The following is a 72,089-nucleotide window of genomic DNA, read 5'->3' as shown; positions in this document are numbered from 1 at the left end:
GTTCATGCTTTATTTTGCAAAATTTTATTTATTCCTCCTTTTTCCTTATCTGCCTTCAATTAGATAGAATGATTGTTGAACTAAAAACTATTCATTTCATCTTTATTTTTCTGATGTTTTCCCTAACAATCATATTAACTTTCCTCTAACCATTTTAAAGTATCCATAATACTTCCCTAAACTATTAATAGTTCTTAGCATACTCAACTGTATTTCCCAGCTCTTATTGGTAACATATGGAATCTTACTTCTGCTTATGGATATGAGAGGAGGTTAAGAAATTGTTGCATAGTTTCTTAATGGATTTCCCTTCTTGCTTTTTTTTCTTCTAATTGTTCTCCCACCTTCTTTCTATATCTAAAATACTGTATTCAAATATTTTGTTTCAAAGATAGTAGACGAGGTATACAATTTCAGGATATAATTTATTTTTTTCTGAGTTTTAAAACTATAATTTTATTTCCTTCATGAGACTGGAGCTTTTAAAAGAAGTCTGATGTGATTTTAATTTCTGTTTTCCCTACTGTGGCCTGCTCTTATTTATTTATTTATTTATTTTTTGAGACAGAGTTTCACTCTTGTTGCCCAGGCTGTAGTGCAATGGCACGATCTCAGCTCACTACAAACTCTGCCTCCCAGTTCAAGTGATTCTCCTGCCTCAGCCTCCCGAGTAGCTGGGATTACAGGTGTCCGCCACCATGGCTGGCTAATTTTTGTATTTTTAGTAGAGACGGGGTTTCACCGTGTTGGCTAGGCTGGTCTTGAACTCCTGACCTCAAATGATCTGCCCACCACGGCCCCCCAAAGTGCTGAGATTACAGGCATGACCCACTGCAGCCGGCCGCCTGCTCTTATTTTTAGAAAATTTTTGACATTACTTTTTTGTCTTGAATGTCTTCACATATCATCACTGTAATATGTAAACATGTGAATTTTTTCAGCTCTTAGATATTTGGATATCTATAAATACTTTTAACCTAATTTCCTTAAGAAAAATTTATGTTTATTATTTCTTTAAATACACCTTCCCTTTTATGAATTTTTTCTATTATTTATTTATACTTATAATCTTCAACATATCTTAATTTTTAAAAATTATAACTTTTTAATGTATTTGTAGTACAGTCCCTTGTTTTGACAGTATAGCAAATCAATTTACTCTTTGACTATATCCTTTCTGCTATGTATGCCTATTTAAGCTCTTATTGTTAACTATAATATTTTTCATGTATTTTCATTTGGCTTTTATTTATAACTACTTAATCTTTATGCTTTTTAAAAATTATATACTGATGCACCATCAGTCATAGAAACTTGGCAGATATAGAAACTAGCATTTTGAAAAAGTAATAAACAGTACAGTATTTTGTTTTCTTATAATAGATAAATGTAAATCCTTTAAAATAGTTTATTAATTCTACTTTTATCTAATATGAATTATGCTACTCAATTTCCACAACTTTTTTCTATGCAAAACCCACATTTTCACAGTTTCATCTTGACCAGTCATGTGTACTCAGGAAAATGGGCTAAAATCCCAAACTTAATTCAAGGAATAGTAAGTTTATAATTAATTTTATAAGATAGTGCCACAGTGTTTTTCAAAGTGGCTATAACATATAACATTGCTTCCAAAAATCAATGGTAATTCAGTTCTTCTGAATATATACGAGCACTTGGTTGGTCAGGTTTTTGTTTCGTTTTGCTTGTTTTTTTTGTTGTTGTTACTGTCGTTATGTTTGCTTACTAATTTGTTAGACTTTGTTTTCAATTTACTTGTTTTAAATGGTGTGTAGCCATATCTCATTTTGGTATTAATTTGCATTTCCCTAATAACTAACGATATTTCATGTGCTTATTTACCACCTGAATATCTTCCTTGCTGAAGTGTTTCCTCAAATATTTTGCTCGTTTTACTGGTTTGAATATTTCTATTGAGTTTTGAGAGTTTTTAATATTTTCTTGCTACAAATCCTTTACCACTTATAAACACTGTAAATATCTTTTCACACTTCATATCTTGTCTCTTCATTCTCTTATCTTTTAAGTAACAGCAATTTATAATTTTTATGAAGCCCAATTTCCTATGTTTTTCTGTTATGCATTGTGTTTTTGATGTTATATATATGAAATGTTTAACTAACTCAAGATTTTGCCCTGTTTCTCATAGAAGTTTTATATTTTATGATTTTTTTAGGTCTATGATCCATTTTGAATGATTTTTATATAAGGCAAGGTATTTATTTATTTATTTTTAAATTTTAGATTCAGGAGGTCCACGTGCAGGTTTGTTACAAGGATATATTGCATAATGCAGGGGTTTAGGCTTCTACTGAACCCAAGAAAGCATTACGGAGATTTCTCAAAACTAAAGAAAAAAATGGGTATCCAATTATTTCATAACCATTTGTTACGAAGACTGCTTTTCCCCTCATTGAATTTCCTTTGTACTCATGTTGCAAATCAATTAACCACCTATGTGTGGGTACATTTCTAGAGTATTGTGTTTCATTGATCTATGTATCTTTTCTTTAGTTAATACCAGTTTCTTCATAATTGTAGTTTAGAGTTAGTCTTAAATTTAGATAGTGATTCTTCCATCTTTGTAATTGTTTTTCAAAATCATTTTGATTGTTTCTATTCATTTGCTTTTCTACACAAATTTTATTTTCACCTTGGTTATTTCTAGGAAAACAGTTCTAGGATATTCACTGAAATTGTGATAAATCTATAGATCATCTAGAGAATGGATGTCTTAGTAATATTAATTTTCCAACCCATGAACATGGTGTATCTCTCCATGTATTGAGGTAATCTTTGATTTCTTTCATAAATATGTTGTAGGTTTCAGCATACAGATAGATCCAGCATTATTTTAGATTTAATACCTAAATATATTGTAGATACTATTTCAAGCAGTACTAAATTTCATTTTTCAATTTCTAATTTTATATTACTAATCATATAGAAAGACATTTAATTTTTGCCTATAAATCTGAGGTCCACAACTTTGCTAAACACAAATACTAGTTCTAATAGCTTACCTATAGAGTCTTTTAGATTTTTCTGTATAGGGAATCATGTTGATTGTTTGATTTCTTCTTGTCTAAGCTATCCGAATTTTATATTTTTACTTGCCTTATTAAACTATGAACTCAGTACGTTACTGAATAAGACGTCATGAAAGCGATGTTCCTGATTTTAGAGGAAAACATTTAGTCTTTAACTATTAAGTATATTAATTGTAGGATATTGTTCCTTTTCCTAGTTTCTTGAGAGCATTTCTAGTCCCCCTTGAAAAACCTGGCTTTATTTGGAAGTCTCAGTTTTCTGTTGAAGAATAATATCTCAGCTCATGCTCACTAAAGCCTATGTTCAGTTTCCAGTTGCCAACAGAGTCATCAAAAAAATATTCCCACCATGTCTTTGAGACCTTTCATTTCCAACTCTGAAAATTAGCACCACCCCTAACATTCACACATACATGCTTTTCTTGTTGATGTTGTTGGGCTCTGCTACATATGTTTGAAAGTGATATATTTTTTCCAGGTTTCATAAGTATAGTACACTAGTTTACTCTTCCATATTGCTGAAATCATAAGTTATTATCCCCATTTTAGAGATTAGGAACCAACAGTAACTTCTTTTGGAAAGAGAGGAAACTGGGTTCCCAATAAGTTAAGAAATGTATCAAATTTAAATCTACCTCATCTTAAAGTCAGTCTTTTTGTGGTAGTCTGTGAAACAGTATCTGAATGTATACAGGTGAACAGCAGGTCAGCTGGAACAGTATGACTTAGGCAACATGCATAACTTAATCAGAGGTTTATAAAATATTTTAGATTTATAAAAGTGAAAATAAAGATTTTGTTAATGAAAAAGTTTGGCTAATTTGCTAACAATTAATTTTTACCAGTTTAAATCACAACTCAATGACATTTCAAATGTATACAGAAGGTAAAAATAATGGAACAGATAGTATTACATTACTTTTAATGGCAAAAACCGCAATTACTTTTGAACCACCCTAAAAGAATGTTATGAATCAATAGAGACTTCTAATTAAATAATGGAAATTTCAAATATACAGACTAACATATAAAGAGATCTTTCTAATTACCATCTTTTCTGACATTAAATATCTTATCATATACTATATGTTTCCAATTATTTTAGCTTTATATAGTACTCTGAATAAATTTGTTTATAAGAGCCAGACTTTAAATTAAATAAAAAAAGGAACAAATGAACTAACTTTCCGTTTTGCTTTGTTTTCATGAAAGCCATTTTTACCTGTTCAGATAACATAAATATTTACTTCTAAATACAAATCACTTACATTTTTTAAATTCATGTTATTTGTTGCCTTTTAATCATATTCAGTGACATTCTGCTTTGCATTGTGACATCTAAAGCAATATAAATTTCCAACTGCCCATCTGAGGACTATACTTTCAAACATTTTAACACCTTAATGACTTCCTACTGAAGCATAAAAATATTTATACATTCATATTTCAAAGCATTTAGACTATGGGAAGCTCATAATAAGATACAAAAAAAACAAATTATTATTACTAGAACATAATTTGCATGTGTGTCTACGTATGCATAAAGAAGGAAAGGAAAAAATGCTTTGCCAAAGTGACTTTTTACAGATAATCATAAAATGGAAGGAAGGAAAATAATTAATGACTTCTTCCCAGTGTGATATTTACACAAACCTCTTGACAGCATGAAGCAACAACTATCAAGTCTCAATTTGTGCTAAGTGTTTTCATATGGTAATGGATGAAATAACTCTGGATTTAACAGATTTTCAGATCTGCTGCTTTTTTATGTCCCCAATATTTTCCAATTGCTCTAGTGGTCATCAATTTATCTTTTATCACCTGAGTTATTAAAGATGGGCATTACAGTTAATCATGTTTACCTCATAGCCTATTCAAATTGTCATAATATACATCAAAAATGTCCTCATGGATTGTCATAAATAGAGCTAAATGAAGATTCAGAGAATTTACTCTGAAATATAAATGCTAAAGCAAGGCAGTCTTAAATGGTTTAGGTTGGTGCCTAAGTAGGTTTATTTGAGAGGCACTCAGGAAAGATCTCTGCTGGGAAAGTAATTTGTCCCCTTTTTGACACAATGCCTGAAATTGCACATTCAGGATTCATTCCTTCGTCTTATGCAAATAACTCTAGAATGCAAATAACCCTGGAAATTAGGTCAATAGTTCCCAGTCTTGCCACATGTTCATTTGTTGTTTACAGATCAATTGATTTTGTTACCAATGTCCAATTTCTATCACTTATTAAACATTTTCAACGAGAGCTGTGGCCCTTTGTTATTTGACCCTCATAGCTCTATTAGGTCATTGATCTCATCCCCAAAATGACAGAAATGCTCATCCATGTGATAACTGGTGCTATCAGACGGGAAGTAAGATTTACATGGGCTCTGTGAAATACTGAAAAAAAGCCTGTTGCTTGCTCATCCCCAACCATGTTAATTATATATAGGGCAATTATTTTTTCACATTCATTTCCTTATTCTAATTACAAAAATATAAATGCTAATGGGATGCGTGAGAGCACATAGTGAAAATCATGGTGTTTCATTCATAAAAATATGAAAATAAAACCCAGTTTAGTTTCTGAGTTGTTGTGTGATCTCCAGATTACTGTTCACTTCATGGTGTGATGTGTGTGTTTGGAGGAGGTGGACCTCAGTTGCTACCAGAAGTTGTCACATCGTAAAACTTCCCCGAGAAGGCCTCATCATTTGTATTCTGGAGCAACTAGTAAAAAATAGGAATTTTCTATAAAGTTTGAAATAAATTTCCTTTAAAATCATCTGGGACTAGTAACATTTTAGATGTAACTTTGTGATTATTTTATTCAGTGCATTCTGTAATTTGTATTCAGATCACCAAGTCTTCTAGTTATTTTTCTTTTGCTTAGAAATTAGGAGGTAGAATGTTATTCAGATTTGTGTACATTACGCTTTCACAAATTTTAATATCTTCTATAACTAAGAAGTTTAAATTATTATATTACCTCCATTATTATATACCTGGCCTTTGTGTGTGTGTGTGTGTGTGTGTGTGTGTGTGTGTGTGTACCCTTCTTTAATTCTGGGTCTTATCAGCAAATATACTCTTTTATTTTCCCTTTGAAATTGAATTGCTAAGTCATTTCTTTCCTTCCACATTAGCAGCTGGATTAGCTGAAAGGATGGAACATGACAAGGTGTTAGGAAACAAGACCAGAGGGAAAAACGCTAATAGTTAAAGGTTAAGCCATGGATCCTTTCCAGTTTAATTTTCCATTGTGCTGGCATCAAACAGAAAATTCTGAACACTAGCTGATTCACCTTACTGGGCCAAAATTTGTCCGTGATGAATAATAACATATTTAAATGGCAGATACTGTAAAGAAAAAACTTGCATATGTGATAAGGACAAATGTTTTCGAGAAAGCCAAATATTCCAAGGACAGTTCATTCAAAAATTATTTTTAAAAATATACAGCCTTTAAGTCAGTGATCATTTTGTGAAGGGTAAAAGGAGCAATTCCACTGCTGCATTTGCTTTTACCTCTATTACCTTTTCTTCTAAGCAGTGTGATTGTTAAAATAAAGGTAATAGCAGAAAATTTGGCCTTTATTCTAGCTTTACAAGTTCATCTTCTCAGGGAAAAAACAAGATGCTCTTGAAGAATTTATGTTAACAGAATTGAGGAAACCATAAAAGAATAGAGACATAAATGCTAAACAATCATTTTAGTGAATTATTATATCCTTTTCCTACCCCAAAAATCATTATTCAAAAATTTACAGAATAAATTTAAAACTGTTGTTTTCTATGTAAGTTGCACCATGTGCTTGGAACTCTTCCTGTGTCATTCATCTTACACTTAACAACATTTTTATGATCCGGATATACTATCAGCATTTAAAAATACAAATTTTGTCAAGGGCTAATATCCAGAATCTACAAAGAACTCAAACAAATTTACAGGAAAAAAACAACCCCATCAAAAAGTGGGCCAAGGATATGAACAGACACTTCTCAAAAGAAGACATTTATGCAGCCAACAGACACATGAAAAAATGCTCCTCATCACTGGCCATCAGAGAAATGCAAATCAAAACCACAATGAGATATCATCTCACACCAGTTAGAATGGCGATCATTAAAAAGTCAGGAAAAAACAGGTACTGGAGAGGATGTGTAGAAATAGGAACACTTTTACACTGTTGGTGGGACTGTAAACTAGTTCAACCATTGTGGAAGTCAGTGTGGCGATTCCTCAGGGATCGAGAACTAGAAATACCATTTGACCCAGCCATCCCATTACTGGGTATATACCCAAAGGACTATAAATCATGCTGCTATAAAGACACATGCATACTTATGTTTACTGCGGCACTACTCACAATAGCAAGGACTTGGAACCAACCCAAATGTCCAACAATGATAGACTGGATTAAGAAAATGTGTCACATAGACACCATGGAATACTATGCAGCCATGAAAAAGAATGAGTTCATGTCCTTTGTAGGGACATGGATGAAGCTGGAAACCATTATTCTGAGCAAACTATCGCAAGGACAAAAAACCAAACACTGCATGTTCTCACTCACAGGTGGGAAATGAACAATGAGAACACTTGGACACAGGAAGGGGAACATCACACACCGGGGCCTGTTGTGGGGTGGGGGGAGGGGGAAGGGATAGCATTCGGAGATATACCTAATGTAAATGAGGAGTTAATGGGTGCAGCACACCAACATGGCACATGTATACATACGTGACAAATCTGCACGTTGTGCACATGTACCCTAGAACTTAAACTATAATAAAAATATATATATAAAAATAAAAAATAAAAATAATAAAAATACAAATTTTGGCCAGACATGGTGGCTCATGCTTGTAATCCCAGCACTTTGGGAGGCCGAGGTGGGCAGATCTCTTGAGGTCGGGAGTTGAAGACCAGCTTGGCCAACATGGTGAAACCTCTTCTCTACTGAAAGTACAAAAATTAGCTGGACTTGGTGGTGCTCAACTGTAATCTCAGATACTCAGAAGGCTGAGGCAGGAGAATGGCTTGAACCCGGGAGGCAGAGGTTGCAGGGAGCTGAGATCATGCCACTGCACTCCAGCCTGGGTGACAGAGTGAGACCCTATCTCAAAAAAAAAAAAAAAAATGAATATACGAATTTTTGTTCTCACCTATAAGTGGGAGCTGAATAAGGAGAACACATGGACATATGGGGGGAACAGCACACACTGGGACCTTTTGGAGGGTTAGGGGTGGGAGGAGGAAGAGCATCAAGAACAATAGCTAGTGGATGCTGGGTTTAAATCTAGGTGATGGGATGATCTGTGCAGCTATTCACCCTGGCACAGGTTTAACTATGTGACAAACCTGCACATCCTGCACATATACCCTTGAACTTAAAATAAAAGTTGAAATTCAATAAATAAATACAAATACAAATTTCTCATTCATTGAAAAAACATTGATGACCCTCAGGAAGGTATGTCACCAGACTAACAACACTCTGCAAACCAAAAGTTTGAGGTAAAATTTAAAATCATTTTTATTTTAAGTACACACCTTTCACATCACTTCTATCCTGCAAATACAGAAAAATACATACATTTCACATATTCTTGTGACAGTCAAATTGATTTTCTTTCTCAATTTTTATATTAACATTATCATCATTTTTGTCTTCTGTATATTAATTATAGAACATTTAGAAAATGACATAAAATAAAAAGTGAAAAAAAATTAAATACAAACTTAACTAAAGCAACACCATTTATATTCTTCTAGTTCTTGTTCTATGAAATCATTGAGGGAGCTTTAATCTTAGGCAAGACTCTTGTATTTGACACATCAGAAGTATTTTACTCAATGAAATCATTGCTATTATTCCCATTTTAAAGATGAGGGAACTGATACACTTAGTGCAATGGTGCGATCTTGGCTCACTGCAACCTCCGCCTCCTGGGTTCAAGCCATTCTCCTGCCTCAGCCTCCGGAGTAGCTGGGATTACAGGAACCCGCCACCATGCCCAGCTAATTTTTGTATTTTTAGTAGAGATGGAGTTTCACCATGTTGGCCAGGCTGGTCTCAAACTCCTGACCTCAGCTGATCCACCTGCCTCAGCCTCCCAAAGCGCTGAAATTACAAGCATGAGCCACCAGGCCCAGCCAGAGAACTGATACACTTTCTAATTTTAGCTTGTAAATTACTGCCCCCAGACTTGAATTACACAGTTTCTTGCAGCCAGCTGTTTGCTTTTAGTTGGAAATGATATTTGGAGACTTCAATCTGGGCATTAAGGGTGCTCATTACAAATGGGCATACCATTGATTCTAGGGCAAGGTTGATAAATAATTTTTTAAAGATAAAATTCATCCTGAGCTCATATTGATGGTTCCCATTAACATGGACTCCAAGTAACACTTTCAAAAAAACAAAATCAAAAAAATAGGTCGGTGTTTTGTTCTGTTTTCCCAGTTCTTTTTGTCCTTGGAATATCCTACAAGAACATATAATCGAAATGCTTGTTTTTAAAGTTACTGGGAGTATTGTTTATCTCTGTTTTCATTCCACCAACTAGATACATAATTAGGTTTATTTTTCTTTCTTTTTACTTTGACTTTTGATATTTAGACATTTTTCTCAATATAATTGTGTTTCATAATTACATAAAAGGTTTAACTTGCTTTTGTCATTTAAAAATATCTTAAAGGTCATTCCATCAAAATATACAGCCAGATACTGACACAGTATGTCATTTATTTTCTATATCAGACTTTATTCAATCAGCCTTTCATTGATAGACTTGCTTCCAATCTTTTACTATTACAAAGAGTACATCTGTATTTTTTAAAATCATTTTTCTGAAGCAGTGGGGGGCACAGACTCACTCTGCCACCCAGACTGGAGTGCAGTGGCGCAATCTTGGCTCACCGCAACCTTTGGCTCCCAGGTTCAAGCGAGTCTCCTGCTTCAGCCTCTGAGTAGCTTGGATTACAGGCGCATGCCACCATGCCCAGCTAATTTTTGCATTTTTAGTAGAGACAGGGTTTCACTATATTAACCAGGCTGGTCTCGAACTCCTGACGTCAGTGGATCCACCCGCCTTGGAGTCCCTAAGAGTTTTAAAAACATTTTTAAGCAGTGTATATAGTTGGGATGGATTCCTGGAAGTGAATTCATTAATCAAAGTATAACTGCATATGTAATTTTCCTAGGTAATGCCAAACTCTCCTCCTAGATACAGCCTTGCTGGTGGAATATGTTGTTAAATTTTTCAATTTTTGTCCATGTAATAGGTAAACAATGTTATTGCCCTATAATTTTATTTTGCATTTCTCTTTTTATGTGTGAGGGGATCATCTTATTATGTGGTTAGTAGCTATTTGCATTTTGTCTTCTATAATCTTGCTGTCCCTATTTCTAATTTTTCTAGGTTATTGTATTTTTTTATTTGAAGCTCTTCATATAATAGAAATAGCAAATTTTAATTTAACACAACTGAAATGTTTTCCAAGTATATAATTTCCAATTTTACATATGTAATACAGATAAATTAAAGAAAATCCGAAAAAAATATTTAGCATGGCAAGGTGTAATATGTATTCTAAATATTCAAAAAATTTTGATTTTGCAAAAAATCTGTCTCAGAAGATGAGACAACTATAATAAACTTTTTCTAATTTTTGTTGTACAATTTATCTATGTCATTCCCTTTCTTTCTCAACTTAGAATAATGCTTATGAAAGTTTCCCCACCCTCACTCCATAGAGGAATTAACCCATTTTTTTCTTATAATACATGTATGGTATCATTTGTTATATTTAAATATCTAATCCACTTGGAATTGGTGGTGATATCCTATATATAGAATAAATTCATTTTTATCTTTTTTTATATGCCCATCTAGAGAAGAGACTATCTTTCCCTCACTGATATGTCATCTTTATCACTTAGTAAATTTGCACATGTAATTTGCTATCTTCCTTAAGCTACTTAATATTTTTAAAGAAAAAATTCGTAACTTTACAGTAGAAAGATGTGGTAACATCATGTTAACCATGTGATCAAAGTAAGTATCACCAACAATGACAAAGTCAACATCATGTGCCTCCTGATGAGCTGAACCGAGGGGTCACAGCACCATTTCTTTGACATTCTTAACAAAATAGATAGCACTACTTTAATTACAAGGATGTATCACACAAATTCAAAATGAGAAACATTCTCAATGTAACTTGTTATTACTTTTTAAAAGTGTCAACCTCCTGAAAGAGGTTCTTTCCTGAAAGAAAGAACAAAGAACAACTCCACATTAACAAAAACTAAAAAGACTTGACAACTAAACATAATATATAGTCCCAGATTATATTTTGCACCCCAAACAGAAAGGACTAGAGCGACAGAACTATTGAAATTTCATTGAGATCTATAGACTATAGTACATTTGTAGGACTGTAGTAATGTTAACTTTTACATTTTGGTGATTAAAGTGTGTTTAGGTGAGATGTTAGCACTTGGGGAATTCGGGTGAAGACAATGTAAGAATTCTTTGTACTTTCATTTTTTAAATGTTACTGCTATTGATATTACTTGCTTTAGATAAACTATAGCAATATATTTTAACCAAAAATATAGTTTAGAAATAATGCATAGGATATGCTAAAGAAAAATTCACACTACAAAAGATAAGCAAATAGAAATTGGTTTTATTCTGAAGGAACAGTATTGCTTCAATAGGCAAGAGAGAGCACTAACCAAGTCTGGATACTCAACTCCTCCCAGACAAAAGGTAAAAAGGGATTTTTAAAAAAATTGAAACGAGAGCATCAGGAAGATTAGGTAATGGATGCTGGGCTTAATACTTGGGTGATGGGATGATCTGTGCAGTAAGCCACCATGGCACACGTTTACCTATGTAACAAACCTGCACATCCTGCACATGTTCCCCTGAACTTAAAATAAAAGTTGAAAAACGAAAAAGTACATAAGTTAAACAAACAAACAAAAAACAATTGAGATAAGAAGCCTTAGGCCATCTGAGTTCTCTAATTGGTTTACACAAGAGAAAAGTAAACCTTCTGTTTTCATTATAGGACATCATTTTACAACTTGGAGTAATTTCCCTCTGCTCCCTCAAAAGTTAGGCTCCTGTCCTTGGCAACTGGAAGACAGAGGCTCTATCTTTCTCGATGATTACATTTCAAAGGGATGGCTCCCAGGTCCTTGAGTAAGACATTCCTGGGTTGTAAACCTGGGAAGAGACTTCTAAAATGTTTACGTCTCAAAGGGGCAGAGGGAACTGACAATTACAAGTTTTCCAAAGTAAAATGCTTTAAGAAAGGGAGGCTATGCACCTCCAGTCTGGAAGAAGAGGCCTGTCTAAAGTCTAGTCAAGCTGAAGGGAACATTAAGGCATTCTTGGTCAAGAATTCTATAATACACACACACACACACACACTCATACACACACACACAATCCTTGTATAAATTCACTCAAGATCCCCTACATGATTTTCCAGGCTCAGTGCAGATGAATATGCAAGTTTCCGTGTGCAAAATTTATTCATAATTTCAAGGCAGCAACAGCAGAGCATTAAACTAAGCCAAGCGCCCTTCTGAGTATGGATCCTTGTACAATTGCACAGGGCAGACACCCATGCAGCTGGAAGCCAGACTGGCTGAATATTGAAGATAGAATCCTGGCTTCTCCAATTACTGCCTGGGTGACTTCAGCATTTTACTTGATCCTTCCAAGCTCCAATTTCCTCTTGTGAATATTGGGGAAGGGAATTGAAGAAGCCACTAGTTGAATGAGGAATAATAAATAGTTGCTCAAGGTCATGTAACATTCACAGAACAGTGACTGGCATTTAGCAAGCATTAGATAAGTGTTAGCTTTTATTTTGAAAAAAACCAACTATATTGACCTTTATGCAAATGCATTTTATAAGTTTTTCATGGCTTTAAATATATTTAAGATTTATTCAGTACAGAGAAAAAAAATAATTCTATAGAATGAAATATATAGTTGTCAGGCCTCTGAGCCCAAGCCCGCACATATACATCCAGATGGCCTGAAGCAAGTAAAGAATCACAAAAGAAATGAAAATGGCCGGTTCCTGCCTTAACTGTTGATATTACCTTGTGAAATTCCTTCTCCTGGCTCAGAAGCTCCCCCACTGAGCACCTTGTGACCCCCCGCCCCTGCCCGCAAGAGAACAACCCCCTTTGACTGTAACTTTCCACTACCACCCAAATCCTATAAAACTGCCCCACCCCTATCTCCCTTCGCTGACTCTCTTTTTGGACTCAGCCCGCCTGCACACAGGTGAAATAAACAGCCTTGTTGCTCACACAAAGCCTGTTAGGCCTGTTTGGTGGTCTCTTCACACGGATGCGCATGACATTTGGTGCCAAAACCCAGGACAGGAGGACTCCTTCGGGAGACTGGTCCCTTGTACTCGCCCTCACTCCGTGAGGAGATCCACCTGCGACCTCAGGTCCTCAGACCAACCAGCCCGAGGAACATCTCACCAATTTCAAATCGGGTAAGTTGTCTTTTCACTCTCTTCTCCAGCCTCTCTCACTACCCTTCAATCTCCCTGTCCTTCCAAATCCAGTTCTTTTTCCTCTCTAGTACAGACAAAGGAGACACATTTTATCCGTGGACCCAAAACTCCGGCGCCGGTCATGGGCTCGGGAAGACAGTCTTCCGTTGGTGTTTAATCACTGCAGGGACACCTGCCTGATTATTCACCCACACTCCATTGGTGTCTGATCACCGCCGGGATGCCTGTCTTGGTCATTCACCCACATTCCCTTGGTGGCAAGTCAACTGCGGGGAAGCCTGCTTTGGCTTCTCACCCACATTGCAGCCCAGTGCTGCTCACCAACCCCCTTCTCCGTATCTCCACTCTCTCTTTTCTCTGGGCTTGCCTCCTTCACCATGGGCAACTTTTCACCCTCCATTCCCCCTTCTTCTCCCTTAGCCTGTGTTCTCAAGAATTTAAAACCTCTTCAACTCTCGCGTGACCTAAAACCTAAGCATCTTATTTTCTTCTGCAACACCGCTTAGCCCCAGTACAAACTCGATAATGGTTCTAAATAGCCAGAAAACGGCACTTTTGACTTCTCCATTTTACATCAACCTGGATGATTTTTGTCAAAAAATGAGCAAATGGATCTCAGGTACCTGATGTCCAGGCATTCTTTTACACACTCATCCCTCCTTAGTCTCTGCTCCCAATGCGACTCATCCCAAATCTTTCTTCTTTCTCTCCTGTCTGTTCCTTCAGTCTCTACCCCAAGCTCTGAGTCTTTTGAATCTTCTTTTTCTACTGACCCATTTGACCTCTCCCCTCCTCCCCAGACTGCTCCTCACCAGGCTGAGCCAGGTCCCAATTCTTCCTCAGCCTCCACTCCCCCACCCTATAATCCTTTTATCACCTTCCCTCCTCACACCCTCTCTGGCTTACAGTTTCGTTCTGTGACTAGCCCTCCCCAACCTGCCCAACAATTTCCTCTTAAAGATGTGGCTGGAACTGAAGGCATAGCCAAGATTAATGCTTCTTTTCCTTTATCAGACCTCTCCCAAATCAGTTAGCGTTTAGGCTCTTTTTCATCAAATATAAAAACTCAACCCAGTTCATGGCCCATTTGGCAACAACCCTTAGACGCTTTACCGCCCTAGACCCAGAGAGGCCAGAAGGCCATCTCATTCTTAATATGAATTTTATTACCCAACCCGTACCTGACATTAGAAAAAGCTCCAAAAATTAGATTCCAGCCCTCAAACCCCACAACAGGACTTAACTGACCTTGCCTTCAAGGTGTATAATAATAGAGTAGAGGCAGCCAAGTAGCAACGTATTTCTGAGTTGCAATTCCTTGCCTCCACTGTGAGACAAACCCCAGCCACATCTCCAGCACTCAAGAACTTCCAAATGCCTGAACCGCAGAGGCCAGGCATTCCTCCAGGACAGCCTCCCCCAGGATCTTGCCTCAAGTGCCGGAAATCTGGCCACTGGGCCAAGGAATGCCCGCAGCCCAGGATTCCTCCTAAGCCATGTCCCATCTGTGAGGGACCCTACTGGAAATTGGACTGTCCAACTTGCCCCACAGCCACTACCAGAGCCCCTGGAACTCTGGCCTAAGGTTCTCTGACTGACTCCTTCACAGATCTTCCCAGCTTAGCGGCTGAAGACCAACACTGCCCAATCACCTTGGAAGCCTCCTGGATCATCATAGACACTTTGGGTAACTCTTAGAGTGGAAGGTAAGTCCATCACCTTCTTAATCAATACAGAAGCTACCCACTCCACATTACCTTCTTTTCAAGGGCCTGTTTCCCTTGCCTCCATAACTGTTGTGGGTATTGATGGCCAGGCTTCTAACCTCTTAAAACTCCCCAACTCTGATGCCAACTTGGACAACATTCTTTTATGCACTCCTTTTTAGTTATCCTCACCTGCCCAGCTCCCTTATTAGGTCAAGACATTTTAACTAAATTATCTGCTTCTCTGACTATTCCTGGGCTATAGCCACACCTAATTGCTGCCCTTTTCCCCAGTTCAAAGCCTCCTTCACATCCTCCCCTTCTATCTCCCCACCTTAATCCACAAGTATAGGACACCTCTACTCCCTCCTTGGTGACCAATCATGCACCCCTTACCATCCCATTAAAACCTAATCACCCTTACCCTGCTCAACGCCTATATCCCATCCCACAGCATGCTTTAAAAGGATTAAGGCCTGTTATCACTTGCCTGTTACAGCATGGCCTTTTAAAGCCTATAAACTCTCCTTACAATTCCCCCATTTTACCTGTCCAAAAACCAGACAAGCCTTACAGGTTAGTTCAGGATCTGTGCCTTATCAACCAAATTGTCTTGCCTATCCACCCCATGGTGCCAAAGCCATATACTCTCCTATCCTCAGTACCTCCCTCCACAACCCCTCCATAACCCATTATTCTGTTCTGGATCTCAAACATGATTTCTTTACTGTTCGTTTGCACCCTTCATCCCATCCTCTCTTTTGCTTTCACTTGGACTGACCCTGACACCCATCAGCCTCAGCAACTTACCTGGGCTGTACTGCTGCAAGGCTGCAGGGACAGCCCCCATTACTTCAGTCAAGCTCAAATTTTTTCCTTATCCATTACCTATCTCAGCATAATTCTTCATGAAAACACACGTGCTCTCCCTGCTGGGTCGTGTCTGGCTAATCTCCCAAACCCCAACCCCTTCTACAAAGTAACAACTCCTTTTCTTCCTAGGCATGGTTAGGTACTCCTGCCTTTGGATACCTAGTTTTACCATCCTGACTGAACCATTATATAAACTCACAAAAGCCAACCTAGCTGACCCCACAGATCCTAAATCCTTTCGCCACTCCTCTTTTCGTTCCTTAAAAACAGCCCTAGAAGCTGCTCCCACACTAGCTCTAATTCATCCCAACCCTTTTCATTATACACAGCCAAAGTACAGGGCTGTGCGGTCAAAATTCTTACACAAGAGCCGGGACCACGCCCTGTAGCCTTTCTGTCCAAACAACTTGACCTTACTGTTTTAGGCTGGCCCCCACCCCCATGACTGTATCTCTCTGATCCACCTGACATTCACTCCATTTCCCCCTATTTCCTTATTTCCTGTTCCTCACCCTGATCACACTTGGTTTATTGATGGCAGTTCCACCAGGCCTAATCACCATTCACCAGCAAAGGCAGGCTATTCAATAGTATCTTCCACATCTATCATTGAGGCTACCGCTCTGCACCCCCCCCCCACTACCTCTCAGCAAGCTGACCTCATTGCCTTAACTTGAGCCCTCACTCTTGCAAAAGGACTATGCGTCAATATTTATACTGACTCTAAATATGCCTTCCATATCCTGCACCACCATGCTGTTATATGGGCAGAAAAATTTTCCTCACTCTGCAAAGGTCCTCCATCATTAATGCCTCTTTAATAAAAATTCTTCCCAAGGCCGCTTTACTTCCAAAGGAAGCTGGAGTCATTCATTGCAAGGGCCATCAAAGGGCATCAGATCCCATCACTCAGGGCAATGCTTATGCTGATAAGGTAGCTACAGAAGCAGCTAGCGTTCCAACTTCTGTCCCTCACGGCCAGTTTTTCTCCTCATCAGTCGCTGCCACCTACTCCCCCACTGAAACTTCCACCTATCAATCTCCTCCCACATGAGGCAAACTGCTCTTAGACCAAGAAAAATACCTCCTTCCAGCCTCACAGTCCCATTCTATTCTGTCATCATTTCATAACCTCTTCCATGTAGGTTACAAGCTGCTAGCCTGTCTCTTAGAACCTCTCATTTCCTTTCCATTGTGGAAATCTATCCTCAAAGAAATCACTTCTCAGTGTTCTATCTGCTACTCTACTACTCCTCAGGGATTGTTCAGGCCCCTCCCTTCCCTACACAACAAGCTTGGGGATTTGCCCCCAGCCAGGACTGGCAAATTGACTTTACTCACACGCCCCGAGTCAGGAAAATAAAATACCTCTTGGTCTAGGTAGACACTTTCACTGGATGGGTAGAGGCCTTTCCCACAGGGTCTGAGAAGGCCACCATGGTCATTTCTTCCCTTCTGTCAGACATAATTCCTCAGTTTTGCCTTCCTACCTCTATACAGTCCAATAACAGACTGGCCTTTACTAGTCAAATCACCCAAGCAGTTTCTCAGGCTCTTGGTATTCAGGGAAACCTTCATACCCCTTACCGTCCTCAATCTTTAGGAAAGGTAGAACGGACTAACGGTCTTTTAAAAACACACCTCACCAAGCTCAGCCTCCAACTTAAAAAGGAGGACTCTGTCAAGGATAGAGCCCAAAAACTCACCAACCAAGCAAGTAATTATGCTGAACCCCCTTAGGCACTCTCTAATTGGATATCCTGGGACCTCCCGATTCTTAGTCTTTTAATACCTGTTTTTCTCCTTCTCTTATTTTGACCTTGTGTCTTCCATTTAGTTTTTCAATTAATACATAACTGCATCCAGGCCATCACCAATCATTCTATATGACAAATGTTCCTTCTAACAACCCCAACATATCACCCCTTAAGGGAGGAGACCACCCCTCATATTGTCTTATGCCCAATTTCTGCCTCAAAAGAAAGAAGTAAAAACTAAAAGGCAGAAATGAAATCCACAAGCAGAGAGCCCGGCACCATACCCTGGGCCTGGTAGTTAAAGATCGACGATCCCTGACCTAATCGGTTATGTTATCTATAGATTACAGACATTGTATAGAAAAGCACCGTGAAAATCCCTGTCCTGTTCTGTTCCGTTCTAATTACCAGTGCATGCAGCCCCCAGTCATGTACCCCCTGCTTGCTCAATCGATCATGACCCTCTCACACAGACCCCCTTAGAGTTATGAGCCCTTAAAAGAGACAGGAATTGCTCACTCGGGGAGCTTGGTTGTTAGAGACGTGAATCTTGCCGAAGCTCCTGGCCAAATAAAGGCCTTCCTTCTTTAACTCGGTGTCTGAGGGTTTTTGTCTGTGGCTTGTCCTGCTACAACCTTACCACAAAATCTTCCTTCAGCTTAATCTCTCCCACTGTAGGTTTCCATGCTGCCCCTAATCCCGCTGAAAGCAGCCCTGAGAAACATCGCCCATTATCTCCCCATACCACCCCCAAAAATTTTTGCCACCGTAACAGTTCAACACTATTTTGTTTATTTTTCTTATTAATATAAGAAGACAGGAATATCAGGCCTCTGAGCCAAGCCTGCACGTATACATCCAGATGGCCTGAAGCAAGTGAAGAATCACAAAAGAAGTGAAAATGGCTGGTTCCTGCCTCAACTGATGACATTACCTTGTGAAATTCCTTCTCCTGACTCATCCTGGCTCAAAAGCTCCCCCACTGAGCACTTTGTGACCCCCACCCCTGCCCGCCAGAGAACAACCCCCTTTGACTGGAATTTTCTACTACCCAAATCCTATAAAACAGCCCCATTCCTATTTCCTTTCACTGACTCTTTTCAGACTCAGCCCGCCTGCACCCAGGTGAAATAAACAGCCTTGTTGCTCACATAAAGACTGTTTAGTGGTCTCTTCACACGGATGTGTGTGACAATAGTGTCTTTTTCATGTGTGAAGTCATTCTTAGCAAGACTTACACCAAAAAAGGAGCAATAATCACACCTGGCTTTATTGTGTGGTGTGGGTTTTTTAAAGCATTTTTTCCCACTTAAAAATATTAAAGAAGAAAACCCTATCTCTACTAAAAATACAAAAAATTAGCCGGGCGTGGTGGCGGATGCCTGTAGTCCCAGCTACTCAGGAGGCTGAGGAAGGAGAATGGCATGAACCCAGGAGGCGGAGCTTGCAGTGAGCCGAGATCACACCACGGCACTCCAGCCTGGGTGACAGAGCAAGACTCTGTCTCAAAAAAAAAAAAAAACAAATTAAAGTATAAAGTAAGTGCCAAACTTTATTTCCAAGTTAGAAGTCTCTTTGCTCAACACTCCTTACTTTAGAACAAAATATTTTACATTATTTTAAACTATCAAGATCATTTTGTACTGTTTTTAAAGATACTTGAAATGTCTCTAAGTTAGAACTGTAACTTTATTATATAGTTTTCTTTTGTATACTGCAAATATCTCTTTGATTTTAGAAAATACCTCCTGGATATTAGAAGATAAAGTTACAGTTCTAGCTGATGAACTGTAACTTAATTATATAGCTTTTTATTGGATGTTATGTATATAAGATAGGCTAGGTTTTTCTATAGTCACAAATATTCATAACATCTCAGTAATTTAAAACCACAATCACCAAGTTCACAGAGATTAGCTGGGAGTCTGTTCCACACTGTCTACTTTAAGAGAAATAAAACCCTCTTACCTTACTTAGACATGCTGTGTTATTATTTTACCATTTTATTAAATATAATTTACCATTACTTAAGATAGGACACCTAAATTAAATTGCTATTCAGCACTACTCTTTGTGTTATCTTGGTCAAATTTCACTATTAGTTTAGATTCATAAATTGCACTGTGAGGATTTCTCAGTTTACATAGTTCAAAAACTGCATAAGCATTGAATATTCTCTTCCTTGAAGTTTTGATAGAATTTTTCAGCAAAACCACCTATTTTAATAGTTTTTTAAATGTTTTTGATATCTATGAAATCGAAACCTATTCAAGAGCTCTATCTGTTCTTTAGATAAATTTAGTAATATTTGAAGAACTCTATTTCACATAAAATTCCAAATTATTAACAAGATCTATATTGTAGCTCTATTTTCTCTAAATTCGATTTTAAATTTATTCCTAATTTCTAAGGTCACAGTTAAATTTCATTTTCTCTATTTTTACCTTGATAATATTTGTTAAAATAAAACACTAATTTATTATTTATCTCTTTAAAGGAAAAGTTATTGAATTTATCAATTAAATTTTTCTAATTTCTAAATAATTTGATTTAATCTAATCTCATTCCTCTATTTTATTTATGTTTTTGTCTTATCGCTTCCTAAATTCTTATATTCATTATTTCTTCATATTCTTATTGATGACAGTAATATTAATTATTATTATCCTCTAAGGACAGCTTTTATGCCGCATACAGCATAATATTCTTGTTTATTGTTGTTAACCTCCCAATTTTTAGCATTTGCAGTTCTGATTTTGTGTGTGTGTGCGTGTGTGTGTGAAAATAGTTACTTAAAAGGAGATGACCCGCTTTAACTAAATATGTTATCAGTTCTCTTTTATCTTGGAATAGTAATATCTATATAATATCAGTCTGCATGTAGTTTTTTCTGCTCTTTAATTGCATAGTGAGCAACTTTCCTTCCAAAGTCTACCTTGAGAGAGTGGGCACCTAGTAACAGCCTTGAGTTCACTCCATTTTCAAGTTTTCATCAAATCTCCTTGGTTTTCCTGAAGATAACTTCTGGTTCTCTAGGACCCCATGCAATGCAATAAAATTATCAATAGCTTATCACTAGCACTGTCTCTAGCCTTCTTTCAGTTTATGTTATTCATAGCTTGTTATTCCAGGGTAGAGCTTTTCAGGATACATTATGTCACAGCCAACACTTTGTAATTGTCAACCAGTCATTCCCTGCAATTTGGAGTCTCTGCATGAACTTATGTATCTGTGAGGGTGAAGTGAGGACAGAGGCAGCAACACTCTCTCAATTGCCCCAATTTATAGAAGATTGCCCAAGTGCACATAGAGATAAGTAAGGTTCCAGCTTTTTGACTGCTGAAGGCCTTGGTAATTTACAAAAGCAACAGCATGATCCTTTTCCAAGCAATCTCTGTTTCAAGTAATAAAGCCAGGTACTACCAAAAGCAGAAGACTGAATGCTCTATTCTCAATTCTGTTCCTTAATTTGCAGCAATTGCTTTATCTGTGAGGGTTTTCCATCAAAGCTCTTTTGCATTTCCTTCTGTCAGTGTCATCCTGGATGATCCCAGTGTGATTTTGAACTCATGCCACTGGATGTCACTGGGCAGAAACTATCTGACCGCAGAAAATCAGCAATTGTCTTTTAAGAAGGAACAAACAATGAGCATGTTATTCTAGGAAGTCTTCATTGAAATTAAGCAAATTATTGAATTGCTAATAGATGGTCCACATGACCGTAACTAAACCAGTTTCCAGTCATACTTCCTATGAACTAAATTCACAGAATAAAACTTCTACATTTGAAGTTTTGATTTGCTGTCTTTGGTAAAGTTTTTTTTTTATTTTTATTTTTTTCACTCTGAAAATGATTATAGCAATCTTCAGTGTTCATGAGTGTAAATTTCACTTATCTGTGGCTCAGTAACTCTGGCTTCAGTTTCCTACCCAAAGCTACAAAATCACTTTGAAGAGCACCATATAAGTAAATTGAGCCATCAAGTCATCAAGCTGGGAATGTCACACCCAGGAGAGTACTTCAATGCTTATAGCTGCTACTTTGGGGCTCCAACAAGAATTTCCCAAAGCTGAAAGCATTCTGAGGCTCAGAGACTTCATGGAACATAAAGCTTTACTTCAAAAATAAACTTTGTATTTTGAAAACAAACCATTTATTGTTTGTATAAAAGGTCCCTGCATTCTGTTAGAAACAATTTAATGACTCCAGTTTATAAAAGTACTATGGGACACTGATTACAAATATAACCTTTACTTTAAAAGAGCAGAAGCAATCTAGTCCCTCGGTTTTAAAATTATGTTGCTTGGCTGGTTGTCCAGAGCTCCCAGTTGGGCCCAAAATTGTTTGCGGAGCTCTATTTTGTTTTATTTTTATATTTTTCATAGATTTTTATTTTGTAGTGAATAGCTCTTGATCTCCCAAATAGAGGAAGAATTACAGAATATGTGCATCTATATATGAAGTATTGTGAGCTTAAAAACATGAGTTATTTGGGTTATTGCTGTTTTAGAGTAAATTTGTAAACAGCATCTAAATGCAATTTTTTATATATAGGACTGCTGTATTTCCACAATTGATGAGGTTCAGGACATATCACCCCAAAATATCATTCTAAGAGAACAAAATATGCCACCCCAAGTATGCCTCTTGGCTTAAGAATTATTTTGAAAGGGTTATTTTGAGAAACTGCAGGCACAGGAGAAGCTCTGAAAGTTACTATTTGGTAAGATAAATTTACATCTATAAAAAAAATCTGCATTTAAAGGTGTCTTCCTTTCTGTTCCAGGTGAAAAAAAAAGATGACTAAATGGAGAAAGTATGGGCTTTAATTCTGCAAAGCAAGCTTTGCTCCTGTTTATTGTCCTTGCTCATAACTGGACTCTTTCCCATTCCCTTCTTTCTTTGTCTCAGGGGTACTTAAGCCTGAAATCTGAGACAACTATTTAGGATCTACTTGAGATATTTACTCACATCTCTGAGTTATCGCCCACATATAGAGAGGGTATACGTTATTAAACTTCTTTTTCTCTTGTTAATTTGTCTTTTGTTACAGAGGTTTGTGCAAATAAGAACCGACAAAGAGTCCTTTGACTAAAACTTTAGTCCACCTTCTGAGTCCTTTCTGACTATGCCCAAACTTGGACTTCCCTCTCTGTCCTCATAGAATGCAGTTTGAGCAAGAATCCTGCTAAGTTAGTTTAGGAAAAAATTCCCCACTCTTGGTATGTGACCACTCTCCAATATCTTAGCTCCCTGACCTGCCCTCAGAAATAATCTTCTCAAGTCAGCTGAGCCAGAAACCCTGTATCCTTGATGTTTCCTCTTAGTAATTTCCCAACCACTGCCCCTCAGCTCTGTGTCTTTATTCTTTTTTTTGGAGACAGAGTCTCACTCTGTCACCCAGGCTGGAGTGCAGTGGCACGATCTCAGTTCACTCACTGCAGCCTCGGCTCCTGTGTTCAAGCAATTCTCCTGCCTCAGCCTCCCTAGTAGCTGGGACTATAGGCATGCACCATCACTTCCAGCTAATTTTTGTACTTTTAGTAGAGATGAGGTTTCACCACGTTGGCCAGGCTGATCTACAACTTCTGACCTCAAGTGATCCTCCTGCCTCAGCCTCCCAAAGTGCTGGGATTATGGGCATGAGCCACTGCTCCTGGCTTGGCTCTGCTCCCTGTGGTAAACCCCACTTGTCCTTGTTGGAGTCAGAGTTGTATGCAATCTCTCTCCCGCCGTACAAAACCCCATTGAAGGGCCCCGAGGCCTATCACAGTTACTCCCCACCCTGAAAAACATCTGACTTAGTATCTTTACCAAGTGTCATTAATATTTTTTTCTTTCAGAGAACTACGGAGGGTAGAGAGAAAATTATTTTGTTCTCCCCTAATTAATGTACATAGTATACTCAACAGTTTTAAAAACTTAAATTTCTTATGACTAATTTGCACTTAAATAATTGTTGCCGATGGTTTCTACTATGTCAATGACCATTTCTACAATCTAAGTTATTAGAGTATAAAATTTAACATTTTAAAAGTTCTGCAGGGTATTTATGAAGGCCTTGTATACATCTTTCTCCAATCACCAAAATAGTTCTGAGTTAATGCTAACTTTAAGCAATGTTTCCCTCAATCAAGTCTGACAGCACATTTAAATAATGTTTCCAAGCTCTCCTTGCTTTATTTTCCAAAACATAAACACAAGAGTGATATATAATTTTTTGAAAATTGTTAATAATTGGAAAGTATCCTACTTGAAACAAAAATGTTGATCTTAACTCATTCTATTTATTGAACAATCATTGCTGAACATTAACTTATTCAGAAACCTTATAATGTAACGCTATTCCTAACTCTAAAACTGTAGATTATACTATATTCATAGTTCCTTTTTCATGAGGGTATTCAATATGATAATTTCCTGGAAATGGAAGAGGAAATGATAGAAGATAGAAAGAGGGGGAAGGAGTGTTTGACCCTGGATATTTTCTTTCTGAGGGAGCTCTGAGTTCTGACCTTGAGAACTCTATGATGCCAATGAAACCACCTTTGCAAAGATTATGACAGTCGCAGAAATCTATCATGGCTGGACTCCATCTTGCTTCTAGCCTCAAAGGCTAGCTGTCCTTGCTCATTCCTGGGCATAAGCCAGGCTAATCATGGGAGGAATTTAGTTTATAGTTTAACTTAAAGGAAGGAAGACAGTACCTCTTCCCAAAACTAAACCACTTTGTAAACCCAATGAAAGTCCACAAGGATAGGATTATGAGAGGTGCCTGCATTCTGCTAAGATATAAACACAGCTTCTATAATCCTTTACTACTCAGAAGCCAATGTGGCCAGAGGTCACATGATTTGTGACTTTCTCAATTATACCTATAGATAACATCACAATTTTAGTACCTAAGATTGGTCTTTTGAGATGTTTTTCAGGCTTTTGTGTTGTGGCAACTGACCCCATCCAGACACGTAACTTATGACTCTACTGGTCTTGTGGCCTTCACTTGGAGGCAGACTCAGCACATGAGGACCATTTTCCATGCCCCAGTGGTGGCATCCTCACCCAATCAGCAGCACCTATTTCCTAGCCTGCTACCCACAAAACTATCCTTGAAAAACTCTAACCTTTGAGCCTTTTGGGAGACTTACTTGAGTAATAACTCCATCTTCTGTGTGGCTGGCCTTGCATTATTTAAACTCTTTCTTTACTTCAATAGTCCTCAATACCATGATCTCAGTGAATTGGTTTTGTCAGTGCAGTGGGCAAGAAGAACCTGTCAAGCAATTACATCAAAGCAAAAGTACACTGGATAAAGTTAAATGGGCAAGGGAGTCTTCAATCAATGCCATTGCAACAGGTGAGAAAGTCCAGAACTAAAGTCTGAACTCAATTTTACTGAAACAAAGAGGTAGAGGGATTTTAGGAACTTAGGTGATTGGATCATGAATCACTTCTTTGCCAATTGGCCTTGTCCCTCAAAAAAGAAATTTACCCGTATCTCTATGGCAGGAGGTAGTTTTACATCTTAAAGCAAGGCACCCACTGAAGTTAGACTCCTACCCTGTTATAGAGGCCCAGAGACTGGGAGATAGGGGTGCTGATTTCCTTGATGATAACATTTTAAAATGATATTTTCCAGAGACCTGAGAAACATTCCTGGGTTGTAAAAACGGCAGGAGGCTTTTTAAAAGATTTATATCACTAAGGGGAAGAGAAAGGATTTGCAATCACAAGTTTGCTAAAGCAAATGCTCTAAGAAAATGGTGGTCAGAAAGAAGCCTGTAAGAACTTTACCCAGGAAGAAAGGAACACTGAGGCCATCTTGATTAACGAATTATCTCTTTAAAACGATTTAAGTTACTAATCATAGACTAAGTCATTTTAAATACAACACAGAAACTGTATAAAGTAAGTACTTTTAAAGATTGCAGAATTATTTTAACTCTTATCTATACCCTTTTTTGTTGAAGCATTATTTCTGATGTTAAGAAAAAAAGAAGGCAACTGTCCATTAGCAGGAGAATAAACAAACTGTGATGTACCCATACCATGGCATATTAAGCAGCTATTCAAATCAATGTAGTAGATTTGTATCTATTGTTCTTTAAGGCATCTCCAAGATACATTGTTTTAGTTGTTCAGGCCAAAATGCTCGAAGTCATTGTTGAGGTCTCTCTCACAACTCACTCCCAATTTTTCAGCAAAGACTGTTGGCTCCAACTTCAAAATCTGTACACAATCTAATTACTTATTCATCTGGCTCAGCCATCATCTCTACCTTAGATGACAATATTAGCCTCACCATTGGTCCCCCAGCTTCTACCACTTTCCAGAGGTATCCTTACACTGTAATCAAAGTTACTTTTTAAAAACTTTAGTCAGATCAGTAAGTCGGAACATGTCACCCCTCTGCTCGAGTCACTAGCCAACCCCATGTGATCTGGTTCATTCCCTCTTTCCTCATCTCACCTCCTCCTTCACTCAGGTACTACCATGCTAGGCTCTATACTAGTCCTCAAACATGTCCAGCCCCGTGCTTTTGCACAGGCTGCTTCCACTCTTTGAATTGCTCTTATCCCAGATACTCATCACATCTAACTCTAGGCCCCCTTATAGTCTTCTAAAATCTCATCTTCATTTAGAGGTCAACACTTACCACTTCAGTTTAAAGTGCAACCTGCTTACTCCCCAATGCACTCCCATTCCTCCATCTCCTAGCTTGTATCACCTCCCAGCAAACTTATAATTTACTTATTTGTATGCTTATGATTTATTTCTCTCTCCTACGAGAATGAAATTTTTATAAAAGTAAGATTTCATGGTATTGCATAGAACAGAGAGCCTGGCACAGATGCTACCCGTTAAATATTTGTTAAAAACGTGAATTAATGATGGATGAAAGCCTTTGTCATTAGAATAAGGTGAAAAATACACGTGAAATATCAAACTGTATCTCAATGTCCTACTTATTTCTGAGTATGCTCTTTTAACAGTCTTACAAATCAAACAGACATTGTAAATACACACTAAACAAAAATGTTAGAAAAACCACAGCTCCTATATTATGGACATCGTTTAATTAGCCAAAATACAGGTATTAAAATTTAGGAATTATAAGTTCACACATGTGATTTTTCATATTGCAATTTCTATTATTAAAAAATACATACCAAGATCAGAACAGGTATAGGTCAAGTTAGGAAAACACAAACATAAAATAAACATTTTTTGGCTGTGTACAGTGGCTCACACCTGTCATCATGACACTCTGAGAGGCTGAGGCAGGAGAACTGCTTGAGGCCAGGAGTTCAAGACTGTTAGCCCAGGCAACATAGTGAAATACTCATCTCATTTTTAGTAATTTTTTTAAAAAAAAGAAATATTTTTTCTCTTAATATTTATGAAATTATGATGATATAATTTGTTTTTCTATGAAGAATCTATATAGATCTGATAAAATTAATACTTTTACTGATTATTTCTTTGTGTAGTCAATACTGAATTATTAATTTGAGCAAAAGGGTATTTGTTGTAAGTTATTCTAGGAATGAAATGAAATGTACCAATGTACCAGACTGACATAATATTTTCAAATTTGGAGTGAAATTAATGAAATTGTAAATATAAAATATAAATAATATGAGGAACAGCCACATATAGAAAACAAGTTTCTAGAATAATTTTATGAACTTTCATTCCATTTGCTTGAACTGACTGTCTTTAGAGCGCTTTTTTTGGATAGGTGATCATTTATAATTTGTTTAAGAACATCCTACCAATATATACAAATGCTATGATACATTCTGATTAAAATAAAAGGTTAAATGTATTTTACAGTTTCTCTCCTATTTGTTTAGTTTTGTTTTTAAGACATTCACACGAGAGCTAGGAGCTATAAAAATATAGGTAAACATGTTAGAAGGAAAATGATTTTGAGCTACATGGATAACTCTTTTTTAAAAATAAAAATAAATACATAACAAATCAAAATAAATAACTCTACCAACCAACACTATCAAAGGCTTATTTTAAAATAGCTTATTTATTCCTGAACAGTTTTGTTTGAGTTAAGCCAAAAACAATTTTTGATTGAGCTCTCACCAATGTTTAAGAAATAAGATATGAGTAAAGGCAATAAATACAAATACATTATGATGTGCTTAAGCTACCATGTGGAAAACTCATGTATGAAAATTACAAATCTTACATTTGCTGTTGAATTGACTATGAAGAAAGCCAATATTTCATAGCACCTGAGCTTTAAAAGACCTGAAGTGAGACAAACAGGTCTTAAAGCCCTATTATAAGCCAGAAGTTATTCACTAGGCAAGAACTATATGCCTTATACTAATCGTAGTTCTTGGTAACAAACAAAGGAATTTTTCTCTGGTTACTCTAATCAGATAAAGTGTCTTTTGGAAGGGTGTTGGATAGTTCCACAGGGTAGAGAAACAGAGCTGGAATCACACTGCAGGAAGAGTCAGCCCACTTCAAGAGCTCACAAGCCAAACAAGCTGATATGGTTTGGCTGTGCCCCCATCCAAATCTCATCTTGAAATGTAGCTCTCATAATTCCCACATGTCATGGGAGGGACCCAGTGGGAGGTAACTGAATCATGGGGGCAGGTCTTTCCTGTGCTGTTCTCATGATAGTGAATAAGTCTCACAAGATCTGATGGTTTTATAAAGGGGAGTTCCCCTGCCCAGGCTCTCTTGCCTGCAGCCATGTAAGACGTCTCTTTTGCTCTTCTTTCATCTTCCACCATGATCGTGAGGTCTCCTCAGCCATGTGAAACAGTGAGTCCATTAAACTTCTTTCCTTTGTAAATTACTCAGTCTCAGGTATGTCTTTATTAGCAGCATGAGAACAGATTAATACACAAGCAACACCAATACTAGAAGGGTTCTAACTGTCCCTGTTTCTTTGAGTTATTCTCTCTGTATTCAGCATATTCCTGGAGTATGTATCAGTAATCTTGTATGCCTAAGACCTAGTTGTGAGTCTTCAGGGACAGCAAGGCTCTGGCTTCTTCGGCTATGCTGGTGGGATAAGACACTGTCTCCCACCAAAATGTCTGAACAGTGGATTCCACAAGCAGAGGAAAAGGTCTCAAATATCAGAAGATTTTAAAATAAGTCTCCAAATACCTTTATTGCCAGCAGATCTAATTAGTTTGATCGGTCAATCAAACACTGCAATGAGGGGAAATTCTAATTTATTGACCACCTCTCCTGTGGCAGTCACTGAAATAGAAATTATCTGCTTTTTAATCAATTAACTTGGCTGATGACAACTGTTGCTTTGTGCTAATATATTTTATATTTTCCCTTATCAGAAACTGCATCTTTAATTTGCAATATTATAAAAAAGCAATTGAACATAGGAGTAGTTTTTGTATTACAAACAAAGCCTTCTTGTTAAGAGGTAGTACAGAACATGGCAGGTAAGATTAGGATTTCTTGGAATCAGACTAACTGAGTTCAAAAATCCTGGCTCTACTCTTTATTTGTGAGTGAATACGAATATGTGCTTACCCTCTCTGCAGCTTAGTTTGCTTTTTTGTAAAGTGGCAAGAAGAATGGTATCTACTCCAGGAGATTGCTATAAGGATTGAGTTTATATGAGTTGAACCAGTGCCATCATGGAGTGAGAACCATGTTCCCATGAGCCTCTATTCCTGTGTTTGCCTCTGCTAAGTGACTATAATCCACTTCATATGCTGGATGTATGGGGCAACATTAGTATAATTACACACATGGCATTTTTTATATCAAGAACTGTAGCTATCTGTTGCGTTGTAGTTTATTCTCAACATTTACAACTCTGGGCAAGCTACAGACCTCAATTTTATCATTTATAGAAGGAAAAGGCAAGAAATACTTGATCTCATATCCTGCTTAAGCATTCTTCAACAATGGCTCTGGAAAAACACAAAGTCAAAATCCTCCTGAAAAACGAGACTATAAATTCTGGAATCTGGCTTGACTACCCGCCAACAGTAGATGGATATGGATTAAGAAAACCTTAGCCGGGATTTGCTTTCTTCTCTTCCAAGAAACGCCATCATAGCTTACTTCCCTCCTGAACTAAAAACAACAGATTCAAAGAGATAGAAGCCCACTAGAAAGTGAAGATATAGTAAGAACATTTCAACACAAGCAATTGGGAAAAAGGAAAAAAAAAAAAAGCCTAGATAATGAAACTACCTGGAGACTTTTAAGAGAAAGATGGAATGAACGTCGATCACTTCATGCTACTTCTTTATATATATAAAATATTTCTTAGGATAGAGTTTCTGCCAATCTTCAAGTTGTATGTGGTCACTACAGTTCTTGCTCCTGGATCATGAGCAAAAGAGAAATCAATTGGAATAATTCACCCAGATAGAAAGTGGTTTGCCTGACATGGGCATCTGATTCACCTACCAACCCCAGAGCCAACGAAGAGCGAAACCACCACCGGGAATGCCTGAGACAGGGAGGCAATAATGAGCAATCTTGCCCCTTATTTAGTGAAGCAAAACTAAAGCTGAACAGGACTTATGCCCAATTAATTATCTGAGAATACAGAGGAATTTGAAAGTCTCATGTAATTAAAACTTCCAAGAATATTTGACTATCCAAACACAACCACAAGCCGAAAAAGAAATTAAAATGCTCTCAAAGGAGTTACCTGCTAGGAAGCTGAACTTACTTAAATATAACAGAAAGGAGAAAATCTAGGGGTAGAGGGTTAGTCCTGCAGGGGTGGGGAGGGGGTGGTGAAGAAACCGGAGACAGGGAAATTGAACTTAATTAAAAGGTAAATGACAAAATATATAAATAATAATTTAAATAATGATTGTAATAATGAACTATTAGCATTTAATGCATGAAAATAACACAAAACTTAAGAGGAAATTAGCCTTTTTTAAAAAAACATAGGCTAAATTAATTTCATTAGAGTTTTGGCAAACCTCAACTTGATATCTAATAAGTAGGTAATCTCATCTACTTTCATGGCTCAAGTTGTCATTCATACGTTTGTAACAGAACAATGTTATGATACATAAAGTGATGTGCTTTTTTTTTTTCTTTTTGTAGTATTCTTGACTTTTTCTTCTCACGCTTTTCAGGGAGATGGTGGTTCTGGGTATGCTTCCCCAAAGAGAGATGTGGTAGGCAGACAGCAGAAATGCCTGTGTATCTTTGCTTCAAGAGCTTTAGAATAACTTAGTACATTTGCTATATACAGAAATGTCTGGAAGAACACGTGGAAAGAGACTGGTGCTTCAAGCAGCTAGAAAAAAGAAGTCCTCTTGTAAATGTAACCAGTTCATTGCCTGATGTGCAGCAAGTGAATACCTCAAGAAACAAGGTTGCAGCAGGGAAAGAAGTCTGATCTTAACGCAGCTGAACAAGGAAGAGGAGGAAACTTCAAATCTGCCTCCCAAGGAGCTTAACGATAGAGATTTTAAGGGGTTTAATCAAGTATTGTGCTGGAGTGTGGGGATCATTGATTGGTTAAAGAGTTCACGGTGAAGGCATGGCATGGAGAGATGAAGAAACTGCCTTCTCATGCTGATTCGGTTCCTCTGTGGGGTCTTCAAGCTGTCTGGAATCAGCCATTCCCCAGGAACTCATGATCTGAAAAACATCTTAAGCAACTCTAAAACAAAAACTTGTCTAATGTCAAAGATCATATCTCTACTAACAATGAGGATGCAAAAGTCAGTATCTGGTGACTTTTGGTTAACAAGCAGCTACAAAGAAGTAGGACAAAGTGCAGCCTGATTAATGCTTAATTATATTTCTGTCCAGAACATGGTAAATAATTCTTGTTAATTTTGTGGGGATGTAGGCTCAGCTAGAGGGAGGAAAGGAAAGATAAAGAGAGCTCAACTGCAGGGGTAGCTGCAGATAAAAGGACAGAAGGCTCCTGCATGAGACCAAAGGGAATGGCGTGATGCAGAAACAGGAAATGCATGCATGATCCACCTGCATGGTCAAATGTTCCATGAACAATCCCACAAAGTTTCTGAGTGCCAGAATCTTGCAGAAGCATCGAATACACACCATGTCACCCCAAACTGGCATTAAAGTAGCCAGGAGGACTTCTGAGACTAAAGTAACCATATTAATAGGAGGGGGTGTGTGAATGTGGACTTTACTCGGACAGGATCTCTGTTTTGTTCTCCTCTACTTCCCCATCTCCTACAACATGTCAGGCACGTAGCAGATGCTCAGTTAATTTTGTCTTATGGGAACCCAAATGGACCAAAAGCTAGACAGAAAGACAGACCTGGCAGTATATTCTTTCATGAAAAGGGTCTTGAGGACCAGTAACTCCCATCATTTTCCACCTACCTTTGCTTGGTTTAACGTTTTAATATTCCACACTCATGAAGGAATTCAGGTATAGACCAGGAAAATCGGAGGAAAGTTTGATGGAGATTACGTGTCTGCCCCCTAATGGAATGGGAGCTCATATGAGAAAGTAATGCTCATTTATTACTAAACATTTGTTTATTGAGCCCCTATTATGTGCCAGACACTGTTCTAAGCACTGGGTATATGTCAGTAAACCAACACAAAGTTATAGAAACATAAAGTTTTGTTTCTTGAACATAACTAATGTTTTTAAACCTCATGGTAGGTTAAGTACTATTAAATATTATACGAGTAATAACCCAAGAGGACCCTCAAAGTAGACATTATAATACATGCTTTATAGATTGAGGAAGCTGAAACGCAGAAAAATTACTTATTATGCCCAAGGTCACTAAAATAGTAAAAGTAGATTCATGTTATGAACCTAAGCCAGTCAGGCCCAAATGCCATGTTTAGAATTATAATTTCTCAAACTGAGCTGTGTATTCTCTAAATCCTGATGACTCAGAAGTACAACCCTAGCCAGAGCCTCTCCCTTGGACTCCACGTCCCTACATACAAATGCTTATAGGATATCTCCAATCGGATGTCCCACTGACACCTCAAGCTCAGCTTAAAAAAATTAAAACTGAAACCCACACCGATCTTTCCAATTTTTCCTGGGTTTCTTCCCACAGGAAATGTCATCCTTTCAATCTACATTTACCACACCATAAATTTGGCTTTCTTCCTTTTTGTCTTCCCTCCCCCTCCCCCACAGGCCATCCCTCATCTAACCGAACAGCAGGTTCTGCTGCTTCTCTTCTAATATCTGTCAAGCCTTTCCCTATCTGGTGCTATCATCTCTTGTTTGCAGTATTTTAATGGGCTTCAGGTTTGTTCCTCCAACTCAAACTTCTGCATCATCATCGCCACAATCCAGCTAAACTGATTTTTATGAAATAAAAATCTGACCATTTCATGCCCATGTCATCGTGCCTTACAAATAAAGCCCAGCTTTTGTTGACGTACCATATAAAACGAATTATGTGGGTCCTATCTGCTATCTAAGTTTCACCTCTCACCCTTTCCTCTTTCAGTCTTCCCTTTTCTCTTTCAGTCCTACTAATTGGAATCCATCAGATACACAATCTGCACATTTGCAAATATTTTGTCTTATTTTTAAAAAAGGCTTTATCATTCCTTCTTCATCAGGATAAAGACAATTGATTGTCAAGGTACCAGTGTAAATGCCATTTCATCTGGGAAATCTCTTTTAACTCCTCTGAATGAAGTTATATCCTCTTTCTGTGCTCATTCCTGGTTGCTACTTACCTTATGACTCTCCACTCCTCTGTCTTCTCCTGAAGACCACATTTCCCTTGATGCGCTGGTGAGAGGTGACAGCGTGCTAGCAGTCCTCACTCGCTCTGGGCCCTTCTTCGGCCTTGGCGCCCACTCTGGCCGTGCTTGAGGAGCCCTTCAGCCCGCCGCTGCACTGTGGGAGCCTCTCTTTGGGCTGGTGGAGGCCGGAGCCGGCTCCCTCTGCTTATGGGGAGGTGTAGAGGGAGCGGCGCGGGCGGGAACCGGGGCTGTGCGCGCGGCGCTCGCAGGCCAGCGCGAGCTCCCGGTGGGCGCGGGCTCAGCGGGCCCCGCATTCGGATCGGCCGGCCAGCCCCGCCGGCCCCGGTCAGTGAGGGACTTAGCACCCAGGCCAGCAGCTGCAGAGGGTGCGCCGGGTCCCCCAGCACTGCCAGCCCGCCCGCGCCGCGCTTGAATTCTCGCCGGGCCTCAGCCGCCTCCCCGCGGGGCAGGGCTCGGGACCGGCAGCCCGCCATGCGCGAGCGCCCCCGCGTGGTGGGCTCCCGCACAGTACAGCCGGAGCCTCCCTGACGGGCGCCACCCCCTGCTCAGGGGCTCGCGGTCGCATCGACTGCCGAAGGGCTGAGGAGTGCGGGCCCGCGGCGCGGGACTGGTGGGCAGCTCCTCCAGTGAACCCCGCGACAGATCCACTAGGCAAAGCCAGCTGGGCTCCTCAGTCAGGTGGAGACTTGGAGAACTCTTATATCTAGCTGGAAAAGTGTATATGCACCAATCAGCACTCTGTCTAGCTCAGGAATTGTAAATACACCAATCAGCACTCTGTGTCTAGCTCAAGGTTTGTAAACGCACTATCAGCACCCTGTGTCTAGCTCAAGGTTTGTGAACGAACCAATCAGTGCTCTGTGTCTACTTAATCTAGTGGGGACTTGGAGAACTTTTACCTCTAGCTAGAGGATTGTAAATACACCAATCAGCACTCTGTGTCTAGCTCAAGGTTTGTAAACGCACTATCAGCACCCTGTGTCTAGCTCAAGGTTTGTAAACGCACCAATCAGCACCCTGTCAAAACAGACCAATGAGCTCTCTGTAAAACGGACCAATCAGCTCTCTGTAAAATGGACCAATCAGCTCTCTGTAAAATGGGCCAATCAGCAGGATGTGGGTGGGCTCAGATAAGGGAATAAAAGCAGGCTGCCCAAGCTAGCAGTGGCAACCTGCTCAGGTCTGCTTCGGCAGTGTGGAGGCTTTGTTTTTTCACTTGTTGCAATAAAACTTGCTGGTGCTCAGTCTTTGATTTTGCACTGCCTTTATGAGCTGTAACCCTCACCGTCAAGGTCTGCAGCTTCACTCCTGAGGCAGGCAAGACCACGAACCCACTGGGAGGGATAAACAACTCCGGACAGGAAGAATGAACAATTCCAGACGCTCTGCCTTAAGCAACTGTAACACCCACGGGGAAGGTCTGCAGCTTTGCTTCTGAAGCCAGCGAGACCATGAAGCCACCAGAAGGAAGAAACGCCAAACACGTCTGAACATCAGAAGGAGAAAACTCCAGACACACCATTTTTAAAAACTGTAACACTCACTGCGAGGGTCTGTGGCTTCATTCTTGGAGTCAGTGAGACCAAGAACCCACCAATTTCGGACATAACTGGGAACATATCCTGGTAACTGTGTATCCTTATTTCTCAGCACGATGCTTGCTACCTGAGAGGAGTGCAATTAAAACAGCGACCACAATAACAACCACTTGAATGAATGGAAGAATGATTACATTAATTTCTGCTGGGAAGTGAGTAAGCAATAAACCAACCCAAATTTGGGAGAGAAAACATTTGTAAAGCAAAATCTGGCATAAGAGGACCGTGAAATTAAAACAAGGATGGGATCATAAATCTTACTCTAACTGGATCAAACCAGCAGCCTTCTCACTTTCTATCAGCCAAATGCAGAGCGGCAGCCACAGCTGCCTTTTCCCTGAAATCCAAATATAGTAACAGTTTTCTTTGTACTGTATCACTGCACTCACAGCAGCAGATTGTTAATAATTGGGTATATCAGCTTCTGAAGGAGCAAGCGAGGTTGATCAGATTAAAACACGAACAAGACTGAAAACAAGAGAGCAGTGGAATTAAAAATATTTATTGGAATAATTCTGGCCAGCCAGGGACTCAAAGCTCTGGCGATTAGATGAGAGTAGTTTATGCTAAAGGGGAAGTACTGGATAAGAAAACTGAACAAAACCTAATCTTCCTTCAGGATAACAGAGATCTTATCAGGCTGCTGAAACTTTCTAGTCACATGGCCTTAGATAAGTCACGTTATGTTCTTCATCTTTAAATTGGGAATAACAGTATCTTCTTCTAATTGCTTGGGATGTTTTGAGGCTCAAATGAGGGCAAGACAAGAGTTTTCGATAAAGTCCAAGGTCTGCCAAAGTATAAGATCACGTGGTTTCTTCTGCTTAAAGACCTCTCACCAACCAATTTCCAGTGAAGTGAGATTAAAGCAGTGGTTCTTTCTGGGTGTCCTACTGCCTTGTGGAGTGTGTTTTAGAAACCTGTATATCATTTTTAGTTGGGGATGATAGAAGGAGCTACTGAAATTAAATGCGCAGGAGCCAGTGTTGCTAGTTGGACTACAATGGGCAGAACAATAACATGCAATGAAGAATTTTCCAACCTATGGCAAGAAATAATTAAAAATTGTCCACTAGGGCAAGACTTTATAATGTCTTGAAGTAGGTAAAAAGACCTTTACGATTACTAGAAGCCAAAAAAAGGGCCTCTGCAAATATTTATCAGCTGCACAAGGAATGTCTGACTGTGGGGCCAAGTAACGCCAAAGCCCAGCCAAGCCATGTGCCCTGAATCGGGCTGTACCTAGTAGGAAAGAGTGTTTTTTAATCATTCACTGAAAAATGCATGTGGAATATATCTCCACTGTAGAATTAATATTTTTTGCATTGTTTTAACATACTTGAAATTTTCAGAAAAGTGAATAACATGTAAATCTCGGGAATATTATACTTTGGTTTTTGGAAAATTTAAGATTTTTTTTCACCTTTTCAAAACAATCACATGTCCCAATGGCAGTGCTGACCACAGTAATTGAGATCTTAAAACCTCTGTCTGTTTTTTTATCGATCATCTATTCATTATTTGTATACATACTTAAGTGAACATAATTTCTGATACTGGGTAGTTACCCAATACATTTTACCTTCTTATGTTTTCCTTTACAAACCTGAATGCTTATTCAAAATAATGAAAAGACAAATGCTTTTTCACCTGATCGTTATCAGTTGGAAATAATTCTTCATTCTGATCAAAAGGGGGAATATATTTCAGATAGTACTGGGGTTGCAAGTAGATTAGAGGAAAACTAATATGATAACAAATGCTATGTCAGAGCCTTGGCAAAAAACATAGCATATGCCCAGAGCTAAACATTTTGTATTTGTTATTGCTAGGGTGATTATTTTTTCACTAGAATGTTGCCAATCTACAGCAAGTGACTTATCTTCTGTATTTTGTGAAAAAATATATTTATTCTAAGAGATCTCTCTAGAGAATTCATGTGGCATCCTTAAAGTAAACTACAGATTCTGTTTTATGTCATTAAATCTTTTTAGGACAGTTTGAGACATTGGGAGGAGAAAATTCACACTAATGTCTATAAAATATGTCTTCAATGCTTCTACCACCAACTATACAGGAAAAATATATTCTGGATCAATAAAGAGCTAAACAGAATGACAAAGGGACTATAAAACAAGTTTACATTGTATAGACTTTGTGCTTTTAATCCCTTTGGGTAGACCACTCACCTCTGCCAGGAGGCTCTGACAGCCTAGTGGGGGAGTTGTGTATTTACCTGCAACGTGACGATGTGTTACTGTGAGGTACATACTATAAAATTAGTATGTACAGAAAAATTAGTGTCTAAACTTATTTGGGAAGTCATAGAGGAAGTGAAATTTCAACTGGGTTTCAAAGTTGGCATAGGAGTTTTCTCAAGAGTGAAAAGTAAAGACTTCCTCAGCAAAGTGAAGGGTGCATAAAAATACCTAGAATCATGGCAAAGGGAAACAGATTAAAAATTCTAGATGATAGTTTACTTTGATAATAATAGCAATCATATACTTATCACTGCCAACACACATCAAGTAATTAATTACTGGGTTCTTTACATGCTATGTAGTGGAGATTGAAGACAAAAGCCACACCTCTCAGAAAGAAAGGATGAGAGACAGACTCTATTGAAGAAACTCTAAAGCAAAGGGTTAGGAAGATGAAACATTTAGTTCCCTGAGGCAGTATCCTCTAGCAGAGAGACATGCTGAGGCTAGGGTAGTCTGGATATACTGTGGGTTATGCTACAAAAGGGAATCCCTACACATCTGCTTATTAATCTTTTTAAAGCATGAGCATGCAAGCCTTGCGTATCTGAGATGCGTTGGGGTGTAGCAAGCATGTGCTGATATGGTACCTAGTGGCCTCTGTAAAGAGAAGGTTTTGGCCAGGCGCGATGGTTCACGCTTGTAGTCCCAGCACTTTGGGAGGCGCAGGCGGGCGGATCATGAGGTCAGGAGATGAGGCCATCCTGGCTAACACGGTGAAACCCCGTCTCTACTAAAAATACAAAAAAGTAGCCAGCCATGGTGGCGGGCGCCTGTAGTCCCAGCTACTCGGTAGGCTGAGGCAGGAGAATGGCATGAACCCGGGAGGCGGAGCTTGCAGTGAGCCACGATTGCGCCACTGGGCTCCAGCCTGGGCGACAGAGTGAGACTCCGTCTCAAAAAAAAAAAAAAAAATTTTGGGTGCCCCACCTGCTCGGGAGAAGGAGAGCCACAAGTACCAGCTAGCTTTGTGCCAGGCATTTTTGAGAGAGCCGCTGACACTGAACATTCAATATGTCATTTAATGACTATCATAACCTATTTATAATTAGGAAAGTTGACTCAAGTTCCAGCTCTGATATTTGTCATCTTGAACAATTTATTAAATTTCAGTTTCATTTTTTTCTTGTCTATGAAATAGGAGTATTACTAAATACATCATAGCATTAATTTGACTTACAGTAGATTAACCAGTATTGAGGTAAGTATCAATTTAATAGAAAATAAGGTGTTCTCTGTTACTCGTGTCTCCTTTGTAGGCTCCCCCCCACCCTGGGATGTAGTATACCTGTTCATTTGTTTTTTAACAGTGAGGAGTGTCAGAGAAGTTTCACGATGAAATATGGGAAAAAGAATTTAATCATAATATAGAAATTCTGAAAGGAGAAGGAAGAGGACATTTTTCTGTTTCATTTTGTTTTGAAAGAGAAAGCAAGGAAAGAATTTTAAAAGATGCAATGACACGGAACTGTGGATATTTTCCTAACCCCCAAGATGTGCAAAGCAAACTGATACGTGAAGAACATTAGAGGACTTTGAATTACTAAAGTGGCAGCGCGAGTGAGATAATCAAGCTGTGGTTTTAGGGGACAATAATGCTCAACAGAAAACCGGGCAGGTGCTGAAGAGTGCGATGTATGGGCATCCTAAAGCTGGTGGTGGAAAATAGAGCAACAGTCTTAGAGACTGAGATTAAAGACCCATGCCTGTGCAATGGTGATAAGCAATGTGTCTGCATATTTTCAAGGATTTGGATTCTTTAGGGTTTTCATTGCAAATTGGAGACTTAATGTTTCTTAGAATTTTTTGGTTTTGTTTTTTAGGTTAGTTAAACCTCTTTCTCTAAACTTAGGTAGGGTGGTTCCAAGCAGTCATTTGAGCTGGAAAATATTTTTCTTCTCATGGTGAGAAGAGGTTCATGACATGTGAGGCAAAACAGTTTCAAATGTTACCAAGGTTTCCTATTGGAGTTTAATTACTCATTTAAGTGAAATCCATATGACATTCCACCACAAAGTGGGAAAAAAGAGAGTCTCTAGAAATCCTGTTAAACTCTTCTGGCTAGGCTCAAGCTATCATTAGATAAAATGGGCCAAAATTCATAAAACAAAAACAAGACTTAGCTCCACATATTCATTTTATTATACACAATGAAGTGCATGAATTTTATCTTGCTTTTAATGATATTTAACACATAGGAAAATTTAGCAGTAATAAAATGTTGAAAAGTGCAGCCTTAGATGCTGCATTGTGAGTATGACTCAGATTTAAGCTATTTATGGCTACAAGGACAAAAAAAACCTTTTGAGGCTAAGCCTGTTTATTTGTCATTGCTTTTTCTCCCTTGTAGTCATAAAATGTAAACTTCATAATTGTGTAGTGGTGTTTACTAGGCATTTCAAATATGGTCATTTTCTTTGCCTTTTGCTGTCTTTACGAGTATTTTGCCTCTTTACTCAGATTCTAACCCTTACAGGTACCATCTAAGCAAAGAATCTACTGAGAATAACTACACCCTGCCTATGTTTTTTTATTTTGTTACATTTGTCAGGCACTCGATGGATATTCCTGAGCAAAGTGGCTGCGATATTCATCTATGTGAAAATAGAAATAAGAAAAAATGTAAAAGTAAAAATTATCAAAAGTTAGAAAAATAAATACAGCTGGTGCTCCAGATCCATAGGTTTGGCATCCATGGGTTCAACCAACCATAGATCAAAAGTATTCAGAAAAAATAACACACCAATAAAAAATAATGCAAAGAAAAAAATGGAGTGTCACATACATAGCATTTACATTGTATTAGGTACTACAAGTAATCAAGATATGACAAAAATCACAGGGAATGTGCATAGGTTATATGCAAATACTACATCATTATATATTAGAGACTTGAGCATCCATGAATTCTGGCACCTGTGGGAGTCCTAGAACCAGTTCCCCACAGATACCAAATGATAACTCTATAAGCTTAAACATACGCATATATAATTTTTAAATTTTTCTTATGTAAGATGTAAATGATTAGCTGTGTATTATTTTACAAATATTTTTAAAGCTTTAATTTAAAATCTAAGCATTTTTTCATGGTATTAATGTTTTATCCAAATAATATAATTTTCATTAATTTATTGAGGAAAATGACCCATCTCAAAGGAGAACGCTTGCAAAACAAATACAATTTAAAAGCCCACATGGCACCTTATTCCCACTATACACACAAGAAAATGGGTACATATCTGGTTTGCATATTCCACTCATATGCATAGCTATGTCTATATAACTATATAGAGATATACACACATTTTATATTTCAAAACAAGATCATGCTGCAATTGTTTAGGTAACGTGATCTTTTCTTCAAACAATATATTTTGACTAATATCCTGTTATTTAGATTTTCCTTCTAAATCTTGGTTTTAAATGAGATCTCAGTAAATCACATAAATATAGTTTATCACACCAAACACCCATTGTTAGGCATTTTTTATTCCTTTTCACTGTAATAAAACCTGTATCCATATATGTGTGTATGCACATGTATATAATCTCTGATTATTTAGCAATATATTTCTAAAGTAATTATTAAATCAATACCATAGTCTTTATAACTATATTTTTATAAAAGTTGCAATACCTGAGAGAACAAGTATCTTTTAACTCATTTTTCTCTCCAGGGATGTCATGGGAATTCTGCTTCTTGGCAATTTTCATGGATTGTAAAATTAGCTTACCAACTTGCATAAAAACTTCTGGTGAGTTTTGATTAAAATCACATTAAATTTGAAGAGAATAAATACTTTTATGATATTGAGTCTCCCTAAATATTAACATGGTAAATATTTCCATTAGTTTTATCTTTTAGAATGTCTTTCAATAAAGTTAATAACTTCTCCATATAAGTCTTGCATACACTTTATATTTACTACAAGGTGCCTTAGAACTTTTATAGCTATGAAAATTTTATTGGACATTGATAGCAAATTTGCATTATTTTATTATTAATTCTAGAAGTCATTTACATTTTTTGCTAGTCATGTATCATATCACTTACAATTAATGAGAGCTTTATTTTTCCTTTTTAATACTTCTATGTTTGTCTTTTATTCTGTTTTCTTAATGTTCCATGGAAATCCTGCAGTATGTTATTGAATATCATCAGTTTTAGCAAGCATTCTTGTCTCATTCCTGATTTTAGAGGAAATACTTGAACTTCTCACTCGTAAGTATGATGCTTTCTGAAGATTTGAGTATTTACATTTCCCTTCTTCAATGATTTGTGATGTCAGCCCTGTCATACATTTCCATAAATATGTGGATCTGTTTCTCATTTCACAATTTTGTTTCACTCATCTATTTGTTTGTTGCTGCTTATAAGGGTTGATTTGGGAGTATGAACTTGAGTGAATTAGAGATGCCCAGATAGCTGGCAAAGTATTATTTATTCCTAATCAGTGCATTAATTATTCTCAGTGCTTTAGTAAGAACTGAGCCCATCCCTCTTTTGATGCAAGGGAAACCCAGGTGGTTTGGCATTTGATTACAATGACTGGACTGCCTAGGTGTGTCTCTGAGGGTGTTTCTGCAAGAGATTCGCATGTGAATTGGTGGACTGAGTGGAGAGGATCCACCTTCATGTAGGTGGGTCCTGTGCAATCACTGGAACAATTGGATGGTGCCTTTTTATTCTAGATCGAACAAAAAGGTAGTAGAGGCAAGGCAAATTCTTGCTATCGCTTCAGAAGCTGGGAAGCCCTTTTCTCCTGACGTTGCATGTCAGAACTCGAGGTTCTCTGGCTTTTGAACTCTGGAACTTGAATCAGTACCCCACCCACAACTCACACTGAGAGTTATACCATCAGCTTCATTGGCTCTGAGGCCTTAGGACCTGGACTTAGCCATGCTACCAGCTTCCCTGTTTCTCCAGTTTGCAGACAGAATATGGTGGGACTTCTCAACCTCCATAATTGTGTAAGTCAATTTCCCTAAGAAATCCCTTCTTATGTATCTCTTTATATGTAGCCTATTGGTTCTATCTCTCTGGAGAGCCCTGACTAAAACACTGTGACAATACCAAACTGTGTAATTGTAGTAAATAAATTATGAATCTTGTGATTGGCAAAGTGTACACTCTCAATATATTCTTATTCAAAAATACTGCAGCTCTTCCTGAACCTCTACTCTTTCATGTGAATTTTAAAACCACTTTGCAAGTTTTTAAAATGACATTGAATTTATGGAAAATTTCGGAATTTTTTAAATTCCTATATTTAAAGATATAGGAATAAGTGACAACATTAAAATAGTCTGTGCTATAACATTCTATTTATTTGGATATTCTTTTGTGGGTTTCAGTAATGTTTTGAAAATTGCACTTTTTATATCTTATTTATTTTTATTCTCTAATTGGTTTACTAGAACTTTCATTACTATCTTGAATACCTGAGTTGACAGCAGCTATTCAATCTGGTTGCTAATTCTCTGTACAACTCGTATTAGTCTGTTATCATACTGCTGATAAAGACAGACTTGAGACTGGGTAATTTATAAAGGAAAAGATGTTTAATTGACTCAGTTCCATGTGGCTGGGGAGGCCTCACAATCATGTGGAAGGCAAAAGAGACATCTTACATGGCAGCAGATAAGAGACAATGGGAACCAAGTGAAAGGGGAAACCCCTTATAAAACCACCAGCTCTTCTGAAACTTGCTCACTACCATGAGAACAGTATGGGGGAAACCGCCCCCATGATTCAATTATCTTCCACTGGGTTCCTCCCACAATATGTGAGAATTATGGGAGCTACAATTCAAGATGAGATTTAGGTGGGGACACAGCCAAACCATATCACAAGTTTTTATATAAGGTAGAATATTTACTGTTAGGTTGATGTTAGATTCACTTTAATGATTAGAAACTTTCCTATTGACAGCTACTAGTCTAATTTAGAGTGTAAAATAAGGAGATGTAACCGAATAATGCATTCTATCAATTCTAAAATGTATACTTTTTTTTTTTTTTTGAGATGGAGTCTCGCTCTGTCACCAGGCTGGAATATAGTGGCATGATCTCAGCTCACTTCAACCTCTGCCTCCCAGGTTCAAGCGATTCTCCTGCCTCAGCCTCCCGAGTAGCTGAGACTACATGCGTGCACCACCACACCTGGCTAATTTTTGTATTTTTAGTAGAGGCGGGGTTTCAGGCTGGTCTTGATCTCCTGACCTCGTGATCTGCCCTCCTTGGCCTCCCAAAGTGCTGGGATTACAGGCGTGAGCCACCACGCCTGGCCCACTTTTTGTTTATATTGTACTATTGTTTAAATTATGATGCATGCTATAGTAGTTGTGATAAGAAAGAACTGTATCCTATTTACTAGCATATTTTTAAAATCATGAAGTACTGTTAAATTTTACTGAATATCTTCTTTGAATCTATTTAAATTTTTATGTGTTTTATTAATCTGTTAGAGTGGGAGGGTTAAATTTTATTATGTAATTTTTAATAGTAAATTTATAAATACAATTTATAATTAATGATTTACAAATGATATATTTTATTATTTCAGCCATTTTTGTATTTCCATAATAAATCTTTCTGGTTATGATATATACATATATAATATAGAATAAATTCATGCATATATGAACTATATATATTATGTAGTTCTATAATCTATTTTGTTAGTACTATTTTGCCATTTTTGCACTTACGTTTATACAGTGTATGTTAATACTTTCTTGTACTAGTCTTATCCAATTTGTGTGTTGTGGTAGGCAGAATAATGGCTCCGCCCAATGTCCATGTTCTAATCTCCAGATCTTATACACATATTATGTTACATGACAATGGAGAATTAGGGTTGCAGATGAAATGAAGGTTGCTAATCAGCTGACTTTAAGCTGGGTAAATTATCCTGAATTATCCAGGTGAACCCACTGTAATTACAAAGATTTTTAAAGGATGGAAAAGGGTCAGTGTTGAAATGATTTCATGTGACAAAAGCTCAACCAGACATTTATGGTTTGGATAATGGAAGGAGATATGAGTTAAGAAATGTGGGCAGCCCCTAGAAGCCTGATAAGGCAAGAAAATTGATTTTCCCTCAAAGCTTCCGAGAAAAGAATCCAGCCCTTCTAACATCTTGATCTTAGCCTAGTGAAAGTCTGACTTCCAGAACTGTATAATACTGAATTTGTGTTGCATTAAGCCACACAAAAATGCAGTTATTTGTTAATGTAGCAATAGAAAATTAATACAGGTGTCAATATTATATTAACTTTTATAACACTATGATATTTCATTGAACCTAAGATGTCATTCAATTATAAGATATACTGGCATTTTATTGCTATTATATACAATTATGCCAATTAAAGTCTGACAGAATGCTTCCTTAGCACATCAACCGTCAGATGCCTCATACTTTCAAAACTCTTACCATATGGAAAAAGGCACACTTTAGAATATTCGATGTTTTCCTTATTTTTCTATTCACTAAAGCAACTTGCATAAAAAGAAATTATTAACTTCTTGAAATTTTGGTAAACTAACCTCTGAAGCCAAGTGTTGTCATTTGAAGGAGGGAACACCTTTGCTTAGTAATCTTACATAACCTTTTGAATTTTTCTTCATAAGTACCCTGAATACTTTTGTATATATATGTATTTACACATACATGCTTATATGTAGTTAGTAACATTTATTTTATCATTTTGTATGTATATTCATGAGAGCCTAATGAGACTTCTGTGTGTATTTCTGTGAATTTTTAAACTGGTTTTGTCTTTACAGTTTTCTCTGGTATACAGCTGTTTTCATCTTGGCTGACTGATCAGTATCTTTTACTTAGAGCCTGGGCAGATTGTTCGGCTTTTCTCTATCTTCAAATCCTTAGTCCTTAAACACAATCTGTATGGTCTCTCATATCATAGTTCCAGATTGACTTTATCTAATCCTGCTTGGATTTTCTCCTGATAATAGTAATAGGAGCACATATGCAATTAGAAAGTTTAATTTCAATTGGAAATTATATGAAGAGACAGTTGAAGTATTTATTATTATTTCTTTCATCAATTGTCTCAGTGCACCTTGTGCAAACTTTAGCCCAATTTGGCAAACATCTAGAACAATAATTAGGATAGCTAATTCAATAATTTCATTGTGATTAGTTGCATGTAACTACTGGTTTTTTTGTTTTTTTTTTTTTTGCAGGAAAGGAACTAAAATAATTCTGAGTACTAGCAAGGACTAAGATGAAGTTCAATGTCATGACTGCAAAGTGAAATGATCAGAAGTTTCATGGCCATGAGTACTGCTGCCTGGCCCGGGCATGAGAAATGAGTTTGCTCTAGACTGCAGATTGTGAAGACGAGCTTTGCAAAAATCTAACATCTAGTGCATTCTGACTATGGAGAGGACATAATTGATGTAAGACTCCAAGAGATTGCTGGTGAATAGATCTGTGGTTAGATTTTAAATGATGGATTTAGAAAACAATTCAATGAGGTTAAAATTAATTTTAGTAAATGTGAGGGATAAGAGAAAGGAAGGCTGAGATAAGCTGTTTTATAAGAAATAGTTATGCTGAACAGATCCAAGTTTTGCTGAGGTGAAGCAGAAACAATATGGCAATTAGAAAGAACAGCGAGGTCAAGATGTTACTGCATTTTCAACCTGGGTAACTATGAGGTCAATATGTGAATAAGTTAACAATGTATTGCTGAAGAAATTATGAATAGAATGGAGAGGAAACTGGGAAAGTATAGAGTGTGGTTATTTACTACATGTTTTAGGTCACCAGTTAAAATAAATAAAGTTGACCTAGGTTTAAAAAGAAGGGAAAATGTTAAACAAGGATCATTGGTGAGTAATTGGAATTAAGAGTTCACACAAAAAGCAGGCTGTCTCTTAATCCTAGGGCATGAAGAGAAGGGGATAAAAGGATGGTCTCTGTCAGATATTTCCAAGAAAAAGCATTGTCAATTTTAGGATGTTTGCATTTGGTAAATGTAGAAAGCTACCATCCATAGATGCTAACACTGTTTTGGCATATAACAGATTCTCAAAATTTGTTATTACGTTAGTGAAAAGTTTATATATTCATAAGTAAGAAATTTTCAAGATTAACTATATCTAATTTCGGTTTTCCTCTTCACCATATACACAGTCCCATTGAAAGGAAACATTGAGTAATACAGAAATTAGAGTTTAGGCTTCACAAATTTTAGAATTAATTACACTGATTTTCACAATTTTACTGGTAATAATTGTATCCTCACATTAATCCTGGTGGTACTGGGGTTCATCATCTTTAAACATTAGGGGATACCATCTTTCTCATGAATCTAAAAAGTTCGTGGGATTATACTGAAATGAGAGAAGGTCCCTTATCATCCTCACAGGGCATGCGACAAGGATGTGGCTTGCTTCTTTGGTGCCCCACTGCTCAAACTCCTTGGGGGAGCATGCAGGCAGGTGAGTCATGGGGAATGTTACTAGGCTCCGACCCCATGGCAGCATCTAGAGGTGAAACTTTATAACTACAGAAGCCCAAGTGAGCCTGTGTTACAGTGCACTCTTTCAGCTTATCCGTCTGCACGTGGCTTGTGTTAATCAGCTTGATGACACCTTCTGCCTTATTGCAAGATTGGAGGGTTTTCTGTATCCCAGGTTCTTGCCCTAGTGTACCAGAAAAATTGGATTACACGTGAACTTGGAGAATGAGTGCAAGGTTTTACTGAGTGGTGGAGGCAGCTCTCAGTGAGTTGGATGGGGAGCCAGATGAGGGATGGAGTGGGAAGGTAGTCTTCCCCTGGAGTTTGGCTGCCCAGCAGCCAGACTTTCCTCTAACTGCCCCTGGCCGAATTCCCCTCGACATCTGCATCATTCTGCCATCGATGGCCTGCCAGTGTCTGCTGGTGTTTGTGTGTCTGTCAGTGTGTTCTTCTGCTCCCCTCAACATCCAGCCACTTGTGTGTATCCTGAATTTTTATGGGCACAGGATGGGGGCATGGAGGACCAAAAGGCAACTTTTTGGGTGCGAAAACAGAAATACCTGTTCTCATTTAGGCCCATGGGTGCAGGCCTGAGGGTGGAGCCCTACCCAGGGAACCTTCCTTTCTTTACTTAGCACCTCCCTGCCCCCTTCCCATACCATTTTCCCCCTCTGAAGAGGTACATCTAAGTGCCTTTAGAATAAGGACGATGACCGGTCTTAACTACTTTTGCTGACTGGGGGCATTGTTTTGGGGAAAACAGCAGTCAGATTCCTCCCAAAGGTCCATGTAAGGGTTCCTGGCAAAGGGGAGCCATTGTCTGTGGCTCCAGTTGCATGCCTGTTTGGAGTTTGATGCCCTCTAAGTGAGAGAGAAACAAACAAGCTTTATAAGGTTAAGTATGCGTGAGTTAAACATTTGTATTATACAAGTAAAGAATTTAGTGCCAAAGATTACAGAGATAAGAAGTGAAATATAAACTAACAACGGCATTGCACACCAAGCTGTTTCACCTTCATGAAAGAAATTAAACCTTACATGGGAGCAGTTAAACTTTGGAAGAAAGATAACTGTTCTTGCCATATCTTTAACAGTTAACAGGTGTACCCTGGGAATTCTGGGGTGTGTGGGCTTGCATAGTGGCCATTAAAGCTTCTGCCTCTTTCTTGTGTCTCCCTTTCTCTATTGTAGAAGACTAAGGTGGCTACTCTCAGGAGACCCTCTAATGTACTATCTGGTCCCAGGGCCTGTTTTTATAGCTTCCACTTGATGTCAGGAGCTGCCTGAAGTAATAAACGTAACCTTTAGGATTAGCTGTCCCTTGACTGAATCAGGAGATTGTGAGGTGTTTTACCAAGGACTCTCTTAGCCTTTCCATGAAGGCAGTGGAATTTTCATTGTATCCTTGGTCAATGATGAATAACTTAGTATAATTGAAAGGCTTGGTTTCAGTCCTATGTAAACCCTCCATTGTGCACACCTAAAGGTGTCTCCTCTTCCAGGCTTCCATCTTGTCACTGGGATCCCTTTGACAGTCATCCACTGGTACTGCTTCTCTTCCAGTTGGATAATTTTTGTCCCCTTCCCTGATGCTATATGTGATACGAAGCTCATCCCCAAATCTCTCTGCTGCTTGCAGAGTGGACTGCTTCTCAGCGTCCATCTGGGTCTGATTTAAACATAACATAATGTCTCTCCAGGAGAGTTCAGATATTTTGGTGAAATTCTGGAAGCCTCTATATATCTACCAAGGTCATCTGAAAACTTGCCAAGATCCCCCTTAATTTGCTTTAAGTCCTGTAGGGAGAAGGGGACCTGGACCTTTCTGGGCCCAATTCACTCGGCATCTGTTACAGGAGCAAGAGTGAGACTGGGCCTTGTGTAGGGCAAGGATTTCTAGGAGGTGGCAAGTGAGAGGCTGAAGCTGGATGGGGAGGTTGGGGTGGACCCAGAGGAGCAGGGCTGGAGGGAGCTGGCTCCTCTGCTGGGGATGCCTCTGGGACACGTATCTTTGAAACCCTGGGCTTGCCAGTCCTACACTGGATCAAACAGGAGGGCTGGATCAATCCTACACTGTCAGCAAAGGTCTGAATTGCCTTACAAGGTATAGAAAGCCTGCACATATGGGGCCTCAGACCATCTGTCCTCAGAAAGTTCCAACTGCCAGATGGTATCAAAATGAATGGTTCCTTCCCGGGAATAACATAGTCCTTTATAATTTGGCCCAAACTTTGTGCAGAGGGCTATGAAGCAGTTTTTTCCTCCAGACTCTGAGGGTCAAAGCAGTCCCAATGGTTCAGGATACACTCCAGAGGGATATAAGCTGGGGGTGCTGAAGAGAGCTGCTTGTCCATTCTGAAAGACAGTGAATAGAGGTGTCCCTCATTTCCTTCCTTCTTTCAGCAAAACCTCAGGGTGTGATGGAGAGAGAAAATAAGTGTCCTTCCTATCCCTTCCATCTTTTTATCCTTGAGTCCCAGCAACCTCGGCAGGCTCCGCCCATAGGTACCAATGTGGTATGTACCCATGAAGCAGGGAAAATTTAGAGAATAGGAATTAATCGCCCTCACCCATACCTCCATTTTCCCCTGCTGTTGACAAACTTTCAGTTCCCTAAGCCTGGTTATGCCATGGAGCATGGCCTCCTTCCATGAGCTGGGGGGTTCAGTTGGTAAGAATTGGTCCTGCCCATTTACATTGTGCCTGTTGCCTGGCTTTGGATCCCTCAGACCTGGTCTTTCTTCCTAGGGCCTCAGCCTGAAGCTTGGAATTGAGTTTGGGACTGGAAAGGTATTTCGGAGCTGTTTGTATCTGTTTAGAGTGTCTCAAATGAGCCTTGCCAAATTTGCAGTCATCAGTAAGCAGGGGCTGCTACTCTGTTAGCTTCCCTATCAACAGCAGGGAGTGCTGGTAGTTCTCTCCCACCCCCCTTCCTTGTGACTGTTGGGCATGGCCTTTGACTGCTGTGGGCATGCCCAGGTGCCTGAGTGGAAGAGGAGTGGTTTGGAGGGGGTGCCCTGAGCTGGGTGTGCCTGCAGCTGTCAGGGTGGAGGCAGAGATGGTACCTCCAAGAACAGTTACTCTGATCTTCACCCTTCATGACTGAGCCAAATGCCCATTTTACTTAGTAACATTGCCACAGCCTCTAGCAAAACCCTTAACATTATAAAGGAAGAGATAAGAGCCTTTTCAAACCATGAGAGAGGAAAAGATAAAAAGTCTAGGGGAGGGAGGGGGTGGTGGTGGGGTTGACTGGCCTGTTTAGGGTGGTTAAACCTTAGGGTAGGGAAACAGGACCTTTTACCTTCAGGAAAGAGAGAGAGGTGGCAGGGTTTTGGAAAAGAGGCAGATCCAACAGTTTCACATTTGCACTCACCTTCCTGGGTCCCAGATGAGCCCCTAGCTGTGTTCCCTTATTGCCCTCACAGGGCATGTGACAGAGATGTGGCTTGCTTCTTCAGTGCCCTGCTGCTCAAACCCCTAGGGAGAGCATGCAGAGGGGCAGGTCATGGGGAGCGTTTTTTGGCCTCTGACACCAGGGCATCATCTAGGGGTGAGTTTTTAAAACTCCCAAAGCCCAAATGGGCAAGTGTTACAGTGTGCTCTTTCAGCTTAGCTGTCTGCAGGCAGATTGTGTTAATCAGCTTAATTAGACCTTCTGCCTTATTGCAAGGACAGAGGGCTCTCTGTATTCCAGGTTCTTGTCCTAGTGTACCAGAAAAATCAGACCACGTGTAGGCTTGGAGAATGAGTGCAAAGTTTTATTGAGTGGTAGAGGTAGCTCTCTGTAAGATGGATGGGGAGCCAGAAGGAGGATGGAGTGGCAAGGTGGTTTTCCCCTAGAGTAGGGCCACTGAATGGCCCCTGGCCAAATTCTCCTTGGCATCTGTGTCATTCTACTGGTGTCTGCTGGTGTCTCTCAATGTGTTCTTCTGCTCCTCTTGACATCCAGCCACTTGTGTGTGTGCCTGCTATGGTCCTGAATTTTTATGGGCACAGGATGGAGCATGGCAGGCAAAAAGACAACTTTGTGGGCCTTAAAACAGAAATGCCTGTCCTCATTTAGGTCCTTGAGCACAGGCCCAAGGGTGGAGCCCTCACCAGCGACCCCACCCTTCTCCCCTTCTCTACTTAGCACTTTGCTGCCCCTTTCCCATATCAATACTACCCTCTTTCTGGTCTAATAAATGTTATCATTCTCTTTGTTTTCTCTTGTGTAGAGATAGGGTCTTGCTATATTGCCCAGTCTGGTCTCAAACTTTTGGCCTCAAGTGATCCTCCTGCCTCAGCTACTTAAAGTGTTTGGATTACAGGCATGAGCCACCATACCTGGTCAATATTATTGTTCTTAATGATAAGACTAGGTTATTTTTCTGGTGTATGAATATTTTTAGGTATTATATATCTACATAAACATAGATATACTGCACCATTGACATTTGGGCTGGATAATTTTTTTTGTGGAGGTTGTTTTATACATTGTAGGATGATTAACATCATCCTGTGCCTTTATCCATCAGATCCCAGCAGCAACAGTTGTGACAACCAAAAATATCTCCAGTCATTGCCAAATATCTCCTGGGGTCACAATTACTCCTACTTTAGATCCACTGATGAAGATCTATAGTAAATTAAACAAAAATGCTTTCATCATTTTTCCCTAGTTTTCTTTACCCTAGAGAATTACTAATTCCCAATCATTTGATAAAATTATTATTTTCTTATATTGTCTATACTTTGGCAAATAATAATTAGAAAACATCAACAATGAAATGGTTCTTTATGTTAGGCCACTTCAGACTAAATCATTTGGAATAAACCACTTACAGATTTGTATGATCAATTAATTAATCTTAATAAATAACATGTTTTAAGGCAATTTTATGAAATTAGATTATTGTTAAAAAATGAGACTAAAGAATACCAATGATGTTTATGGTCCAGATAGCCAATTTAAAATATAATAAAAGTAATTTTGGAATTTTAAAATGCTTTCAAAAACCATCATTGCCTAAATAAAAAGCTTAGGGATGATAAGAATGTGAAAAGAATTGGGCTTCTATGCTGTACAAAATATATTGTGTGTGGTAAGATTTGAGTAAAACCAAAAGATTCAGCTAATCATGTTCACCACTTGCTAGCACTAATCTTTATTTTTTCCTTGTAGTTTTCTTCATGCATAATGACTTTTAACTTTTCATAGAATATGTATATGTACACTGAAACAAAGAGATTTTTAAAGTATAAAACTGAAAAGTGCTTAGCATAGTTATCAAAAGAGTCATTATAATTTACACAGAACAACAGCGTTAAATTTGAATCAGAGTACGGGTATGAATTGTGCTTTATGTCTTTACCGAGTAGGTAACAGTGGGTGAATCACATAACTTTAATTCCTATTTCCTTTTAAGCAAGATGGGAATAAAAACACCAGCCTCACAGTGAGAAGATTTAATTAGGAAATTTATGTACAAGCACACAATGCTTCTTTAAACTGATGGCTCAATTATTATTTGGTGAATCTGAATCTGAATCAGAGAATAGACACTGTGTGACCATGAAGAAAAATGGTATTTCTATATTTGCTATTATTATTCTACAAGAAATAGCAAAGACGAAATCTGTATAAAGTCTCTGTGCAATTGAAAAAATGATAATCTTTACTGCACTTAAAATAGAATAAAAAACTTTTAAAATAAATGTGTATAGTTTAAGCACTGTTCCCATGGGTTAGTTTGAATATTGCTATAAATGAAATGTTGACAAGAAAATAAACTTGATCTTCTAATTATTTCAGCTGAAGTTTATTAAAATGATGTGTTAGTGAATTCTCACACTGCTATAAAGAACTACCTGAGACTGGGTAATTTATAAAGAAAAGAGGTTTAAATGGCTAGTGGTTCTGCATGCTGTACAAGCTTCTACCTCCAGGGAGGCCTCAGGAAACTTACAATCATGTCAGAAGGCAAAGGGGAAGCAATACTGTATTTGCATGGCCAGCAGGGGAAGAGAAGGAGAGAGAGGGGACGTGCTACACACTTTTAAACAACCAGATCTCATGAGAATTCTATCACAAGACAGCACTAGGGGGATGGTGCTAAACCATTAGAAGCTACCCCCATGATCCAATCACCTTCCACCAGGCCCCACCTCCAATACTGAGGATTACAATTCAACATGAGATTTGGTTGAGGACACAGAGCCAAACTATATCAAATGATATGTAAAGAGATAACAGTTTTCAATCATGAAGTTTGTAAATATAAACAGAAATTTTATGAATGTGCTAACTCCTAGGAATTGTATCTATGTTTTAGTATTCACAGATATTTTTTCATCTTGAGAAAAATATATTTTTGTCTATGTAATTTGGACTACATTATTCAGTTATAGACTTAGTACTTTGGTGTAATTTATTTATATTTAAAGAATGCCACATTCTTTCTTCACTTCATTACCATTTATTTTTAGTAGAAGTTTCCATTAGGATTAATGCTTCAGGTTTATTTAGGTCAGTGGATCGTCTCTTAGTCTTAGCATCTATTATGCACACTTCAGAAAGTGCTAGGACCCATAGAATTGTAGTTTGTTTCAATCCATTAAGGCGTGATTCTTCGACAGCTTAATGCATATGTCTTCCTAGTTGAAATCTTAAAATCTCACGATAGTTGAAGGGAAGATTGTCCTTAGTATTTGGAAGGATGACTAAAATAATGTGAAAAAAATGATAAGCTATTCCATTATCCATTCATTATTAAGTATATTTTATATATTATATAATTTATTGTATTTTCATCTATAAATTTGTATTTATATTCAACATGTTATAGTGCATAAAGTAAATTGAACATCAGAAGTCCTTTCAGCTTGAGAAACTCCTAAAATTTCTAAATTTCTACAACTTAAAAATGAAAAAATGAATCCGATAATTGTTATTTACTCTTACAACTCTAGAACTTTAAGAAAATACACCTATTATCATCATAACCATCATCATAACTGTCATCATCATCTAACATTCCCTGAGCTTTGTTTAACAGGCCTTGTGATAGATTTGTGTGAACAAGGCAGCCTGAGTAAATAGAATGCAAACACAAAATCAAGGGCTGCTGTATGAGTGCCAAATGAGAAGCACAGAGTTGGTCCTGCAGATCAGGGCTAAGAAGGATAACCTAGACTGGTTGTGTGATACTTTGAAATCCTGCAATTCAATAGCCTGGGTCAGAAAATATCCACAATGAATCTTGCAACAAGCAGAATGGAAATACTAGATTTATTTTCTCTTTTAGGCTCCTTAACTTTATATGTAAATGTACAACTCAGCATTAGATTTCATAAATACATGTGTTTCTAGAAATCATGTTTCATCTCCATATTCCTATGCTATTTTGTAGTGAAATGGTATACATGACAAGTCTTCAAAATTGTGAAGCATTTGTAAGTTTAACTTGACATAACCTGGGATGCTCTTTCTCTTTTCCAGACCTTGAGATCTCCTGAACATACTGACATTTGGTGGTCATTGCTTCCTCTCTGAACACCTTCCTTAATGTGAGAAGGAACTTGGAGTAAGTGACCCAGGAAGTCATTCCATGATTTAATTGTTTTTATTGGCCTAATTAATTTAAAAAGCTTAATTATGAAACCACATGAGTGCTGTGCAAAGTCTGCCAAGTACCATTCAATGACATCCAGATGCAGAATACATCAGTAGCTTTTTAACCTAATTCACAAAATAAACCAGAGAGATTTATAGTACATACTGTGGACTCTAAGTAAAATAACTTCACTCTTCCTAAGTTTTCATTTAAATGGTAATAAGAAATTTAATTTAAAAAATTTTAGTCCTAAATTATCATTGGAAAGTTAGCATCTATTCCAGTTAACTATTGGTTCATTTAAAAACACCTCCAAAATTAATGGTTCAAAACAGTATCAACTATTTTATTTTTATCTCTGATGGTTCTGGAGTTGACTGAGCTCAGCTAGACACTTTTCTCTCAGGGTTTTTTTGTGTTTACAGTTCGACAGTATAGGGGCTGGGGTCATCTGATGGCTCTGTCATTCACATGTCTGGCACCTGGGATGGGAAGACTCAAAGCAGCTGGTTAAACTGAAACAGTTTGGAGCCCCTCAGAAACCACTTTATACTTTGGGGTTCTTTCCATGTAGCCCCTTCAGCAGCTTCAGGGTAGCTAGACTTTTATTTGATGACTCAAGGGTTCAAATGTTTGTGTCCCAATAATGAGGGAGCCTGGAAGAAGCTGTATCACATTTTATGACCAATCCTTGGATGCCACACAGAGTAGCTTTTGCCTCATTCTATTTGTAGCAATAATCACAAAATCTCATCCAGATTCATTGTTAGGAATAATAAATGCCATTGTTGTTGGAAATTACCAAGACTGTAAATGCATACGATCTGGAATAAATTGTACAAACCTTTTGGTAAATACAATCTATTATACCATCCTAATGGTGGAAACTTCAAATCCATATCTCAGGCAAGTACAGGCAAGGCTGAATGGAGAAGACAACCTACCAAAGTGTGATTGACATATAGGAAGAAAAATAATCAGGGAGCTAAGATGTCAGGGAAGGATCCCCAGCTTAATACCAACCTCTCCCCCAACTCATCACTTCTGCCGCAGGTAGAGAAACTGATGAGAGTCTGTGAGGTCAGTCGTGTTCAGGGAGGAGATTGAGTGGGAGAAAAAAAGATGGAGGAAGAGAAAGAGAAGAAGAAACATGAGGAGGAAACAATGCTGTCAAGGGAAACAAAATGATATTTTTTAAAAGAAGCAGAAAATTAAGTGGTTTACAAAGGACCACTAATCAGGGTACACTCAGACTTGTCTTCAAGACATTGAAGAAAAATTTTACTAATATTTTTAAAAAACAAAAATCATCATTTTAGATATCTGGGTCTGGATATGGGCTTTGTAACTAATTCTTTATCTGTGTGAGAATAAGGAGGTCACTGAGTCTCTCTAACCTCTTCTTCTAACCTGTAAATTGTAGATAATATTTATACTTAAACTTTATGGTCTTCATGGGGATCAAATGAGACAATTCATAGAAAGTGCCTGACACTGAGTGTAAGGGCTCAAATAATGCTGAATAATCTAGCAAGAGATATCAGGTCTTAAAAATCCATCTTATCTGCTAGCAAGGCTGAGGTGAAAAGGGAACACTTATACACGGTTGGTGGGATTGTAAATTAGTTCAGCCACTGTGGAAGGCAGTTTGGAAATTTCTCAAAGAACTAAAAACAGAACTGTTATTCGAGCCAGCAATCCCATTATTACAGGGTATATATCCAGAGGAAAATAAATTGTTCAACCAAAAAGCCACATGCATTTATATATTCATGGTAGCACTATTCACAATAGCAAAGTCATGGAATCAACCTAGGTTCCCATCAAGAGAGGTTTGGATAAAGAAAATTTGGTACATGTACACCATGGAATACTATGCAGTCATAAAAAAGAATGAAATCATGTCCTTTGTAGCAACATGGTTGCAGCTGGAGGCCAGCATCCTAAGCAAATTGGCACAGGAACAGCGAGCCAAATACCGCATGTCCTCACTTATAAGTGGGATCTAAACATTGAGGCACATATGGACATAAAGGTGGGAACAACAGACACTGGGGACTACTAGAAGAGGGAGATGGGGAGGGGACCGAGAGCTGAACAACTACCTATTGGATACTATGCTCATTACCTGGGTGATGGAATCATGTATACCCCAAATCTCAGTGTAATGCAATATACTCATATAACAAACCTACATATGTACCACTGAACCTAAAATGAAAATAGAAATTATTATTAACATTTTGAAATAGAGACGGAGTCTTCCTGTGTTCCCCAGGCTGGTCTCAAACTCCTGGGTGCAAGTGATCCTCCTGCCTCAGCTTTCCAAAGTCCTGGGATTACAGGCATGTGCCATCACACCTGACCTAGAAATTATTTTTTAAAAATCCATCTTATCTTCAAGACTCAGTGTGCTAATTTCATCATATATCAATTTCAAATTCATATATTTCCTGAGTTTGTTTCTTGGTTATTCAATTTGTTCATGACTTGTCTATGTACAATTGTCAAGCAGACTGTTTAAAGTACTCTATCATAAGATATTTTTATACCTGTTATTACAATACCTTCCTCATTTGTTTTCAAAATAATTTTGTTCTTTCTTAGATTAACAAATGTCCAGAATGTTGCTGGGGAGATTCTACTATTTAATAAATAATTCAAATGAAACAAACTCTTAGGCTGTTTTCCCTCTTGGCATTCTACAAATCTAGGAAGAAATATGATACTTTGATGCAGTTCTTCTCTGGATAATGAGAGGCAATGTGACAAAATTTAAACTTCACAAGCTTAGAGACAAAGCAACTAGGCATCAAATGGACAAAATGTTTGTAGAAATTAGTTTCAAAGTTAGTAAAGTGAAAAAGCAATACTCATCATCACCATACAATTTCATCAATCAAATGAAAGTCTAAAAAATTCCTAATACGGAGTCATTGATAGGTAGATGGGTAGATCACTAGATAGACATAGATCTTCACTTTCAATGTGAAGGTCAGAAATAATGTTAACATCATTATTATTGCTACTAATTTCTCTATTAGTTCCTGAAGCTATCTAGCTGATATAGTTTTATGGCTTTTTATTTATACGTAAGTGAAATTCTCCAGCCCTTAAGTTATATGAAACAAAGCCTTAATACTCTTAAGTTGTGTTATATAATACTTTTTTTTTAATTTTTTTATTTCTTTGAGACTGAGTTTTGCTCTTGTTGCCCAGGCTGGAGTGCAATGGTGTGATCTCAGCTCACCACAACCTCCGCCTCCTGGATTCAAACGATTCTCCTGCCTCAGCCTCCCGAGTAGCTGGGATTACAGGCATGCGCCACCATGCCGGGCTAATTTTGTATTTTTAGTAGAGATGGTGTTTCTCTGTGTTGGTCAGGCTTGTCTCGAACTCCCGACCCAGGTGATCCTCCCACCTCAGCCTCCCAAAGTACTGGGATTACAGGCGTGAGCCACCCCGTCCAGCCTATATAATACTTTTAAACTAACCTCACTCTTTCCATAGATCGCTGTAAGATCCTGAAGGGTTGCAATGATTGAATCAAAAGCAAAGGATGGAGGAGTGCAGTGAGGGAAAGAGATATTTGTGGATAATATTTTATATGCCAGGTAATCATTATAACATCCTTGCATGTGGAATGCTGTTATCCTCATTTTATAGATGAAAGAAATAAAATGCACAGAGGGAATAGTGTATGAAAGGCACATATGCATGGGTGTGCACAAACACATGTGTACACACACATGCAAACTTCCTCTGTGAACTGGGTTGGCCTTGAATCAAGCCTTTCAGATTTTAAAGCCCAAACTCTATTCTCTCTAATTCACTCTCTCCTCATTGTCAGGTGGTGGCATTATACACATGTATAATTTAAAATGAAAAACTTTGAGGTGTATTTATAATATTTATCCTATCTTTGTGTTTTTAAAAGAAGGCTACTTTTAATGCCACAGTAGTATATAGTTTAAATAAAACAAGGCAGATCGTAGAAACAATTATAATACTCACTGCAGCATTATCTGGGTTATACCCTTTGACAGATTAGGGAATGAACACTTGATCTGCATTGTCCAAAATGGTAGCTACCAGCCACATGTAGCTAAGGAGGCTTCCAAAATGTGGCTAGTCTAAAGGTAACAGATTCCAGAGACCTAGTGTCTTAAAAATATAAAATATGTCATCAATATTTCTATATTAATTACATGCTAAAATGATATTATTAAATCCTATTAAACTTAATTTCATCTTTTTTTAACTTTTTAACATAACTAATAAAAATTTGAAATCACACATATGGCTTTACATTATATTTCCAATGGACAGCACTGATCTAGAAGCATGAAGTCGGTTGGATTTACTACTTGTCGTGATCCATACCAGAACACTGAGGCATAGATGTGTTAAATTACTTGTCCACTCTCATTAAAAATGGAGGGATTCAACATAGCCATCTTATCACTCATCACTGAAAATATACTCGCTATTGAAAAATAATCTTCTAAGCAAGAATTGCTGTTATAATCTAGTTCAATTCCTGTATTTTACCATTTGAAGAAAGTCAGACTGTAATTTTACAAGATCATGTTAAAAGTGGAGCCAGACTTGAAATTCTCAGTCAAATTTCGTTTCTACCCTATGATTCTACCACAGTGCCTTCAACTGTTCCATTTAATTCCAATGAATGTAAGGCACACATGGGACAATACAATGAATTATAAAGTTGGATTCTGCTCATCTGTACCAGGTAGAACCACTTTTTAAGTTATTAAATTCAGTGCTAACTCATTGATAGCACAGGGTTGGTAGTTTGCACACATCGACAACTTTACTTCTATGTATTATGATCCTTTATTCTAAATTGTACTTGCAAAAGCTATTTGAAACCTAAAGAACAATCCAACAAAACACTAAAAGAGAACGTTTTGACTCTTTGCTATACAAGAGATTTCCAAGGGCAACACGTGTGGCATATTGAAAAATAAAGCACACAAATCACAGTTTGGGATTTTATTTCCTTTTCTAACTTTTAGCTTATGTAGCAATGATTCTTCCCAACAAAGAGACCTGAAAGCTTTGCTTTCTTTTAGGATTTGTTGGGCAGAGGATCATTGTGTAGACAATGAAATAACGCAGAATATGACCTCAGCAAAACAAAAATGTGAAAAGTAATGTTTTATCACTTTAATATAGAAGGTACTTAAAATATAGAGTACTTAATGATAGAGACTATTAACTATACTTAAAATATAGAGTATATTAAAATATAGTAGTTAAAATATAGAGGCAACCAACATTGCAGAGTAATAGGAATTCATGTTTGGAGCTGAGGCACTGGCTTCAAGTCCCTCTAGTCATTACTGGGCAAGCTGCTTAAATATTTCTGTAACTCAGCTTCTTCTTTATAAAAGGCATGATTAAATATCTCCCTCACAGGTGTACTATGAGAATAAAAAGATGCAGTGTGTGAACTTATGTATGTTATCTGACATAACTTAGTCACACAAAAATGTTCATTGAAAAAGACATTTTCATATATGCTACTAATCAGCAGCTTGTACTTTGACAAATCACTGAAACTTGATGTTTATCTTTAAAAAATGAAGATAATGGCACTTTCACCACACGGTTATTGTGAGGATTGAATAACTTAGTATTTGTAGTGTACTTAGGCAAATGTTGAACAAAAGTGTATCTTTTATAAATTAATTTGGGCCTATGTAAAAAATGACCTTATTTCCAGAGAGAAATACAATTTGTGTTATAATATGCTCACACCCATAAGAATTTATACATGTGTACCATACAAATTGGACAAATTGTTATTTTAATTACTTTTACCTTTATTAGTGACACAAAAGTCAGAGGAAAAAGCAAACTGTTCCCAAATTTAAGAAGAAAAACTACTTTGCTTTCTAATAGAACGAGTAGTAGAGTCTAGGGTGTCTTGAAGTCAGCTCAACCAGTGATTCATGATATGATGCTGGGAAACTCATTGATTACTTCACCTAATTTACCTGTTGAAGTTTGTTGTTATACTCTTTGGGGCTTTTGTTGTTCTTTATATTACTAATACTTCTACAGGTAAACTATTTTGCTGTTTTTTTTACTTATTCTTGTTAAAAAATGGTCATCTCTCTTCAATTCTCATTTTAAGATGACATCACTGACTTCACTAAGATAGGCCTTCCCAAGGCCATTTTTAAAACCAAGGACCAATTCATTATCTAATGGCATTTCTTGAGACTCAGCTTGTTAATAGTCTCTATCATTAACTGAAGCAACATCAATTTAGAAGACATACTATTTATGCCAAACTAATCTGTTTGGAGAAGGTGAAACCGATGTTAACAATTTGATCAAATTAAAAATAAAAATGGCTTTTAACTAAAAATGAATAAATTGAGAGACAGTAGAAGTCACTTTGGCTTAATATGTAAATTGTATATATCTATTAATATTGGTTCTTCCCTAGATAAAATGTCTTGGAAAGCCTCGTGTTGAATACAGGAAGAATCCTAGGTGTGGGTATGTGTGTGTGTGTGTTTTAATAAAACTGAATTTCAAATCACTTAATTATAAATAAATTAAGAGAAGTAATGAAATTGCTTTAAGTGTTTTAAGTAATTAAGCCACTGGGTCATGTATTTTCATTCGCTTAAAGCTAAATAACTATTTAGCCATTGAAGTGGCATATATTTCTAGCTTTCTAAGTCCATAATAGACTTTTTTTGCTATTGGAAATTGACTTTTTCTACTGCCTGAAGTCTACCCAAAATACAAATTAACCCAGAATTCTCTATTATACCAGAATTTATTGCTGTGTTGAAGTAACATTACAATACTATAACAAATAGCACTAAAATTATATCTTAATAATTGGACTTTACAGTAATGGAAAAATTAAGCCTTTGACTGGGGTAAGAGTAAAGGGTAGCTTCTAGAAGATGGCGAGATACTGATGATATCCTTGGTTCCTAATAGCGAGAAAATGATGGCTATCTTCCAAACCAATGGGTTTTAATTTTTTTATTCTACAAATTTATATTGTGTGTCTCTTGTCTTCCAGATGCTATTCTTTGTACTGAAACTATAGCCAAAAGGAAGACATCTTTCATGCTCTTATATAGCTCATAATCTAAATTGCAAAGCCAACCCTAAGCAATTACATTTTTAACTAGAATTATAGTAACTTACGAAGGCCATAGGGTGTACTTTGGATAATTATAATGAGAAGGCCTCATCTAGTCAGGATGATCAGAAGAATGTTTCCTGAATGTTGGAGGCTTAAGTTAAGATTTGAAAAATGCATTTACTTCACTTGATGAATGGGAGTGACAAAGGGGTTTAATTTTGGTATATGGAAGTGGCAATGGGGTTTAATTTTGGTATGTGGTAAGGTTGGATAGTATAAAAGCATTGTAATCAACAAGAAGGGTCTATGTGAAGATTTCAAGAAAGGGAGAAGCTTGTTTTAGTAAATGAAAGGAAATGTGAATGAAAAAATCAACCAAGGAGAAAGTAACATGAGATTCAGGATACAAGTCAATGGTAGCTAGGTCAGCAAAGGCTTTATGGGCATGTTAAGGGCTGTCATCTTTACCTAAAGGCAAAAGGAAAGTCCGAGTATGGAATGTATGGTTTACATTTTTGGATCATTTCTGTAGCTGCAGTAAGAAGAATGAATTTACAGAGGCATTACATACGAAAGAAAACAAATCAGGGAGTTTTACAACATTTCAGGTAAAGTTTATGTGGATTTTTAGTGGGGTTTTGATTGCTTATATGTAGAAAAGAAACCCTGGAGTTATTTAGAAGGTGCATTCAAGAGGAGTTTCTTATTGATTGGATAGACAAAAGACAACCAGTACTACATGGGCTATAAAAAACTAAATGGATGGTTTTAAAAAATCTATTTAGTGACTAAAATTACTGAAGAAAAATATAGTTTTGAGAAAATCAATAATTAACATCAGTTATGTAGTATTTGAGATATATAGTGACATAAAACTAGGGTTCAGTAGATATGCGGTTTCTAAGTTTCTCAACTTAGGAAGGGATGAAAATGCTTAATATACATTTTAGAGTTGTAAGCATGGCTATAATAATTACAAACATGAGGATTAATGCAATTACCCAGGAAAAACATACAAAGTAAGAAGAGATGAAAATCTAAGATAAAACAGTGATGAACTCTAATATTTAAGAACTACATGAAGGATGAAAAAAAATGAAAACCTAGAAGGTGAACAAAAGAGATAAGAAGAAATGAGAGGCAGGATATCACAGAAGTCAAAGAAAGAAAACAAGAAGAAGGATTGGACTATCATTTATAATTTTGCTGTTGAACTTATAGTATGTAAGTTGCTAGCAACTGAGAATGGCAGTTTGAAGAAAATCAGTGAAGGCAGAATCCATATTATTGTAGTTTGATAATGAGAAGAAACTAGGGAAACACAAGTTTCTTGTGCAAGAAGACATTTCTTTTGAGAAATCTGACTTCTAATAAAAAGTAGGTAAGACTGAAACTAGTAGAGGATATAAGGGTTGAATGCAAATATAAAAGAAAACAAGATATGTGATGCAATGAATTCTTTTGTTGTCTTTTAAAAGCAAAGAACTAGCCAGGCATGGTGGCTCACACCTCTAATCTCAGTGCACTGGGGGGCCGAGGCTGGAGGACTGCTTGAGCCAGGAGTTTCAGATCAGCCTGGGCAAGACAGCAAATTATGCCTCTATAAATAAATAGCTAAATAAATTAGCTGGGTGTGGTGGCATGTGCTTATATTCCCAGCTACTCAGGAGGCTGAGGCAGGAGGATTGCTTGAGCCCAGAATTTAGAGGCTGCAGTGAGCTATGATTGTGCCACTGCACTCCAGCCTGGGTGACAGGTCTCAGCAAAAAAAGTAAAGGTAAAAAGCAAAAGAACATGCTTCAAGGATGATGCAAAAGATTTAGGAGAGAGAGAGAATGTGATTTACAATACAGGTAAGAGCAAGAATACATAAGTGCAATACTTGAGGTGGTAGGGAGGTACAGTAGTGAGAAAGATTGTAAGTGGAGGAGCACTTTAGAAAGCTCACATTTTCCATTGTAATAGAAATGCAGGTATATTCATTTCCCAAAGGAAGAAGAGAGAGTCCCCATCTTATAGCTTCTATATAATAGTTGCAGGGGGAGAACAAGAAAATTTTTCTTGAAAATATAAAGGAGAAGGGAAAGATAGGCAGTATGAAGATAATAGAGAAGTTTTGCAACTTTGAAAGTTGCAGAAGACCAAAAAGGAAGACAGAGGTTACCACAGTTGGGAGTAGGGAGTAGGAAATGAAAAGATGAGTAGGTTGAAGATCTAGTTCTTTGATCAGACCAATAAAACAGAGACTTTTAGCATGTCTCTTACGGGAAAAGAGATAAACACACAAATATAAGATAAGAAAATTAACACAAAAAAAGAAAATTTAAAAAACAAAGAAAGGATGGAAAAAAGAAAGCAGCAAAAAGATGATAAACAATGCATTTGGAATATATCGAAAGCCAAAGGAAAGAATATATATATCCCTGAAAGTGCTTCATTTTCTGGAATAAATTAACAGAAACTTGAATTTAAGTTTTTAAAAGAAATTTAAGATGATATCAAAAACAATAGTAAGGGGTGAAAAGAGAGATGACAAAGATACAGAATTGAGTTGAATACCACAATAATACCACGTGGGAAAACACCTTAGGAAAATGAGATAAAAGGTGGGGAGAGAAGGAGAAAGAGTAAGAGCAAGAGAGATTATTAAAATCAGCCATATTTGCAGAAAATAAGAAAATTAATAGTTTTTTAAAAATATGAATTATACATATAATAAAATTAAAAATATAACTATTTTAATTCATTTCTTAATGTTGTCTCTGTTATACTATATTTCCAATATAAATTTCACTTTTTTAATGTATCCTTTATATTTATTTTTTTCAGATTTGGATACTACATATTTAATACAAATATTTGCTCGGTATTCAGAATCATATGTGTCATATGGTATGTCCTGTGTCCTGTGCTTGCTGGGTTTTGATTTTAGGAATATATCTGATAAAACCTAGTAGGAAATTTTTACTTGAATTAATAGAGAATTTAAATTAAATAAGACTTTATAAAATAAATAAATTAAATAAGAGATCTAAATTAAATAATGGTTTATATTTAGAAAGAAATATAAGGAATATTTATTAAATTCATATTAAAATAATTTTAAAAATACAAGTGAAACACAAAAAATTATCAGTATTTTCTCTACTTAGAAGAAAGGAGAAAATTATTTTCAACATTAACTAAATATTGTTCTAAATATTTCTCTTTGCAGATACAAATATAACGTAGTTGTAAAAATAGAGATAGAGGTTGACTGAACAACTGAGAAAAGAATTGATGGGTCTTTGCACAAACATATTTGGGTTTTGGTATTTAGTATTTTTATTCTTTCCAATTTCTGGGTAGTTTGTAATTTCTAATATGAATTCAAAAGAGTTCTCTTTGTATGGGGGTAGTGTGTGTGTGTGTGTGTGTGTGTGCGTGTTTGTGTGCATAGGCATATAGATTTCTTATTAACTTTTAATTTAAAATATTAAGAATTGCAAAAATCATATGTGTATCTACCAGTGAGTTAGAATCAACACACTTGTGCTTCTATAAGTTAAACTATATGATTCGTAATGTGTTTGTGTGTGTGTTTATGTGTGCATGTGGCATCTTTTGCTCAGTTCTATATTCATGGGATTCACTGACATCATCATAGTAAACATTATTCTATTTCTTTGAAAAACACTATATGGTTTTAATTTTATGAATATGCCACAATTTATATAACCTGTTGGACATCTCAGGTGTTTTCAATTTAGAGCTATTACAAATAGTGCAACTGCAAATATTTTTATACATGTCTTTTTGCACATTTGCTGTCATACTACTGGTTATTTACATAGCAGTAAAAATTGCTGGGGCAAAGGTCATGTGGATGTTGAATTGTAGTAGATACTGATGATTCATTTTCACAATTAGATGAGAGATTCAGTTGCTCCATGTCCTCACTAAAACTTGACATTATTAATTTTAATTTTAACTATTTTGGAGGGTATGTATAGAGAGTATTTCACTGTGGTGTTAATTTGCATTTCTCTGGAGACCAAGTACATTTTTATATATTTGTTATTTGAATATTCTTTTTTGTAAGGAGCTTGGTCTTTTTCTAATTTATTTCTAGAAGATCCTTGCAGATCGTTGTCTGCTTTTTAAATGTTTCTCTAAGAAAGAAGTCTAAGTATTTATTGCTGCATTTAAGGTTCAAATACTATTGAAACTTCCTAGGAAAGAAAAGGCTTGATTATACAAATCTCACTGTAACCTCAGTTCCAGTTTCCGCTAAGAAATATGAAGATAGAAGAAAAAATTCATTTATGATGCAAGCCAAATGAGAAAGTCTTTCAAATGGCAGCAGCTTTCAGAATTTTTTTTTATTGCTGAGAGGAATTATTATAGAATTCTGTCATGGCTAGAATGTAATTAATCTTCTTGAGAAGGAATGTGACTTTGAACAAAGTAAATTGAAGAAATTTGAACCATGTGACCTGATCTTCATCCCAACTTTACTCATTGTAACCCAAAGAGATGTGGGGGATGTGAGGTTAGGAATAAAAATTAGAATATCTATCTTTCAAAACATGAGAGAATAAATAGTAATGGAACATGAGTGGAATTTTGAAAAACAAATATAAGCCAAGAATTCCATAGCTGGCCCAGTTATCATTTACATATGAAGACAGGTGAAGAAAATTTTCAGATATTCAAACCTCAAAATACAAGTAACTAGCCTATTATTTCTGAAAAACAAAACACCTTAGAAATATTCCAGCTAACTGAAAGATCAATGAAAATAAACAAAACACAAAAGGAAATTCATGTTATAAAAGGCCAAGTCTTGGGAAATTAGCATTTAAATTAAAAATAGGTACAAGCTTTAGATGAAAGTAAACAAGATATATAACATTCCTTAAAGCAAATATGAAGAAATTAATAAAGTTTATAATCTTTTGCTTGAATTTGATTTTAAAATATAAATTCTTTATTTTTTTGAAAAATTTAAGAAAAATAGAATATATTATACAACAGTAGAGTTCATTCTCTTTGTATAGAGAGAACAAAGCCATATAGTTTGTTAACAATAGGTACCAACCATAATGAATCTTTTGATTACCAAAATATATAAAATAAAAATAGACATATAAAGAGACGTTGTTAGGGATACTTGGAAAACATGGGTGATTGTAATGAAATTCCAAGAAAAAGCCATCATTGTAGAGATGATACTTTCTCTACAACTTTTATCTATCATTTGAAAATTTCAGAATATACAAAGTAAAAACTAATAAAGGAGAAAATAATAGAAATACAAGAAGAAAGTGAGGACTTTAGTGAAAGGGTTGAGGATAAATGTTTTCTTCTTTCCTTGAGAAGTGATTGTGAAACCATACTGCCCGAGTGCCATCAGCAAATAGTTTGTCCCCGTGATTGGAGACAGCCTAATGATAGAACTGTCAGGGCTAAAAGGGAGCTGTGAGCGCAGGGAAAGAGGAAGACCAGAGGGAGAACTTTTCAAATGAGTCAAGGAAGAGCCTTTATCCCACAATTCTGGAACATAGATGACATCCAACAAATCAATTTTGTATTGCTTAAGCTAGTTTGAGGCTTTTGTGTGAAGCATTTTATTAGATACATCAGTTTTTCTGAGGCAAGTTCACATTTTTAACATGGTCTACAAGTTCTGCATGATCTGCCTCATGCCAGCTCCTCCAGGGTCACCTCGCCCCACTTCCTCCTTGCTGTTGACATTGGAGCTGCCCTTGCCTTCTTTTAGATCCTCATAAGCATCTTGCTCCTTTCCACAATACAACCTTTGATCATGCTGCTCTCTCTGCTTAAAACTATTTCTTAGCCTGCTGACCTCCCCACCTGACAGCTGAACCTGTTTAGTTAACCCCAATCATCTTTCAAATATAAACAAGCTGTCCCTTTCAAAATGAAGAAATCTTTCATGCCCAAAAAGGACAGGTCCCATTCCTCTTTTATATTCTCTCCTTATTACCCTGTACTTACCTTTGTAGGGTTCATTGCTTTCAAATTCTCCTCGTTAAATTGTAGGTAGAAACTATATGTGATTCTCATTATTTAACATCTAGTCACTAGAAGAGTTCTGGTGCTTACTAGTTACTCGATAAATACTTGTTGGATGAATGAAGGGAAATAAAAATGAGGGTACCAAATATATGGATAACATAATTACTAATATGTCAAGTAAATAGGTTTGATTCAAAGTTTACCAAAAGAAAATATGCTTTCCCACCCCCAGTGATCATGTAAGATTTTTAAAAAGCTGATCAAAGTAAGGCCAAAAAGAAAGCCTCAATAGATTCTGAATAGCAGAAATTACACATTTCTCTAGCATATCAGAACAAAATTTTGACACATCTTTCTTGGAATTTCTTCAGTAAAACAAGCGGACTTAAGTAACATGATTATACTTGGATATCTTTCAATTTCCACAAAGCAAATACCAGTAAATTCCTTTCTATGGAAAACTGTTATTCATTCTCTGATCACAGAGTAATACAATTAAGACAAAAGTTAGTTTAAAAGAATAATATTTACATACTTTTTTTTTTTTGAGATGGAGTTTTGCTCTTGTCGCCCAGACTGGAGTGAAATGGTGCGATCTCGGCTCACTGCAACCTCCGCCTCCCAGGTTCAAGTGATTCTCCTGCCTTGGCCTCCCGAGTAGCTGGGATTACAGGCACCTGCCACCACACCTGGTTAATTTTTTATATTTTTAGTAGAGACGGAGCTTCACTATGTTGGCCAGGCTGGTCTTGAACTCCTGACCTCGTGTTCCTCCCACCTCGGCCTCCCAAAGTGCTGGAATTACTGCCCACCTCAGCCTCCCAAAGTGCTGGGAGCCACCGTGCCCGGCCACTAATTTTTGTATTTTTATTAGTGATGGGGTTTCACCATATTGGCCAGGCTGGTCTCGAACTCCTGACCTCAGGTGATCTGCCCACCTCAGCCTCCCAAAGTGCTGGGATTATAGACATGAGCCACTGCGCCTGGCCTAAATACAAATTTTAAAAAGAAATAAAGACATGGTGAAACAATAAAGATTCTGGAAGATAACTTTGGAGACTGTCTTCATGATTGGAGGCAGTAGCAATTTTTAAATAGAATACAAAAAACACTAATCATAAATAGAAAGATTAATAGATTATATTAAAATTAAAATTTTTATCCATCAAAAACATCATTAGGAGAGTGAAAGGACAAGTCACAGAGAAGAAAAAGATGTTTTTAACATATATAATTGACAAATGCTTGTACCTTTCTTGGCAACTGCAGAGTCTAATCAACATTAAGGATATTAACATTGTTGGAAAAGATCAAAATAATCAGACACAAAAATGAATGTGTCATCCAGGAGTCACTGGGAAAGAAAGATGACATAAAAGAAAAAGGAAAGAGCTATGAGGACTCCTTTCAACAACTGTGAGCTCTCAGCTAAAATGCATTGAGGTAGTTGTTCTTCAGGTATTCTTAATCCTGATGATATTAAAAGAAAAAAGCATTTATATACATCTTGTGAAGGCAATGTTTTAACCACATTTCAGATGAGGAAACTGAATTTCAGAACCGTATTTAGGAATCAGATTTTCTGATTTCTGAATACAAAATGAGTTTTTCTTCATTACACATTGTAGAAGGTACCTTCTAGCTTTACCCCTTGGTGTTTTCTGGTAAGTATAATAATATAATTAGGAGAGAAAACCTGAACTCCTATTCACTTTGGGAATGCTGGTTATTGCTGCGGGTCATGTGGTGCACTACTTTGCATGAGATACTGACTTGCAGAATCTGTGAAGAGGGAAGGACAAAATTACCCAATCTCCTCACATCTATGTCTTACAACTGGGTCACAGGTGAAATGTTATTTCAGTGAGTAAAAAATCTTGAAGCACAAAAACCAGATCTGCCTCATGCTGATTTCTGCTGTGTAGTGACATTCTTCTGGTTTCAACATAAAGAATTATTGTTAGAAAGTGGAAATAAGAAACCCTTCCTGGCGGGGCGCAGTGGCTCATGGCTATAATCCCAGCACTTCGGGAGGCCAAGGTGGGCGGATCACCTGAGGTCAGGAATTCAAGACCAGCCTGGCCAACATGTCGAAACCCTGTCTCTACCAAAAATACAAAAAGTAGCCGGGCATGGAGGTGCGTGCCTGTAATCCCAGCTGCTCCAGAGGCTGAGACAGGAGATGGAGGTTGCAGTGAGCTGAGATCGTGCCACTGCACTCCAACGTGGCGGACGGAGTGAGACTCTGTCTCTAAAAAAAGAAAGAAAGAAAAAGAAAACATAAAAGAAACCCTTCCTATAGAAAAATGTCTGTTTTTTTTTTTTTTTTTTTTTCTGTACTTAGCAATATACTTTCACCTAGTATTTAAAATTCACTGTGGTTATTGTGGTCAGTTCTCAGCTGCATTCTGATTGAGATTTTTGTGTTTGTTTGTTTTCCTTAGAAAATAAATATCAGGATCACTTGAGGCCAAGTTTGAGACCAGCCCTAGGGAACATAGTGAGAGCCTATCTCTACAAAACATTTAAAAACGTTAGCTGAGTGTGGTGGCATACACCTGTAGTCCCAGCTACTTGGGAGGCTGATGTGAAAGGATCATTTGAGCCGAGGAGATCTGGGTTGCAGCGAGCTATGATTGTGACACTGCACTGCAGCCTGGCAAAAAATTGAGAAGGAAGGAAGGAAAGAAGGAGGGAGGGAGGGAGGGAGGGAGGGAGGGAGGCGAGGGAAGGGAGAAAGGGAGGGAGGGAACACCTCCCCTTTTTTCATTCTCATCCCTGGACCCCCATGAGCATTTCCATCCCTTCCTCATGTTATTTTTCATGTTGACACTTCCACATTACATTGATATCACTTAAGAACTTTCCATAAATATATGCATTTTATGAAGAATAAAAATGTTAAAAATATGCACAGAGTGTTAATGATGGAATTGGGGAGGGTATGGGGAAATCCTAGTGTGTAATTGTGCATGCAACTGTAAACACCACAATGAGAATCTACCATCATAACTCAAGAAGCTTCTAGCACTTTCATTTATCCCTAACCCCTAGAGCTAGATCCTCTATGTCCTCAGACAGGTCTTTGATTTATTATTGAACTTAATACACTGGTGACAATCCAAGACAAATTCTAAGAACTAGCATAAAAAATAATCATCAATGAATGTTGAAAACTAGCATTTTATGTTTACAAAGTGAGAGTGAAAACGTTGGTGCAGAACTCTTTGTAGAGCGCACCTCAGATTTTTTTCTCAAGATATCAATACTTTTTGGATAAACATTGTGATTTATATATTTCCTGTTACATAATATTTTCATATTGGCTCATTTTCTCACTTTATCCTGATTTCAGTTCAAAGGTTATCTTAACCAAAAGCCCTTTCTTGACCAACAGGCCTTTCTTGACTACTGTGATGTGCTGGCTCCCCAACAGATACACCTGCATCCTAATCCCTAGAAACTGTGAATGTGACCTTATTTACAAAAAGAATCTTTGCAGATGTAATTAAGTATTTTAAGATGAGATCATCCAGGATTACCACTCAGCCCTAAATCCATTGACCAAGTGTCCTTATATGGGACAGAAAAGGAGAAAAAGGATAAAACAGAAGGAAGTAAACAAAGCTCTCTGATCACAGAGACAGAGATTGGTGATATGCAACCACCAGCCAAGGGACACATGGAACCACCAGAAGCCAGAAGAGCCAAGGAAAAATTTTCCTCTGGAACATTTAAAGGGAGCATAGCCCTCTGATGCTTTGATTTAGGATTTCTGACCTCTAGAACAATGAAAGAATAAATTTGTGTGTTGGTTGGTTTAAGCCACCAAGTTTATGGTTATTTTTTACAGCAGCTCTAGAAAACTAATACGACTGCCTTATCTAAAATAACACATTCTGTTTTCTCACCTGCTTTATTTTTCTTCATAGTACCTGTCGCTACCTAATACTATTATTATTATTTTGTTTGTTAAGTGGTTTATCTTCCCTTACTAGTTGTAATTGGACTGCGGGGTTGTTTACTTTATTCACTTTCGTATTCCTAGTGCTTCAACAGTATCTAATTCATAGTAGTAATTCAATCATTTATTTATTTATTTTTTGAGATGGAGTCTTGCCTTGTCACCCACGCTGGAGTGTAGTGGTGCGATCTCGGCTCACTGCAACCTCCATCTCCGGGGTTCAAGAGATTCTCCTGCCTCAGCCTTCCAAGTAGCTAGGATTACAGGCGCTTGCTACCACGCCTGGCTAATTTTTTGTATCTTTAGTAGAGACAGGGTTTCACCATGTT

General features: G+C 37.4%; 1 long non-coding RNA gene across 1 annotated transcript; it reads left to right on the top strand.

Annotated features, from left to right (window-relative positions):
• Nucleotides 1-41,222: 41,222 nt before the first annotated feature.
• LOC104005047 (uncharacterized) lies at nucleotides 41,223-71,768 on the top strand. The gene is made up of 5 exons (XR_678187.4): nucleotides 41,223-41,300; nucleotides 41,687-41,767; nucleotides 45,757-45,972; nucleotides 54,523-54,607; nucleotides 71,194-71,768. It is a non-coding gene; the product is annotated as an uncharacterized LOC104005047 (long non-coding RNA).
• Nucleotides 71,769-72,089: the final 321 nt, after the last annotated feature.

Source organism: Pan troglodytes, chromosome 12 (genome assembly GCF_028858775.2).
Source record: "Pan troglodytes isolate AG18354 chromosome 12, NHGRI_mPanTro3-v2.0_pri, whole genome shotgun sequence".
NCBI lineage: Eukaryota > Metazoa > Chordata > Mammalia > Primates > Hominidae > Pan > Pan troglodytes.
The sequence above is the reverse complement of the archived record's forward strand: the minus strand, read 5'-3'. Positions and strand labels throughout refer to the sequence as shown.